The 69,318-nt window shown below is 38.3% G+C and overlaps 7 protein-coding genes and 1 long non-coding RNA gene across 13 annotated transcripts; 5 read left to right on the plus strand and 3 right to left on the minus strand.

The window, feature by feature from the left end:
• The first annotated feature begins 5,361 nt into the window (after positions 1-5,361).
• On the plus strand, positions 5,362-7,527 carry LOC124341816 (replication factor C subunit 4-like). The gene is made up of 10 exons (XM_046794763.1): positions 5,362-5,576; positions 5,643-5,819; positions 5,902-6,000; positions 6,079-6,137; positions 6,287-6,324; positions 6,395-6,494; positions 6,561-6,650; positions 6,721-6,824; positions 7,085-7,282; positions 7,391-7,527. Exons 1-10 carry the CDS (start codon positions 5,458-5,460, stop codon positions 7,475-7,477), a joined length of 1,071 nt encoding a protein of 356 aa, XP_046650719.1. The 5' UTR covers positions 5,362-5,457; the 3' UTR covers positions 7,478-7,527.
• Positions 7,528-13,352: 5,825 nt separating this feature from the next.
• LOC124341765 lies at positions 13,353-16,814 on the plus strand. Its single transcript, XM_046794701.1, has 4 exons — positions 13,353-13,763; positions 13,954-14,084; positions 14,373-14,571; positions 14,742-16,814. Exons 1-4 carry the CDS (start codon positions 13,708-13,710, stop codon positions 16,114-16,116), a joined length of 1,761 nt encoding a protein of 586 aa, XP_046650657.1. The 5' UTR covers positions 13,353-13,707; the 3' UTR covers positions 16,117-16,814.
• A 9,506-nt stretch (positions 16,815-26,320) lies between these two features.
• On the plus strand, positions 26,321-27,326 carry LOC124341695 (protein lin-52 homolog). Its single transcript, XM_046794629.1, has 4 exons — positions 26,321-26,498; positions 26,556-26,627; positions 26,692-26,802; positions 27,029-27,326. The coding sequence occupies exons 1-4, from the start codon at positions 26,462-26,464 to the stop codon at positions 27,175-27,177; spliced, it is 369 nt and encodes a 122-aa protein (XP_046650585.1). The 5' UTR covers positions 26,321-26,461; the 3' UTR covers positions 27,178-27,326.
• Positions 27,294-33,291, minus strand: LOC124341694 (echinoderm microtubule-associated protein-like 2). Of its 2 annotated transcripts, none has more exons than XM_046794627.1 (22): positions 33,034-33,291; positions 31,681-31,768; positions 31,554-31,609; positions 31,219-31,473; positions 30,991-31,150; positions 30,850-30,918; positions 30,589-30,644; positions 30,420-30,519; positions 30,190-30,299; positions 30,084-30,123; positions 29,938-30,010; positions 29,748-29,849; positions 29,585-29,689; positions 29,265-29,459; positions 29,111-29,156; positions 28,874-29,034; positions 28,612-28,728; positions 28,262-28,540; positions 28,025-28,141; positions 27,871-27,958; positions 27,574-27,797; positions 27,294-27,501 (listed from the first exon to the last, which is right to left on the minus strand). In XM_046794627.1, the coding sequence occupies exons 2-22, from the start codon at positions 31,761-31,763 to the stop codon at positions 27,376-27,378; spliced, it is 2,562 nt and encodes an 853-aa protein (XP_046650583.1). In that variant the 5' UTR covers positions 31,764-31,768; positions 33,034-33,291; the 3' UTR covers positions 27,294-27,375. The 2 variants fall into 2 exon arrangements, with proteins under 2 accessions (XP_046650583.1, XP_046650582.1); XM_046794626.1 differs by having other exon boundaries at positions 30,850-30,921; positions 33,034-33,290.
• Positions 33,292-34,744: 1,453 nt separating this feature from the next.
• Positions 34,745-38,430, minus strand: LOC124344071 (double-strand-break repair protein rad21 homolog). 4 transcript variants are annotated; one of them, XM_046797471.1, is made up of 13 exons: positions 38,155-38,430; positions 37,921-38,100; positions 37,623-37,852; positions 37,364-37,556; positions 37,163-37,301; positions 37,004-37,086; positions 36,573-36,933; positions 36,277-36,497; positions 36,049-36,187; positions 35,585-35,931; positions 35,370-35,504; positions 35,142-35,297; positions 34,745-35,066 (listed from the first exon to the last, which is right to left on the minus strand). In XM_046797471.1, exons 2-13 carry the CDS (start codon positions 38,062-38,064, stop codon positions 34,941-34,943), a joined length of 2,274 nt encoding a protein of 757 aa, XP_046653427.1. In that variant the 5' UTR covers positions 38,065-38,100; positions 38,155-38,430; the 3' UTR covers positions 34,745-34,940. The 4 variants fall into 4 exon arrangements, with proteins under 4 accessions (XP_046653427.1, XP_046653426.1, XP_046653428.1 ...); XM_046797470.1 differs by having other exon boundaries at positions 37,921-38,091; positions 38,151-38,430; XM_046797472.1 differs by having other exon boundaries at positions 38,151-38,430.
• Positions 38,431-38,707: 277 nt separating this feature from the next.
• On the plus strand, positions 38,708-41,493 carry LOC124344072 (motile sperm domain-containing protein 2-like). Of its 2 annotated transcripts, none has more exons than XM_046797473.1 (12): positions 38,708-38,858; positions 38,990-39,086; positions 39,143-39,292; positions 39,356-39,508; positions 39,585-39,773; positions 39,836-39,885; positions 39,950-40,114; positions 40,173-40,251; positions 40,319-40,431; positions 40,488-40,637; positions 40,812-40,859; positions 40,932-41,493. In XM_046797473.1, the coding sequence occupies exons 2-12, from the start codon at positions 39,014-39,016 to the stop codon at positions 41,220-41,222; spliced, it is 1,461 nt and encodes a 486-aa protein (XP_046653429.1). In that variant the 5' UTR covers positions 38,708-38,858; positions 38,990-39,013; the 3' UTR covers positions 41,223-41,493. The 2 variants fall into 2 exon arrangements, with proteins under 2 accessions (XP_046653429.1, XP_046653430.1); XM_046797474.1 differs by having other exon boundaries at positions 38,754-38,858; positions 38,990-39,043.
• Positions 41,437-42,159, minus strand: LOC124344074. The gene is made up of 2 exons (XR_006919533.1): positions 41,914-42,159; positions 41,437-41,796 (listed from the first exon to the last, which is right to left on the minus strand). It is a non-coding gene; the product is annotated as an uncharacterized LOC124344074 (long non-coding RNA).
• A 14,813-nt stretch (positions 42,160-56,972) lies between these two features.
• LOC124341766 (solute carrier family 4 member 11-like) lies at positions 56,973-59,229 on the plus strand. The gene is given in 12 exon segments (XM_046794702.1): positions 56,973-56,986; positions 57,028-57,155; positions 57,227-57,340; positions 57,411-57,617; positions 57,688-57,826; positions 57,829-57,948; positions 58,013-58,119; positions 58,178-58,293; positions 58,295-58,347; positions 58,405-58,561; positions 58,563-58,582; positions 58,653-59,229. Coding segments are annotated over 12 exon segments (1,608 nt in total). The 3' UTR covers positions 59,086-59,229.
• The last annotated feature ends 10,089 nt before the right edge of the window (positions 59,230-69,318 follow it).

Here is a 69,318-nt window from a genome sequence, read left to right on the forward strand (position 1 = left end):
AGATCACTGTAATTACATAACTCCCCACAAAAGTTTGAGCACCTTTTTCACCCAATAATATCGTCATCAATCTTGTGAGAAGCCTTGAAAGCATCATGTGTGTGCAGTGTGTGCAGTGGCACGCGAAAACTGGCCACAGGATCAGATCCGAACAGCAGGGACTAACAGCAGGTTGACTGAATCGATCAGCCACTCTCTCGTGCAATGCCTTCATGGAAAACAGCTTTCAAAGTAAACAAGTGACAGCCTGGGCTCTCTTGGATGGCAATCAACAGCTTTTACCCGTGTAGAAGAAATACGTCTGACATCATACTCCATTTCAGTGAACAGAATTGAAATTCGATTCAAAATCGTTCAAAATCATTCCACTGACAGATTTTTAAATCTTAGGGGAAAGTGTAAGGAAAAAGACAAAAGAGAAGGGTTAAATTTTTTGAAGGATCCTGACAAAGAAATTGCTTTGTAAATCACAAACACACAAACACGATATGAAACGTGAAGGTTGTTTCAAGCAAACAATAACAAGGAAACAAAGCTACTTAATTGAACTTGATGAACCCTCAAACAGATTCAAGTAAAATAAACACTGAAGTTTCAAGTCTCTCTCAAAATCATTCCACTGACAGATTTTTAAATCTTAGGGGAAAGTGTAAGGAAAAAGACAAAAGAGAAGGGTTAAATTTTTTGAAGGATCCTGACAAAGAAATTGCTTTGTAAATCACAAACACACAAACACGATATGAAACGTGAAGGTTGTTTCAAGCAAACAATAACAAGGAAACAAAGCTACTTAATTGAACTTGATGAACCCTCAAACAGATTCAAGTAAAATAAACACTGAAGTTTCAAGTCTCTTTAATAATAGTGAACTACAATTTGGTGAGCCACTGCCTCAATCAACACATCTCTCGTTACTTAATATTCCTCTGTTAGAGTGGCTGTCAACTTTTGAGCACAGTTCGAAACCATACAGGGTGGTGAAAGCCATCAGTGGCTTTGACGAATGCGCATCTGGAATCACCTATTCGTCCCAAGGTGCAACAATCCTTTCCCCAGTGAAGAATTGCAGTACATCTTAAAGGCACATGGGTTGATTCTCACCGGCCACGTTGATACAAAAGTTTTAGGTTTTTTTTTTCTCTCAGGCCTTATGAAGAGAACCTTTATTTTAACATTAAAAATAGTTAAACTAAATTTTATAAAGAAATCTTTTGTAACTAAATTCTTTATAAGGATTGATAATACACTAAATAATTTTTAAATCTATATAACGTCAAATTTATTTATGAAAATTAATTGATGGTCAGTGTTTACATCAGCTGAGCTGATTCTCTGAAGTTGTTTAGCTACAGACGATTCGCCTTGTCATGATTAGTGAAAATAGTGATGTTGGGACTCAGTTATTTGATAGCATTATCCTTTTTAAATACTCGGCTTACGCAGAAGGACTTGTTTCGAAGGAAAAAGAGATTTATATCGACAAATTGTGTAAGTGCAATGTTGATTGCCCATATGTCTTACCAAAGGAAATGTGGCAAAAGTCCATAACTGTGTTAGAAAACTTCCTATCAACAATTACAGAGCACGAGCTGTACATGTGCCTTATAGAAAGAAGGAGTAAAGATACCAAATTACAACTGAATGCCATGAAAACCATGCAGAATGCAATTTAGAACGTCACAAGTGGTTGGGTGTCAGCCCTTTTTTGTCAGCCCCCTAGAATTCAACTTGCTGATGGAAAAGTTATCGTTACTGCCCTTGTCCACCATTCACAGTTCTTAACCAAAAAACAACTGCTGCCTTCGGTGTGTATAAACACAAACAATATAATCCTCGCAGCACATTGTCAATGTATAGTAGGGTAAGATATCATACCATACATTATATTGCAGATTGAATACGATTAAACTTACATACTAATGAGTACATTATATTCATTCTAGACTTGGTGGAGTTTGTTGTCATGTAGGAGTCGTACTTTATAGTGTAATAACTGCTAAAACACTACCATGTACAGCGAAACAGAACGTGTGGTTAGACACATATCCAAGACGAGCGGTGGTAAGTTGAAATAAAAATAAGCAATTGATGGAAAAACTGCATTTCTAAGTAATCTTTATTCTTTTAATAAGTAGGCTTTAATAAAAAAAATTGGCGATCTGAACACGTCACGGAAATGAGAGGAAAAAACAGAAACTGAAAAGACATTAATTCAGCAAAGAAAGATTGTTAACAGCAACAACGTTCCAGAAATGACCACCAATTGTTAGTTCTCGATAGTTATGCCGATAACTTCAAACCACCGACACTCCCGTTGGCATTGTCAGAAATATTCAACGCTGCATTCTACCAAAAACCATACACTGATGTTATACAAGAATGCGAGAGACTTGTTAAAATTGAATCATTTTTTGTCTCTCAAATTCAATCAGATGATGTCGCAAGATCACCATCAGACAGCATAAGACACCACTGTGGAACCGTTATCGTGCCGGGCTAAGCACGGCCTCAAATTCGTATGCAATTTGCCATACCAACTTAGAGATTCCCTCAGTCGCTGTTGAAGAAAATTTGCTATCCAGCTAAACACCATTTCTCCACAGAAGCTACGCGGTATATTTCATTGAAACATTTCATTCATAGCTCATCCATCAATAATATGTTATCTCTTTTAGCTATGGTATAGAAAATGAGTCGAGGTGCATCAAAAAAGGTTGTGATTTCCTACAGAAAAACAAAGTGCATGTCGGGTTCACAATTGTTAAATGTGGTCTAATACTTTCAACGACGTGTTGGAACGGGGGCCACACCAGACGGTTTATTTCATTGTGACTGTCATTGGAATGGCGTTGTCGAGGTTAAATGTTCATGGAAGCATAAGGACGAATCATCTTTGATTGACGTTGCTAAAAAAACAATGATTTTTTCTTAATGCATGACAATGAAACAAGCGCATTGTCAATGGAAAAAAAACACCCTTATTATTTCCAGGTACAACACCAAAGGATGGTGACCAATCGTAATTTCTGCATTTTTATGGCGTTCATTGAATCGGACGTAGCTGTTATTTTAGTTCCCATTGATGCAAAGGTTGTTGAAGTTATTAAATCAAAGACCTGTATGTAGCCTACATGAAAAACATCATTCTCCCACCATTGCCCTGTGAACACTTCTTAAGGATTGAAGTCATTACTACTATATCTGCTACTGCTACCCTATCTCACTTCGTCGACGTCTATCCCCATCGTCGGATGTAGTCTTAGTGAATACTGCTCTACAGGGAACTGCAGAAGGAGTTGATATTTTGACCATATCAGCAAATTCATCAAACTACAAGACGTGCTGCTAAGATCCATTAAAATCAAATGAAGACAGCAGTTTGTGCAAACATTGACTTCATTATAAGTGTTTATCATAAGTGTTGTGTAAAGCCTCCGCGAAAAAAGGTTTGGACGAAATTGGATTTGCAAAAATTGTGTGACAGAAGAAAAGAAGAAGAACAAAGAATCTGAAAATGTTGTCCCAGTAAAAAAATCAAAACAAGATCAGTGTAAAAGGAAACCGCTACAGTCAAGAAACATTTGAGTCAAAAATATTGTTTGTTTTCTCACGTAAATTCCGTTCATGTTACTCCTAAAAAGAGCCATAATACAAAGATTTCGATTTCATATTATTTTGTTATCAATGGGATGTTTACATTTTACCACGGTGGTACGATGGTAGGCATAGCATTCATTAAACAGCAACACACTACAACAATGTTATCGACAAATGCTAATAGCTACCAGAAGTTTGGGAACGCGCCCGTGCGCGAGAGAGAAACTTATGGAGTTCTGCTTTTTTTCTCGGCGATCCGAAAAATCAAATTTTTGTCGGATCGCGACGAAATTTTTTTTGGCCGTAGCCGTAGCCGTAACATAAAAACGAGCGCTTAAGTCTCTGACATTTATTGTAGAATGGAAGAAAGTTTGGTTTAAAATAATGCAAATTACTATAATAAAATGACCATGGCACAACGTACGTGCCATTCTAAATAGACTAAATTATATTGGCTTTCCCCAATCATTTTCATGGAACTTGAATTGGTACTGACGGATTTAGACATTACAACCCATCGTCAACCCAACCCATAGCATTTTGTTATAAACATTTCTTTTTTACTAACATTAAGGGTGGTATATAGTTGTTCGAGCACTCGGCGCAAACCTATTATATTATGTATGTCATACATAAATAGCGATATAAAAAGTAGGTTCCGAGTTCGATCCAGACCTCAGACATAAAATGTTTCGCTGAAATGGGGGTGAAGAAAGGGAATAGAATGGGTAAAAAAATAAAATTTGTTTTCAATTTAGAATTGACTACATTAAATCTCATGCAAAATATATGACGATCAATCAACGGTTTTATAGAGCTTGCGAAGCTCTTCATATCAAAGTTTTCCGCAACGTTCTAGCTTAACCCGTTCTATAGTTATAACTAGGGCTGTAACCCGGGCCATGAAAAAAATTAACCAGGAAACATGAACCCACCGATGTATTTTTTTTTACGGGACGGGCGCCGGGGCGTATCGCTGAGTCCGCGGGCCCAACCCGAGCGGTAGTGTTGTCTACCGCCAACCCGAGCGGTTGTCTAGTATTCACAAAGAGAACAGAGAAGCTCGTTATGCAATATGCCTGCGGCCTCAAGAAAGACCTAAAAATGTTGCCGTCAAATGCTCTACGAGAATTCCGTAGTGAAAAGTAGAATAAGTGGTAGATAAGGGCATCCAGAAGTGTGAAGAAGACAGCAAAGGAGGAAAGGAAAGAATGAAAAAAAGAGGGGACCAGACTTTCCTTTCCTCCCTATTCTTCCCTCGGGCACGATTTACCCGTCAAGCCTATGCGCAAACCACATCGGGCGAGCCAAATAAAAATCTGCTGTTCACGTCACCCCTTTACACTGCAACGCGACGCAAAGGGGTCGGCTTGACCCATACCTTTTGATTGGAATAAGGTCTATAGCTCTGATTTTAGTTTTTTCCGCGCAAGACAAATTCCGCGCATTTTAGTGTCCGCGCAAGGCGCACGCGCATTCTAGTAATAGCAGTAATAGTAATCATTCAACGCTGTATGAGTTAAAGACCCGCGAAGTGGAACAACAACAACACAGCATTGCACAATACCTACAAGCCACAACAAGAAGTCAAGAACCAGCAAAGAAATGTAGAGGAAATGGGGGGTAACATTTATTTATCAAACCATCGAATTCCGTTATATGATAATAGATTACAAATAATAATTACCGGAATATCGGGGAGAGCTATCATAGACATACAAAATTAATAGAGCTGCTTTTTTTCAAAATCGTTCGACCTGCCCCTAGCGACAAGCTAAAGCATCTCTGGTGCGCGAGATAAAAAGATCGCAGTCTCTACTTCAAATTTTTCGTAGTCTGTTAATGACAAGAATTGCTTAAATGGATTCATTTTTAAAAACTGGAAAGCTCTCTAATCAGTCTAAGGGAAGTGGAGTGCCATTACTTCCTGGAAATGTTGAAGAAAAAAAGCATTCTTTAATACCTTGGGTCGAGAAATAGTAAACAAACTTGAATTTTATTTTATAATATGTGAAATAGTTTTGTAATCATTTGACATACTCCAGCCGTCCTCGAACAATTGATGAAGTTTCATATCAGGAAGAAGTCGTTGCAGTACTTCAAAAATCACTCCAAGGGGCTGACCTTCCAAATCTGCTTTTCTATGGTCCACCTGGTACTGGTAAAACCAGCACCATTTTAGCAGCTGCCCGAGATCTTTTTGGTGATATTTACAAGGATAGGTAAATTGTTTTTCTTCCAACCTATGTAATGTTTTGTTTCACAGAAGACATCTTATTGCACAAGCTAATGTTTTTGATCTAGGGTTTTGGAATTGAATGCATCAGATGAACGAGGTATCCAAGTTGTAAGAGAAAAAGTCAAGATTTTCTCTCAAAGAACTGTTAGCTCAGTTAGACCTGAGTAAGTTTTGAAACCTTTTTTTTTAAGAAATCGTAGCACACTATATTTTGTTGTATTTAACTAATTATATTTGTACAGTGGAAAACAATGCCCTCCTTTCAAAATTGTGATTTTGGATGAAGCAGATTCTATGACAGGTGGTTAAAAAAAAACTTTTTTACAAATTATTATAGTGTTTAATTGTGTAGCCAATAACTAAATTTACCATTTTCCATGATAGCATTTCATTTAGTATCTAGGAATTATTGGCATATAAAAATTCAAATTGACATTGTTTAACTGATAGGTGCTGCACAAGCGGCTCTCCGCCGAACCATGGAGAAGGTAATATTTCAAAATAAATTCTATAGCAATTTATATTTAAGGTTTCCCATAAACGTGATAATTTCTCTAGGAGACGAAATCGACTCGGTTTTGCCTTATTTGTAACTACGTAAGCCGCATCATAGAGCCCTTAACGTCAAGATGCTCCAAGTTTAGATTTAAACCACTCCGTAAGATATTTGTTAAATGTTGTGACTAGTGTAAACATGTAAAAGTTGGATTTATTGAAAAATCAGCTCGCGAAATTTTGGTCAAAAGACTAGAACATATATGTATTGCTGAAAATATGTCATGCTCAGAAGAAGTTTTGGAAAGTTTAATCGAAGGTACATACACACATATATCCTTCCACTATACATTTTTATCGGTTAACATATCTGGTTCATTTTTTGTTAGCATCCGAAGGGGATCTTCGAAGGGCGATTACATTTCTTCAATCTATCGCCAATTTGAATTCTGAAGCATCCCCAACCATTGAAGACATCTATGAAATTACAGGGGTAAGTTTTTTAAATTATTGTTTTATTTATCACTTTGTGAAGTTGAAAACGTAGTAGATGGAATTATTATTATTACCTATCGGACATATTCGTGATTATTGTGTTTCGATTTATGTTCAAATTCCTTATAGAGGTTTTTATGCGCCTTTTTATGCCAAAAAACTATATAAATCGTTCAAATTACTAGTTGTACTAAAATCATATTTTACTAACCATCGCATCGCATCTCGTTTAAAGAATATTTTATGTTTTTATTGAAGAGAGTGCCAAGTTGTTGGATTGAAGGCCTGCTTGAAAAATGTACTTCCGGATCATATGATGCAATGCAGTCATTTATCAACAATTTTTCGGCTGAGGGATTTTCGGTTTCCCAGCTTCTTAACCAACTGCATGAACGAATCGTCTTTTCCACAGAACTTTCATCCAAGCAGAAGAACGTGATATGCGAAAAGCTGGCGGTATAAAGTTCATTCAAAAGTTTTTGTTACGATTACCGGTGCTAATTTCTATAGGCTTGTCGCGTTTAGTTTAACTCAATTTTTTCAATCGTATTTTCTATTGATTAGATTTGTGATCACCGTTTGGCGGAAGGAGCTGATGAACAACTTCAGTTGTTAGATCTTAGCTGTACTATCATGAATTCGTTCCAATAGTTCTTTGTAATTCTATTTCTTCTATTGGAATACATTTCTTATAGCAACTCGCTATCAAGTAATAAAACAATCGAGCTGATCAAAAATGTAAATATATCGTTTAAAGCCTGAGTTAAATATAATTCAAGATTTAAAGATGGCATATTTAAAAAAGAAAACAAAAATGTTTAGCAAACTGAAATTTAGCAAAAAAATATTTGTTGAGATTGCTACTTCCTGTCACTAAAACTTGCCATAAAAGATTCAATGAAATTAGGAAAAAATCAGTTCCCTACAATCTCAAATATAAATTTTTTGCCTTGGCTTGAAGGGGGTGAACGCACTGAACGCTGTTTTGAAAAAAATTGTATCAGCATTAATTGGCCGCAATAATACAATGTAGTATTTCTGTTAATGAATGGAATAATTTGGGGCGGTAAATAATCTTATGGTGTATCAATTTGACTTAGTAATCGCTTCTAAATGTTTATTTTGTTTCCTTGAACTTTTTGTGTCAGACAACTGGAAGTGGTTGAACCGTGATCACAAGTTGTTTTAGATTTTGAAAGCAGATTACTATAATACACGAGCAGAACCTTTTAGGTTGAAAAGATCCGTCTAAAGCTTGTTTTCCTTGACACGTCAAGCTACTTTGCTGCAGAAAAGAATCAACAGAGAAAACACTATCGCCTTAGTTTATCGCTTAGCCTTACTTCAAGTAAATCTTTCCTGTCCGGCGTTGTTGGTTTCAGCTGTCAAAGTTGATTGATTCTGAATATGTATTGTATTACTCACAGATTACCTGTATATGTCTGTACACGTTTAAAAGAGATGAATTGACTGACAATCTATTATCTACACTTTAACTTAACTAAAAAAAAAATTGGATTTACCAAAATGGTAGAATTAAGCTAAAATTCTGATTTAACCATATAGAAATAAATCGAATAGTCGATTTTAGGCGGATCTCTTTTCAAAATCAAATTTCGCGGTCTGTGCAAATTTAGAGATGTAAATCTATATCAAATGCAATGTTGTCGTTGGCTGTAACGAAATAAGCTATTCCATAGAGTTTACAGAACGCTAGTTGCCTAGTTCTTTTCTAAAAAATGAACGTTAGACACCAGCGGCAGTAGAAATGTGGTGATCACGATTAGACTAATCCCGATAAAGATTTTTTTTAAAACAGGAATCATCAATATGAAATTTGGCTTTTTGCTGATTATTATTTATCAGCTCTGTTTTTTATGATAGAGCAGTTAACACTCAACGACTTCTAGGGTACGTATCATAATCAATTCGAAATTTTTTTGGCAGTTTAACAACGTTGCGATTGGTTAGATATTATTTTACACATGAGCAACCCATCTGCGCTGCGCGTCATCGGCCGCTATCCATTAAACCGTTTAACATAGTACATAAAAAATGACTCGAATATTGCACCCTAGATGGCGAAATCGTCGAGTTATTACTGATTCAATTAAAAAAAAAGCATTTCAATAAACCCAGATTAATTGTCTAATTTTGGTACTGCAGTAAGTATCAAAAATGATTATTTCCCAAACTGAAATCTATTGCTAAATGAATTTGTAATGATGTAACTCGTAATGTTTGAAATTCTATTCTTTAAAATCACTATTTTTGATGAATCACTATTCTCAATCGTTAAACAGGACCAAATAGGATGTTCCAAACCCTTTGTAATCACGATGGGCGTATTACTTAGCATTTGATTATGAGATTAGCATCGGTACAGTCTATTACCCACTAAAAATTCGTGAAATGTGGCACGACCGATTTGACATAGGGTTGTGCTCCTCAACTATACATGATATGTTGTAGGTGTGCACAAGCCATACGTTTCGCGGAGGTATGTAGGTGTATAGCTACATCTATAAGCGGTAGGCCTATCGGCTGTCAACCATTCAGTGTCTACGCCCTTGTCGCTTCTGCTTTGGAAATCTCTCCCCGTGTGCCGATATTGCCGATAGAGGAAGAGGGTGGCTACTGGCTAGGGGAGTGAGAAAGCGGATAAGGTAAATGGTGGTGCTCACATGAGCAACAGCAGCAGGAGTGATCGACTAGCTCGAGGATGAGAGATTTGCAGTCGAGAAAAAAAGGTGAGGACTGGAAGGAAAGGAAAGCGTTGGCTCGTAGTTAAGTGGGTCATTCGTAGAAAACGTTCCCATCTCCCTTGTAGTCCAATAAATAGCGACCAAGCAAGGGCTAAATCCATCCATTTTCCACCCGCTTGAGCTCGTACAAAAGCTTACCGACTGAACACAGTTGGCCCCAAACACACAACAGCGGGGTTCTATAGTTTGACAGCCTTGTCACCTTTAAATCTCGTCGCTGCGATACAGCCGAGGGGTCAATATTCAGAAACGAGACATAAAGGCAAGGCGAATTTGGAGGATTATAATAAAAGAGGAAATCGACTTCCGGAAAAAAAAATAGAAGAATCCAACGTCTATATTTCAGTTGGCTTTGCCACTATAGTAAAGAGATTCCAGGTATTCTTCATAAAGGCACAAATTAACTATCGAAATGACAAAAATGCTGCTGCGTTAGTTTTTAGAAATTGACACTTTTTTCTCCGTCAAATTAATTGAATGTGTTTACCTTCGTGTTTATACCATTGATAACAACGGCTCTATTAACAACTGCAATAATATAGACTTGAACTTGAAAACTTGTAATCGCAGGACTTTTATATACGCAGATGATGAAACGGCCTAATTATTGTTAACAGTTAATATATTAAAAGGTGACATCAGATGTAGCAGTAATACGAACCGTATCGTGAACTGCCGTGAATGAGCTACAAATCCTTTTTTTTAAATGCCGATTCTGATTTGCTTTTTCTTCTTTAAAATTGCTACCTACTAATGTTAAACAAACTGGAGAATTTTAGCGCTGTGTGTACATTTAAAAATTGGTTATAAAAGAAGTTAATAGTTTCAGGAACGATTGATAGGCCTATAATAGAGAGCAAATTTACATCAAATGACGACAAGTTAAAATTACGACTACATTTTCGAACCTCATTTTTGTTGTTTTCGTTGTTTTGTTTTTGGTCATTTTTTTTTACTGGCGAATTTTATCCCAACGTCTCCTTTCTTGTAGTGTTTCACCGTTGTGCTTTTTTGGATTCGTTATCGTTATCGTTAATCGTTATTTTTTCAATTTTTCATTCGTTTCGTTCTTCGTTTCGTTAATTTAAACGTGTCGCATTTTTTTCTTTTTGCGACCGTTATCGTTTACCTTACAATTTTTTTTTAGAACCTAGTTTTCTAAGGCCAGTTAGACCAAATTATGTAGCGAAAATAATGACCTAATTCCTCGCTAGGGGATCGCTAAGTTGCTAGTAGGTGGTCATCCCAAAATTGAAAATTCCAAAATTTTGAGGGAAAAAAAAGTTCCCCCTGGTGGTCAAAAAATTTGAAATCTCTACGGTTTTGATACGAAAATTTAGCAACAAATTAACGAAAACAACGAAAAAAACAGCCATTTCGTTATCGTTAACGAAAAAAACGAGCATTTTCCAAAAAAGTCGATAACGAGGCTCGTTAATACGTTATTTTCGTTGTCGTTATTTAAACGAGTGAAACAACTACTTTCTTGTATTAGTTGTATGTTTCTCCTGCTAAATTAAAGTGTAGGTCCGCTCTTAATATAATTTGAATGTTCCTACTGGAATTCAATGACTTGTTTACAATATATCGTCGGTATAAAGATGCCTTGACAAACAATAAATACCTATAATATTATCACATGAGTTAATATAACCTATCGCCACGAAAAGGCCTTCAAATAAAAAGCTTCGTTAAATCTTTATTATAGCTCTCCAATTGCCAATTCTGATCCGATGATCAATTTTTGTATTATTATTTACCCTATCCTAAATAAACGTCAATTTTCAACTGGTTATTAAGATCCCCTTTCCTTTTTTCTCTCTCCTTGTTTTCTGAGTGGAGTGCTGCATGATGGGAGAAAATAATTAAAAAATTCGAACTGTTTTTTCATTTTATTTTAAAAAACCTTTACCGCATTGGCAGGTTATAGGTGGTCGCATCGTGATGATAGCATGCAGATTGCAGCTCCGTTAGGTATAAGTACGCAGCAGCGATATGTCGGCGGTAAACGTGTTTCAATTCGTTGACTTGATATGCCAGCCAATAACTTGACTTATTTCATTTAAATAAGGAAATAAGGTCCTGCGAACGTCAGAAACGCTTGCATACTACAGCCCTTCGCCTTGAGATATAGCTGATGCCGCTGGAGTCCGACACCTACATATAGACAAGTACTTAAACTCTGCTGCTGCTGCTGCTGCTGCTGCTGCTGTATCCAATAAGTGTGTATAGTTTGCATCGTGGTGAACTTTCCGTCTGGAAGAATAAATGTCGAGAAGCTCCGCAAACCAAACTATGAAAAGGTGTTGCTGTTGTTGTCGACGAAAGCGTTAATTTGAAAACGTGCTCAGACATCTTTGAAAGGGCTTTCGGGCTCTTCAGAATGGACCAAGACCCTATAGACGACATGCTACTTTTAATAAGCACCTTAGCTCAGAAAAGAGCCCAGAGCCTGTTGAGCTCGGTTCAGAAACTGATTCAAATAGAAATACTATGCCAGAATATCTACGTGCGAGACGGAAATAAGTTGACGAGCCGAGGATGTCGTAGATTTCACCGAATCGCGTTATTCTTTGCCCGTTTTTGTCATAATAATCCACCTCAAGAGAGAATATCATGCACCTCACTTTTGACCCATCCAAACTACCACCGAGATCTTGAACATTGTTCAAATATTCGTGAAACAGATTATTGTGTTAGTTGCATCTTTTTTTTAATTTTAATTCAATGTGTTGAATTGAAACGCTAATGATTGTGAATTTCTGATGCTAATGGAATGCCAAAGACATGCAGTTTCATTTCAGCTTTCGAGTGCTTTATGTTGTTCCCACTATAAAAGCCCTTTCGATGAATGTTGTTGAACTTGAGAAATATTTTCATGACATTTTGACTTGAGATTTCATCATTCTGCAGTGTAGGTTTAACGGTGTTTCCCATTGTGGAAGCTGAAAGTGGATGAGGACGACTAAGAAAACAACTACAGACACAATGGACGAATGGACTGACTGCACGCGACGTCCATTCTGTGTAGCAGCTAGCTACGGGTTATCGCACAATAGTACCGTATGTATAGTCGGTTTCTGAAACTTTGAGTGCCTTTAATCGATCGAGCAGTGGTGGTGGTTGCTGGTCGTCGTTTCTAGTGGCTTTCTCTTTCACAAGCTCCTCCTCTGCTGCGGTGCCAAGCAGTGGACTCCCTCCCCGATCCAGCGGCCTCCACCAATGTGATGCCTTAAATCCATTTTCACGCAATTGACTCTTGAATAAGCCGCAGAGAAATATACAACGCTAGACGCTAATAATCATTCCGTATTTAACTTACACTGAACGACGTGTTTAAATAGTTTCTAGTTCTCTCTTGACCACAAATTGAATCAAATTGAACACTTGTATTTTGAATTGAAAATAACAAATAACTCTGAGGCAAAACCAGTTGAGCGGTACAAAAATCAAAAAGTTTTGTGTCGTTATGCTATGAATAATTACATAACAGCACGGCCTGTAGTAATGTGGTCAACGGTTTGCGTAATTCTAATTCCACTATATAAGAATGTTTAGTATAGACTCCTCTAAGGAGATAGAGTTAGCCTTATTACATATAGGGCGTGGGCTGGGCCAGGCTAGATGAAATAGTCCAGCCCCTTTCTGGGGTGTGACTCCGCCCACCATCGAACTCTGTCTAAAGAGTCGCTCGAGTCTCGGTTGCACTCTTGAGAGTAGCGAATGTTGAATTTCTTTCGGTATCCGATACGAGTGGAAACGAGACGCAGCAGAGCATCACCGGACGCACGCGCCGATATACTCGTCACTTTGGATGCAGTCAAGCTGCTCGTTCGTTTAACTAAACAACGGCCAAACTTGTCCGACACAAGGTCCCTCTTTCATTCTCCCAGTTGGTCACATTTTTCGGGGCTTGATATCGTGTAGTGCCAAATGAGTCTGCGGTGCACAAAGCTGTGCATATAGTTTGTTCGATATTACACAAGTGGACAGAGATTATATTGACGCCATGGAACTACTCTTTCCCCTTCAGTGAGGATATATACCACAAAGTGAATCCAGCAGACGTGTAGAACCGCTAGCAGTGATTTCGTTGACGGCGTGCTGGCCTAAACGATGATAACTTCTTTAGCTGATTCCATGGTGCTTTCAAAAAGTGAAGGACCCAAAAAGTAAGCTCATACACCACATTCAGATTTTTATTACGACGTTATTTCACAACGTTTCCATACTAATAATGCATTCAAAATGCTACATTGAAACACTTGAATGTCATTTGATGTGACGGTTCAATCAAGCAATAGTTAAGTTATGAGGCTTGATTTTCCAAACGAAATTTAATGGAAACGAATGTGCCATTAGGATGACGGACTTGAAGACGGGCGTTGGGGGATCGAAACCATCGGGTTTCACCGTCAAAGACATTCTCGATTTACCTAACGTCAAAGCGGCCAGCTCCTCAACAGAAACGATTTCATCATCGCCCGCAAATGGTATGCCATTTTTCAAAATTGTATTTTCAAATCTTTTGGCTCGTCACTTATAAGAAGAGCATTATTGTAGTTATTTGATTTGGAACAAGTGGGACTAATTGTTTGAGCAGTGAGTTATGTCTATACTCAGTGAGTTGGTAGTCGTAGCTTTCGTTCAAATTCCCAGTGAATCCAAGACGTCTCGTTCATCTTTCAGCAACTGGACGAGATTTTGAAGAAAAAACAAAAACAAAAAAATAAAATGTAATTGTCCAATGTCCATTGATGTGTGATTTCATTTCTTGATAGAAGCGAGTTTCCTCAACAGTCACTTGTTCTCGTCCACTTTTCAAATGGTCGAAGAGAATCAACTTCGACCTTACGGCAGTTCGTTCCCGCGCTACCACACGGCCGATTACTCGATTGGCTATCCGACGGATCTTCTCTACAGCCTGGCCGCTCGCTGGCCTACGTCGGCCATAGCCAATGCAAATCGAAACCTAAGCAAGTTCTCCTTTTCCTTTTGTTTATTCTTTTACTTCCATTTTTGTTTTTTTACTCTATTTTTATCAAATCTATATTGAATGCCTGTATACATCTGATTCGCCTGTATACAGCAACGAATTCAAAAATTTTTTCTGATTCAAATATGTCTAATAATCTGGTCTCTTCTAACAGCTCATTAGGGGAGGGAGTGGGAGGAATAAATGTGATTCAGCATTCAAATGTTAATTGTCATTTGTTGGTCGAATTAGGCTTAGGGCCATTCGGGCTAGTGGCCCATGCACATCACCACCCACACGGCAGCGAAAGCTTGTCGCTGGCCTCCTCGCTGGCAGCCAGTAGTCGGTGGGAATCGCGACTGGCCAAAAACGCCAGCCATCACCACGTCACAATGACGACGCCTCTGAGTCCCGACACGACTTGCTCGACGCCCATCCAGGAGGGACACGCCAACGCCTGCAAAACGGACGGCCAGCACAACTCATTGCATTTGCGCCAGGACGACGCCTGCCCGGACAGCACCGACTGCAACAACGGCCTCATGGAGGACGACAGTGACCTGGACGTTTTCAATGCTAGTCACAGCAGCTGCGACGATCTGCGCGACGACTCCCGCATGCAAGACGACGGACTCAGCGAAAGTGACGCCGACGACGACGACGACGAAGACAACGACGACGACGACCATCAGCGAAAGGCCCTGCTGAGGAGAAAGGAGTTGCCCGGCTCCAACCTGGGCCGATCCAACAACCCTGCCGATGGCCACCACCACCACCACCAGCAGCAGCAGCAGCAGAATCAGCAGCAGGGCCTGAGTAATAAGAAACGCAAGCGACGCGTCCTCTTCTCCAAAGCTCAAACTTACGAACTGGAGCGTCGATTCCGCCAGCAGCGCTACTTGTCGGCCCCCGAACGGGAGCATTTGGCCAACCTCATCCACCTGACCCCGACGCAAGTCAAGATCTGGTTCCAGAATCACCGCTACAAGACCAAACGGGCCCGGCACGAGAAAAACGTCCAGGATCTGCAGCATCATCAGTCAATGGCACCGGCCCGCAGAGTGGCCGTCCCAGTTCTGGTCAGAAACGGGCGGACTTGCATGGCCACCTCTTTGAGTCATTCAATGGCCTCCAACAGCGGCAGCGGTGCCGGTGCCTACAGCATGGCCGGCCCTGCTGACAAATCCGCCAGCGCTGTCCAATCTCACGAATTCCCAGGCTCGCTGACTAATTCGGCAGCTGCGGCAGCTGCTTGCATGAGCGCCATCTCCTTTAATATGAATGCCGGCCTAAACATGGCCAGCGCATTCGGTCTGAATGGGCTGGCAGCAGTCAACGCGGCCGCTGATCCGGCCGCTATGCAACTGCAACCAGCAGCTTTGGCGGCCAACCAACAGAATCTGCATCCGACAGCGGCAGCAGCAGCAGCAGCAGCAACGCATTCGATGGCCGCTTTACCAACAGGCTCAAACATTCCTCCCGGCTCAAACATCCCTTTGATGCAGGCCCACTCCCTGGCCTTTGTGCCGACACAGTCTCGCTGGTGGTGATGCAATGGTCCACAAGGAAAAAACAAAACCGTACACCTATTATATATATTATTATTACTACTACTAATATCCCAGTTTTTGATTCTTTCAATTTTTAAATACACGAGTAATAATTTCTGCCCCCCTCCGATTTGTCACGAAAGTACCAATACAAATATCGTATCATAATGTTAATATTTCAAAAAGAAACAAAGGTTATTGGCTTAGTGTATAGCTTATGTGCGATCTCACTTTCAAACGTATCGATTCTATAATATCTATTCCGGTTGCTTTGATTAGGCACAAAATACCACCAAGTTATCGCCGTACCGAAAAACTTTTAATTCAAATTTTTTTTTTTCGCGACTCATTTTTCATCTTCTTGTTAAATCGCATTTCTACTCATTTCGGCACTTTTGTTTCTTTCGGAATTTTTTTTTCATTGAATTTCATTTTTTGAAAATTTAGTACGTCAGTACCCAACACAAATTCATGTAACTTTGATTCATATAAGATGTATTGTTTATAATATAGTGTAAATTCATTGAAAATCAATGAGGATGTTGAATTAAACATCTCCTACCCCATATATAGGCCATCACTTTGCTGTCGTAAAACCGTTCGAATTTATATCAGTGGATAAGTAATATTATGAAATGATTTCCCGAGCGAATGTCCTTAATGATGTGTGTGGGCTGTTTGTGGAATCTGACACGTAACACGAGAGCTGATGGAAAATACACCAAATCAGAGATGTATATATAACCCGGCAGCAGAAATAACTGTTGACCAAAAAGAAGCTGGGATCAATCATTGGTTAATTTCAACGAATTAATAAGTAGGAATATATATAGGTCATTTATTTTCTAGTCTATGCCGTATAATAATATAGTTACAGCTAATATTTGCCGTTTGACATGATCGACATTTCGGTCAAACAGATTTCGACTGAAGGCGCGCGCCATAGGAAGAGATTAGGGAAAGATACAAGAAAATGTTTGCGGTCGTGTTTGAGGGGAGATGATGATGTCTAGATCCGGATGAAGTCTACATACATAGTATGCACATACTCAATCGATGTTCTTCTTATCTGTGTACATGTGACCAAGAGAAAAAAAGAAAAAAAGAAAAAGAAAATCAAAAACTCGATCGAGAATATGTGCTTTTGGCCTTTTGGGGAGGAGCCATAGAGGAAGCTGATGACCGCTGTGTATATTCATCCGTGACGAGTTCACTCAAGCGGCGAACTCCTGATAGCCGAGCAGTTCCACCATATTCTCCATTGCTGCTGCTGGATGGGGAGAGTCGCGGCCAAGAATCTTCTACCGCATCTCCAACTTCCCCCTCCACATCACACAAACGCAATATTGAAAGAATAACACGAATGCCATAAAGATTAATTTAAAAAAAAAATGAAAGGTTGGTGCCATTGATTTTTTCTCTCTCTGTAAATTTGTTGTCCTCTTAGGTTGCCAACTTGAACTGCCAATCTCTAATTTATTCAACTTTACTTGATTTTATTGTCGTTTAGTTGGAGGGTATGTGCAGATTGGGTAATGATAGGCTTATTTAAATGCCGAGTTTTTTCAAATCCCTTTAACCCTAGGAACTATTGCTCATTTGATGAGGGCAACTATATAACTAACAATTATGTTAAGTTAGTCGAAATCAAGCAATATGATAAAATAAATAAAATTTTTTTGTTATAATTATCTATTTTTTTTTAAATTTTGCATGTTGAAATTACCCTAATGATGTGACCGAACCCTATGTCATCATCAGTTACGTCAAATCTTTTTTTCTCTTTCGTTTTGACGATTTAATTTCACAACTATCACAGATCTAACATGCCTAATAACAAATATTTGTTTACCTCCCCCAAAGGACTTTTAATTCCATTTAAAAAAAAATGAGTAATAAGATCGAATAAGATAAAAATGTGTGAATAATCCCCCCCGCGTGGCACTAATAGAGGGGAACAGTATCGGAAAGAGAGAAGCCAACAACTCTGTTACCGTTCAACTGTGTACTCTTCACCGGATACAGCTTTGTGTGTGTATATAGATAGCCGGACGAGCAAGTGTCCATTAATAACCAGCAACGCCCATGGTCGTCGAGGTACTTGGCGAGCGCCGCGAATAAAAGGGCTCACGCTTCTAAATAAGAGAGAAAGGGAGAGTGAGAGTTGCACACACAGTTCGTTTAGATCTAAAAGCTGTATACAGCAGCTATAATATAGAGGAGCGTTTTGTATATACAAGCGGTTGGAGTTGATGGTATATAGGCGTTGGCAGCCGGAACAGCAGGAGGCTCGCTAGCTGCATTTTAGATGACTTGGTGTCTTCACCTAAGCAGGATTGATGACTGCCAACCCCAGCGCGCACAGCCCACCACTGTAGACTCTATACCGGTACACACTGAAATAGTAGCGACTATATAACTGAAGCGGCTGGCTGGATGGGGCTGGATGGCTGGATGGCGTCTGTTATTCGGCCCCGGACTGCCATTGCTATTGCGGGCGCGGGCACAACCCCCGCTGTTTTGGCTGACACTTGCACAGGGTATTCAAGAGTAAAGCCCGCCTTATGTCTAACCAGAATATCAGATCCAACAGTCGCTGTTGCCCTATAAACCCACCCAGCCAGCCTGCAGCCTGCAGTCCTGGACGACAGGCGAGGTTGCGGCAGTGAGGGGGTTCCTGGATTTCGTGGTCTCTCTTATTGGTTCAATCATTCTCACTTTGAATTGTCGTCGACAGAGATTAGACCTTTATTTCAATCCACATATGTCTCGGGTGCGAACACCGCTCGTCCAACATTATTCCCCCCCCCCCCCCCCATCTCCCCGCTGCATGGCTCGTCTCGCTCCCATTCGTCTTCAACTTTCCGTTTACAGCTTTTCGCTTTTGGCTGGAGTTTTAAAAAGTCTGGACTCGGAAACACCGGGAAACAACGCACGCCACAAGACATTCTCGTCGCAATCCGGTCCCATAAGAAAATGAGGAATAAGCTATATGGATATTTAGAGTAGTTAGATCCACCGACGGATGTCAAACACGGAAGTTGAATATAATGATGTGTTGTATGTACTAGCCTACTTTCTTATTTCGTGTTCCATAATGGGACACACTATCTGCTCGACCTTTGGTCTACAAAAATGTCGTCGCAGTCGTTTAGAATAGAAATACATCTTATAGTATAGAAAATAAATGTTGAAATGTTTTGATGGAACTATTGAATAAAGCTGCCTGTTGCCCAGAGCCGCAGACTGACTATATCTCTATAGGCGTGGGGCCTAAACTGATCGAATTATTTGGAGCTGTTTTCTTCCACCCATTTATTTCATTCTTTTCTTATTGGAATGTTTTCTCCGTGATGTGGGTTTAAATTCTTTATCAAATGAATGTGTAATGCCGGGGAGTGAAAAGGTTTGCGACTGTATACTATAGTGTGCTGCGGATGGATGCTTATCGAACGCAGGAAGGCAGCTATATAGCGTTTGACAATGGGGTGTTGAATCTTATTTATTTGCTGGGGACGACGTGCGTCCCTCCTTCTGTCTGCTTATTCGACATCACTGCAGTTCTAAAAGAGCCTAGCCAGGCGCATGATGGTTTAACAACATTACCGATCACCTTAATAGGGATTTCGAATTTCAACCGCAGGTACAATGGCCGACACAGCTCTATTGAAAATGCCCGGCTCAGAATGGATTAAGGCTTTCAAAACTTTTTCCCTTTTTCTTTTATTCTTTTTTTTTTTGTTGCTGCTGCCAACGAACTATTAATTTATAGACTAGTTTTTATATTGTGTATTATTGAACAATTGATACCCGAACATCAGCTTTTAGTTTTATCAGTTTATTTCTTTTTTGACTGATCAAGTGCTGATGTTGTGAATGGAACACAATACATTTTTGATTTCAGAGAATTGAACTCCTAGTTATTTGCTAGTGTGACTTAGACATAGACACACATACTGACGAATAACGTACCTCAGTAGTTGTAACTGGGATAGAGTTACATCAACAACAAATGCAAATGCCTCTCCACCCCGACTATATGATTTCATAAGAATAACCAGTCTATCAGTTTAAATTTTTTTGTCCTTAATTGTGTTGATTAGGGAAATTTGTTTTAAAAAAAGGTATTTATTATTATTTCGCTTCATTTATTTGTTGCTTGTTGTATTATGATTAAGTGAAATGCTTTTGACGAGGACCGGTTCATTAAGGCGAAATGAAATTTACAGTGCGAAGAGGGAAAGGCGAAAAACGGCACGTGAGCCCCTCACGCCCCTCAGACAGTCAGTCAAAAGCGTCAAAAGCTTTTATTGAAAGGGATATTGTTAGTTAGGTAAGAAGAGAGAGAGAGAGGAGGGGGGGGGGTAGCTCTCGTGAATGTGAGGGGCGCCCTATAGGTCACGTGACTCAACTAACGAACAAATTTTGGTCGGAAAGCAGTTGACTGGCAACATGAGAGCGATAAAGAGCTGGAGCGGTTATTACTTGGCCCAACTTCACTTCCTGACGATTCCACAGCTCTGTAGCAGCTCTGCAGCATATGCACGGGTCCGTATCGTTTATTATATGCTCAAAGTCTTCGCCGAATCCGGACAGAAACAAGAGGAAATCAAATCAAGGCACTGCTACACTGCATCATGCCTTGTATATTCTGTATTGTCAGTGTATCCAGTTGAGCAACAGCCAACAGCCCTCCAGCCACGCCACGCCACGCCACGCTACGCGTCAGGATATGTAACTCTCGTCGCACGTCACACATCGTGACAGCCACGACATTAACCAACCAGTTGACGTAATTCAAGGTATGCGACACACTTTTCACATTTCAGGAACCTCTTTTGGTTAAATGAAGAAAAGGTTTCGCCGATGTATAGCAACGTTGGCTATAATTGTGGAAAAGAGGCAAGTTTTAAAATCAGTTTATAATCATTTGTTATTTTAGATCAATGAGAAAAACTGTACAACAAATCAAATAATTTATTGGAAACCATATCTCACTGGACCCACGCCAGACCCACGCTTAATTTCTTCATTTTACAAAAGGAATTTAGCGTTTTTCCAAATAAAGGTAATCAAAATGATTGAATAGTAAAACGGACACTCGATTATTTTACAAAATATATACGAACGCGTCATACCAGCAAATCAAAACACAAAGCCTCAAACAAGAAGATAAACGATTCAACAAAAAAATTAAAAATGTTCGAAATCAAAGAATATGACAAAATCACGAATTAGCTTTTATTCTTTGTTGCATTTGCTTTAACAATTGCGAAGCAATTAGGCTGCGTTAATGGCTATTCATTCAATTACTGGTCATCTTATGAGAATTTTCTTTCTTTGAAATGTCCACTATTGCTTCATCCGGCTTCATCAGCAAATGTTTGAAGGAACAAAAAAAAAAGGAAAACAGAATAATACAGCATATTGTTTACCGGTACTGATTTGGCTTGAATATTGTTCTTGCATTGATATTATTGCGTTAGCGATGCGTTTTTTAACTTCACTCAAGTCAAAGAATCGACCTTCCGCCCTTGTATATTTGAAAGCATTCATATTCAGACCACCAAAAAGGTGTGTGGGCTTACGTCGTTGCAAAAGATTGTCTCGCCTCTGTTTAGCGTAATTGTGTAAAGACTTCCGGTTTCAGTGTTATGGGACGCTAAAGGTATTATACACCAAAGATTGTTGAAAGCCATTACTTCTTTGTAGGCGAAATGGGCCTGGGGTTTTTTCAATTTTCCTTTTTTCCTTTTTTTTCCTTTTTTTCTCTATCGGCCACAAAAGGTAGTGACGTCTGAAAGGGAAATGTGACCATGGTGATCCAAATGTATGGTTTAGAAACGCTACACAATTGGACAATCGATTTCTTTTCTCTGATGCGCTGCGGTGCTGTAACCACGTAACTCGTATGTAGACGCATCTGTTGGGATGTCCGACAAGCGTGTCATTGGAATTTGGCTTTGATTTCCTAGCTCGGCCCGTGTCGAATACTTCTTTTCATAGCCATATCTATGTATAAACAGATGTAGAATGGCGTTGTGTGAAAGTCAACGACGCCACCGAAAAGTGACTGGCCGACAAAAGCCATTTTCGACATTCTAAAGGCTTTTCAAAAGTCGCGGGCGCGCCGGGTAATGGAATAAGGAACACATGTTAAATAGACAGCGCAGTGAAACGGGCCATTCTCTCTTGCTATTGACCCGTTGGCACTTTCACCGCGCTCCGAATAATATCAATGGATATCAACTTTGGCATTTACCAGAAAAAAATGGCCGTTTTTCTTATTTAGCGATTATACACACAAGTAATATGGGCTATTTATAGAGTTAAATAATATTCCTAGTACCGCATTTCATTTCCTGACAGATGATATGCGAGAGTCTTAATAAGAAATGAAACTTCTATCGCTAAATACAGTTAAATATGTATGTAGATTAAATCAAACACCATTTCATAAAAATATGATGCGCTTGTTAGGCTATTTTCCAATAATTGAATTACTTGAAGCCACTGTTTCTATATATTTGATTGGAGGGCCAGTTTTTTAAAGTGAATAAAAACCCGCAATAGCGTTAGACTGTGTTGGCCAACTCAAACTGAAGGGATCGACATCAAAAGCCTAGTCGAAACATTGCATCACTATATACTACCGGTAGCCAGTTATTTATTCATTTAAGCTTGTATTGTTTGATGAAGCGTAAAAATAACGGAATAAAGAGGACGAACTCATAAAGGCAAAGTTGAAATGGGCTTGGTGAACGGTGAAAAATGAGCAGAGGGCTGTATAAAGTTGGGTGACAAGAGAGAGAGAGAAGAGTAAGAGCAAAGGGAGGCCGCGCGCGGCGGCATTATATGTGCCTACTCCATTTCCGTGGCGAGTGGTCGAACACGCGCCTTCTTTTTAAATTTGAGTTGGGAGAGTTGCTGCTATGGCTATGTACACCAGCAGTATCTTTTCATAGGAGCCCAACAATGGGGACCAAGGCTAACGTCATCTTCCGGACTTGGTTTCCTGTTCGCTATGATCCGGAAGAGACTATGGGCTACCGCTGACGTCAATTGTTATCTTTCCTCCAATACTTTACATCCAGGCAGCAAGCACTCCTTCATTTCAGAATGGATCAAACAAGTTTTTTTTTTAACCCCCGGCTCTTTCTTTCTTTTTGTTGCCTTTTTACATTATGGCAGTTTCTGTCGAGCGTTTTTAAACACTTCGTATTTTTTAGTTTTTTTGACATTAGGCTCACGCTATTAAAACAACAGCGAAAGCGATGTCGCATTCTGGAAACTAGAATTTGATTTCGTTTATCATCACACAATTTAAAAAATTCGTTGTTCTAGTCAAACGGATGGCAATGCTATTACAATATTCGCAAATTAAATTGCAGGTGTATACAGGTATCTGTCACTGAGTAAATCCTTGTTGGATGCCAGTCGATGCGATCTAAGTTTAAGGGTAAATTTTTAATTGGCTCTGGTTAATTGATTTGGATACGATCGTGTGGACACTGTAGACATTCTGCCTTACATTGTGAACAATCTGTTATCCAAACGGTTGCTGGTCGAAAATGCCAGAATGTACTCCAGGATCTTCAATGTATATTGTGTACCAAATTCAGTTTAATTTAGAGTATGAACTAGTTTATTAAGATAAAAACTAAAAAAGGAATTATCTGGTAAAATCAGCTGCACCGGTAAAAATTTTAAAGCCGAGTTTAACACCGGGTTGTTAGGAAATGCAATAGGTGGCTCTGGGTAGCAAAATCCACAGAAATATAAGGGGGAATGGGAATGCGTCGGGCATGGTGTATTAGTATGGTAGGGGAACTTATGGTTGGAATCGGCTATCTCGAATGAAGCCAGTTCCCGGACAAGAGGCGGAGCTTAGTGCAAAAGTCGAAATTCTTAACAGCCAATTGCAGGGCTGGTCGCACTTCTTTGGTGCCCTCTATGAACCAAGATACTAATTTCTTTTGTAAATTCGTCTGAAAAATAGTATATGTTTTTGGAATTTACGGAATATTAAATCAGGTGGTTGTCACAATGGCTATAGTCCCGGTCTGCGACACGAAAGGGTTAAGGTCGATTCCCATAATCGTCATTTATTTTTATTTTTTTTCATATTTTTTTCTGTTAATTTTAAAATAATTAAAGCTTGAAAAATAATTGCAAGCCCGAAGGGCGAAGCTAATAATCGCATACGCAGAAAAAAAAAGCCATGTCACTTTGTATGTATGTGTGTATGTAACGCTCCATTGCTCGGGTGTTTCACGACAGATTTCAGACTTTTTGGTCTTAAAAATTACACAAAAAATATGCGGTGCGACCAGAACAAAAATAATTTCATTTACTTAATTAGTTTTCCCGTAATTAATGAAAAACTGTTAAAATAATTGCTTAATGACTGGTGACATCTTGCGGTGGCGAATACAACTTTTTCACCTTAGGTTTAAATTCCACTTTCCATTCTTAACGTGCTTGTCATTTACTTAACGTATTAAGTTTGAAATAACGTGTTAAGTAAATGACAAGCACGTTAAGAATGGAAAGTGGAATTTAAACCTAAGGTGAAAAAGTTGTATTCGCCACCGCAAGATGTCACCAGTCATTGAGCAATTATTTTAACAGTTTTTCATTAATTACGGGAAAACTAATTAAGTAAATGAAATTATTTTTGTTCTGGTCGCACCGCATATTTTTTGTGTAATTTTTAAGACCAAAAAGTCTGAAATCTGTCGTGAAACACCCGAGCAATGGAGCGTTACATACACACATACATACAAAGTGACATGGCTTTTTTTTTTCTGCGTATGCGATTATTAGCTTCGCCCTTCGGACTCGCAATTAAGTTTGAAATAACGTGTTAAGTTTAAAATTAATTCTTTCTTATCGAATATTACAATAAGTCATGTAGCTAAATTGGTTAAATGATGGCCTTCCATTCATATGATTTCATCATGAATATTTAAGTTCGAATCCAGATTGCGTCAAAACTCTTATTCATGAAATAAATTTAGAAATCTTCATTAATTTGGATTCGAACCTAAATACTCATGATAAAATCATATGAATGGAAGGTTACCATTTAACCAATGTAGCTACATGACTTTTTGAGACGAAAGTCAAAAGTCGAAAATTCCACTTTCCATTCTTAACGTGCGTGTCATTTACTTAACGTATAGACGTTTCTAGACGTTTCTAGACAGAATCGACCACGCTACGAACGAAATTCTTCTGCTACAGGAGACAACAAAAAAACCAGTCACAAACAAAAATTAATTAAAAATTAACCAGATGGAATTGGGGATAGAAATAAAAATTAGGTAATAGAGAAATGAATAAAGTATTCACTGTTAGGAAGAAAAGGGGGGAAAATCAGAGTCATAGATAAGAAAACAATTTTTTTACCGAGGAGAAGTTGGTTTTCCCATAAGACGCTGTAGGCGACACACACCAGCTTGGACACAAATGAGATTTTCGCATTTGCGGAGAATGCGCAACGCAGGATGTGTAACTGCTCCATTAATTTTAAAATAACGTGTTAAGTTAAGAATTAATTTTAAACTAAACACGTTATTTTAAACAAAAAAATATGGTTATTTTTAAATTGAATTATTGAACTGTATGTGTAAAAATAGGAAAATATGAGTTGAGCAAATTAAACGTAAATGACTTGCAAGGATATTGAACTGTGACGGAAAAATCCCGTTTTAAGACCAAAAAGTCTGTGAAGGAAAGTGTGAATTGTGAATAAGTCCGACTTAATCATAGGCCCTGAATTTGTCATTTAAGACAGTTTTCAACTGGCTTACGACTATCCCTTCGCGGCGAGCTGATAAGCTTGCTTTTCTATCTTAGCTTTATAAGTACACAAGCAAAGTGCAATCGGACTTAGAAAATTTTCAGACCGTTTATAGCTCATAGTTCACCCAATTGTCCACCAGGCAGCGCTGATCAGGTGCGACCACTGGCTTCAGCCGAGATAGCCGATTCCAACCATCAGTTCCCCCACCATACTAATACACCATGCGTCGGGTAATATTGAAATATAAAATAGTTAATTGATATCTTTCAACGTTGAATTTAAGAAAGGAATTTCAGAATTATAGGATATTTCAAATCAATGATTTGCATACTGTTTTGCAATTAAGATTTAAAAAACTAAGAAAGTCTGGCAACGCGAATAGTTATTTGTTGTTAATTTTTGGCAACGCCTAAAAACTAAAACACAAAATACAAAGCAATCACGCCAATCAGCTTACTTTTAGCTTTTACCTCACACAAACATAACAAACTCTACGCGTAGTTTCGTGCAGTTTCTTTCCTTGCAAACGCTAATAGAATGTCAAAAATGAAAGCGAAAAAGGAACCGTCTTCAGGTAGTAGTATACAATTGGTCAAGTTGTTAACTGCTTTTAATCTAAATATTCATACAGATTTGGAACAGAGTCTACTTAGTACTGAAAAACTAGATCGCGCCTCTCCTGACATTTGGCCTGAACGAAACTGTAACTATTCATTTACAAAGTTCCGTGTCGACGGGTTTTGTAATAAAGCTTCTCTTTAAAATAGATCCAGGGATAGAGTACGTCATTGAGCCTCCAAGATCACCAGAGATGCCAGCGTTACCCCAATCCATCATTCCCCAAGAATTGGACAAGCATGATTATACACTAGTTGGACGTAAGATTGTGTAAAATGTTCAATTTAGAAATCTATCTGAGACATTCAAAACATTCCCTGTCCAAATATTTCTTTAGTAATCTTTATGTAATTTAGTTTACTACAAAAATCCATAACCTCTGTCCCAAACTCTTGGATAAATCATTGCAGAAATTTTTAATGGGCCACTCTTGATTTGGTTCATATTATCAATGAATTCTTACCTTATATTTACCTTTTTTTTTAGGTTATTCCAAATTAACAGCACAAGAACTGATAGCTGAAGTCAAGCAATTGCAGAATTTAGCTTATCAGCTTGGTCTGGAAGAAGCCAAAGAAATGACAAGAGGAAAATACCTAAATATACTTTCATCTAACAAAAAAAGAAAAATCTAAATATGATAGTATATGTTGACTAATTTGAAACAAGTCTAACACAAATTTTGCATTTCTTTTTTTTCTGATTTTGTTTATTCGTTCTTTAAAAGAAATAATAGTTTAGCTGTGGACTCTGATGATAAGTACAACAGAGATGTCGAATTTTACTATTTCTTGTTTTTCTCTTTTTTTACGCATGAAAAGGGATGGTATTTGTCAATTTTCTACTGTCCACTGGATTACTGACGAATCGCGACCACCGGCTGACAATACTCTTGTATCGTCTGATAGAAAACAAACGTTCGAGATGTTACTATGCCCCTGGTAAGAATGGCAAGGCGACTGAAAAATATGAAATATCACAATGATTTAACAATTACAATTTAAGAGGTAAAATAAAAACTTGGGTTATACTTTGGGTTGGGAAGGATATCTGTATAGCTTAAGACGTCCTTTATTGTCTCCTGCACACATAAGTTGCCTGGAGTTGGATGCACAGCACGAATAAACGTCAGCTCCGTCAATTCCTTCCGACAATATTCCTAGAGAAGTGGGGCTAACTGGGCAGGTAACGGAATTCCATTCCACGTCTCGTATACTAGGAACGAGGGTAATTTGACGACACACTCCAGTATTCCCTGGAAAGAATTCAAAGTTAAAGCTTCAACTAAAAAATGAGTTCATGTTGCCTTTTCGAGAATACATACGTACAGTATAACAATTCGTTATCTCCAGAATTCGTCTGAAGGTGCACGTTATCACAGGACCAATCCATTTGACTGATAAAGCTCGAGTGACCCTTTCATTACGAAAATCAGTCAAATATACAGTACCAGATTGCAAAATAAATGGAATCGCTTGTTACCACACATCTCCCCGTTCTACAATATTTGCGGTATCTGTCCAGGACTTGGTATATGTAGACTGATGCATCTTTGGAGCCAATAGCCAGGCTTTTACCGTTTGGAGAGAACTTGACCACCTGTATTAAAGTTAATCATACGCAGACCAGAGGATTCATTATTTAATTAAACTCTGATTCAATAGATTCTAAAAAAAAAAAAATAATCCTATTATTTTAATTTACTATTTGTTTACGTACTTGAATAGGTTCATTGCCATCAGTGTGTTGGGCGTACATGTCCCGAGTCTCCGAATCCATGACAAACCATTTCCCACTTGTGGTAGCTAAAACCAGCACCGATCCATCCGGAGAGAAACACGCCGACGTGACTGCATTTTCAATGTCCTTTTCCCAGATGAGTGTCCGACTCATCGTGTCCCACAGTTGGATGCGCCCGTCGTAGCCATAAGACACAAATTGCGATTGACTGGGATGAACGCATAAGCCCGTTGATTCTTCAGTGTGACCAATCATCAACTGATTATGAAATAATATTATTATTATTTAAAAAACTATTCTGGAAATTCAATCATGTAATGTAGACGTACAGGTTTAAAAGGTAAGTCGAAGCTGCCTCTCAGTATCGCATTGCGCGTAGTCCCGACTAAAATTTGAGTTCCTTTTCCTTGAACTGCAATGCGCACATTTCCGTATTTCTCAGGAATCTAAATTATATTCGGTTATTAACTAAAAATGTCGCTAAAACTAGAAGCGAAATTACGTGTGAATATCTGTGATGTTGTATGGGAATCAGTGGATGAGACAGTAAAATTAGCACGGGATTCTAAAGGAATAGAGAAAACATGTTACCTCGGTTATGTATCCAGTTCTACGATACGAAGGGAAATCCCAAAGGACGAGCTGCCCGTCTTTGCCGCCTCCCGAGACTATTCGTCCGTCTTTCAGTGTAAGCAAACAGAAAATTGGCCCCTCGTGAGCGTTGCGAAGCGTTTTCTGAACAATATTTGAACCTGAAAATTAGGAAAGTAATACAGAACATTATAAAAAGCTGTGTTTTCGTTCACCTTTGAGGAGAAATATACATACCCTTTAACCAAATGATAAGACAACCATTGGAGTCACCAGAAATACACTAAAAAAATATAAAACTAGTCAACAAATCATCCAGCTGAATATCTTAATATGTTAATATTGGGTGACGTGTTAATTATTTGATGTCATTTAAAAATGTTTCACATACGTCTCCGTTATCGGCGAAGGCCAGGCAAGTGACGTATTTTGGCTTGTCGCGAGATTCAAAAATTCCAAGTTTACGAGATAACAACCCGTTTTCAAGAGACCAAAAACATATGTGTCCTTTTCCACTGGTAACAAACGCAAAACGTTCTCTAGGAATAGGATTCCATTCAACAGCGACCACCAAATCGGATGAACACTATACGTGCATTTTAAAATAATGTAAAAAATCATTTAAAAAATAAGTACAAAACTAAAAACTAAAAACTGAAAATTGGACTTTCAAGTTTAACTTCATAATATTAATAAACTAGGTATAAATACCCTTGTTTCCGCTATTTTTACTCCTCTTTCGCCCTTTTGCCACTCCCACAAGGAAAGAATGTGATCGGTAGAATCGTCAATAACCATCAAAAGGTTTCCGCCGTCCTAATCAGATTCTAATGCATGAAAAAAAAGAAATGAACTTAATCAAACAAGTATTTACCGCTTTTGAGAAGGCGACAGAAGAAACAGACTTTCCAAAGTCTCCTTGACCGAGGACGAAAAGAGTTTGAAGGCTGACAGAATTCCAAATGCGAACGTGAGGCTATAATTTATAATGGGATACAACAAATCAAATAAGAAAAGCCACCAGAAAACTCAAAGAGACATTAGAAAGATGTATAAGAACATACGAAGCCTTCATGGTATTCTCTACCACCGGACTGACCAGATGCAATTAAAAGTTTGTTGGGATGAACAGTCAAGCTGCATGAAAAAAGTAAACCGAATATTTGTTAATTTTCCAATTTATCTTGACAACTATTAAAAATTCTGTAACCATTTGATTTCACCGGTGTGTCCAAGATAAAACCGCTGTCCTAGAAAAGAAAAATTAACTTTAAGAGGAAATAGGCCTAGAAGTCATGAGAGGGGAATATAAATACCATGCTCGTCGACGTTGAAAAGTACAACAACGGCGGCAATGAAATAAACTATTTCACCGGTTGGAATGAGATACAAATTTGAGCGACAATCCTTGCCTCGATATCCATAACTGTGATCAAACTTTGAGTTAAGGCATTTATAAAAGTTTTACAACTTTTTGTGTTACCACAGTATTAAAGAGCAGTAAAAAAATCAACTAAAATTAACTTAAATAATTATAAAAGGATACACCCATTCCATTTTTAGCTTTTTTTCCGGAACAGATAAACTGAACGTCACTGAATATTTTTCCCGTAACGAAGTCGGGATGTAAAAATTCAAGTTTCGACCTAGAATTGAAAACAATACATGTTACCAAACTGCACCTTTTAATAAATAATAATAAACGTTACAGGTACCTTTGAAGACGAACTTGACGATTCCTTCATCGCTACTATAAAATGCATCACGAGCTCTTATAAAAAAAAGAAATAAATCAAAATCAACCATGATTTTTACATTTTTTCTCGTCACGTCGAGCTCAGCTTTAGTAAAAGCAAAAAATGCATATTTCAAAAAAAAAATCTTTCGTTAAACATATTTAGCATTTTTAAAATAAATCAAAATTCAGTAACATTGGTTAATATACGTAAAATAAAATAACGTTCGAAGCAAGTTACCCGTATTTTTGCATGTTTCCAACCGGATTTTTCACGTTCAGGTTAAGCAGCGAATTTGAATCTGGTCTTCTGCTGTATGAAAACATATAGGAATTTATTATTTATAACTAAAAATATAATCCTAACCACAAGCCTTAATACCTTGATACTAAAGCGTTTGAAGGGATGAAATCGCTGGTTGAACTCCAACGTTTAGCGGTTCGCAGGCTATTTGGGGTCGACATGAATGATGGCTTCATTGAGAAACTGGTCGTTTTATTTCGACCATTGCCAACTTCGGAAATCAAACTATTAAATTGAACTAGAAAAGAAAAATGTGTGAAACTTAAACGTCTCGAAAGATTTCTTATTATCTCGAGAGAGTATTACCGTGCTGTTGTCGGGACGTCGGCGACGGTGATGGAGCAGGTGATCCGCTATTGGAGCTCGGGGATTCTGACACTAAAGAACCGTTTGACTGATTCATGCCGGAATTCCGGTTTTGAACGTTAGGTGTACTAGCAGATGACACTAGGCGTCGAGACACGTCGCGTGATGGCTGAGATGAACTGGGCGAGTTATTGCAGTCGGCCAACAAACTTGCGCTTTGAACTGATCGAGCAGACTCTTTAACAGGACTAATACCTGGAGTAATCGAAATGCGGTGATCGGATGAATTACATCTCTTATTTTATGCAGTAGAATAGATGGATGTTTTTACTGACCCCTTTGGGATTCTATAGCACTAAGGCGGCGCAAGGCATCGGCTAAAGTGGAACGCCTTTATGAAAGCAAATCATTTTTTTTTTTAAATTCAAATGATATTTCAATCAATTAAAATCAACTACTTACAGACAAACGATTTCATTATTTTGGTCGTCAAGTCTCTTTTCTAAGTAATCAAGGCGTTCACTAGGATCCATGTCGTTCTCCATTATTTCTGAATTCAGATGGACGAAGATGGAGCAATTTAGCGAAAATGTTTCCAGTACATTGAAAATGAATAGCAATTTCGGCAATGACAAAAACAATAATAATCAAATATGCTCTGCTTTGCAAGTGGTAGTTATCTCTGAGGAAATGCGCTCACTAATAAAAAGAAATGAGCTCACTTATCAATGATTATTATCACCTGATAGTTAAAGAGATTACGCTTAGTTTACCCGCCAAGCCTTTTCTACACCTCTGTTTGTACGTAAACGAAAAACAAATAAGAATGCAATATGGTTGCGGTTAAGACTTGGGTTCATATAAACTCATTCGAGTCAAAATACATTGGATAAATCCAAAATTTCAAAGATTTTACTATTTCGTTACTACGTGATACGAGAAAATGTAATTTCGGGATACATTTTAATCACGTTCATTCATAATAGAGACAGCAGGAAAAGGAATAAATTTGAAAACAGGTAAATTCCATGCCTAGTGGCAAGAACGCGTATCACGAGCTCACCTACATACGCATTACGCATATAGGGACAAATAAATGGACGGGGAAAGTTGGGGCGGATTGGCTCCGCCTTCATTCCTTTCCTTGTTTCTGTTTTTTAGATTACTTTCGTTATTGGTAAAAGGTGTTACACCTGTTGTCTCCTTATTTAGGTCACCCTTTTATTGATAATCTGCTCGTCTCACGTATAGACTTAGTTGTGTATAACGTCTATAAATGAACAATAACCATAATGATTTTAAAATGCGTCAGCTAATATTTAGCAATGCAACAGTTGAAATCTCAAACAAATAGAATATTGCTCTTTGAAATGCATATGGTGGTTAGCACTGTCTCTTGAATCTTGATTAAAATAGCTGTTGATAACTTACTGTATAAATAACATCTGGTTTCAATTTTGCCAAACCCATAATTATTTAAAAATCTCTTAGGCAATAGTTGCAAATCATAATTAACTAGTTTGCCAAAAGTAATTGAATAATTGATTAATAGGATTAATAGTAACGAAAACTACGTAATCGAACAACTACATGATCATTTGGTGCGCATTTTTCAACCAATGGCATAATAGAATTACAAAATTATGCATAGGCCTATTTCTGAATATACAACAATCAAATGTGTTGGTGTTGCACTTGAAACACAGGTGGGCAAAAGTATATTACGGACGAAAGCGTTTGACATTTCAAGTGAATTGTTTGAACGCCAGCCTTAGCCAAAAGCGGCCCAAAGTGTCAAAATGAAGATCGACTCACCCGAATAACGAATCTCCCTCCTTGTATCCAGTTTAAACGTTTTTCAACATCAAATGCAAGAGTAGAAAAGGAACACCATACGGGAAGCTGACATAACTTCTTCAAAATAATCTATTTGTGTATATACTAGGCAGCACTAGGACACTTGTTGCTGTTTGGCCTGAAGCTGTCGGTGTCACTCGTCTCGAGACTTGGACTAGTATCGCCTATCGGTCTGTGTCCATAAATTTAGCAGCCCAATTTTGACTCCAACTCTCTAAAAGCCGCCCACCAACTCTACTAGTTAATAAGAGCCTGCTGGCATATTTCACAGATGGATCATGTGGAACAGATACCAATGCCACCTATCGATTCTTCCAGTCAGCCATACAAAGTCAGGTAAAAGTCAGTAATTTCTAAAAGATGAAAAAAAATGCTAAATAAAGGGGGGTCGAGATTTGATTAAACTATAATTAAACAATCACTGTCTCTGTTTTAGTGTTTTTATACGAACACAAATAAATTTTTAACGGGCAGAATGCCACCTTGTATTCCATCAGTTATTTTTCTAAATTGACGACAACCTTCCAGTCGTAATCCTGAGTTCCCTTGCGAGTTTCCTGATTATTTTTGTCTCTTTTTAAATCTTGATGTTTTCGACTTGTTGTTAAAGTGAAAAGTTACTCTGCTCACCTTCCCGGAAGCTTTGACAACCTTCAATTTTTTTTTTTTTTGAAATTCATTTGTGATTGAACAACGAGTCCACGACTCAATGAAGCCAAGTCCGGCCAAGATGTGGGGTCTACCGGTTTACGATTTAATAAGACCAGGCATTGCAGCCAGTCGCAAATCCCATCAATTCTGCACATGCAGAATTTTTTCAAAGATTCTAAATTTGCGATCCGCGATTCTGTGGCTTATTTTTAAATTATTATTTGTCGACCCCCACCAGCACATATTATATTTATTCGGCACATTAGTAACTAGTATCCTGGCAGGCACATATGTATTACGTATCCTGCAATAGAATAACGAGCGGGGGAGGTGGATCAAAATAATTTCCATCTGTTGGAATTAATAGAAACTAGTGATGAAACTTCACTCGTTTCAGACTTCAGACAAACAAAATTTGTTGAAGTTTTGAAAAGCGACGAATTCTTCGCCTGCTGAGAGACGAATCTGCCATACGAAAGCTGAAACCGTTATAGTTAAGAGTTAAACAGGTTAAAGGGTTGTTTATTGTTCTGTGACAATATGACTCTGACCTAACCGAAGTTTGAAAATGTTTGGTATTGCCGCCCACATGAAAAGACATGCACATTAGCGCCGCAGCGGCACTGTACTGCAAAGGTCCTGAAAAATTGAAAATTTTCACGACAAAAAAGGAAATCCCTAAGGTTGGCTGTTTAAGGATAAGGAAACAATCATTTATAAAAACAAATTAATTGTAATTGTTTTGATAATTCTTACACATTTCGTTGATTTGCGATTTGCTTTGTATTTTTGGTGGTAAATCTCTCTTCTGTACCTGAAGTATCAAATGTCTTAACAGTAAGCTCGCTGATTTGATCAGGGAAAGCCGAAAACATCACAGCACCGTGATGTTAAAGTTATTAAACTCAAAATTACGGCTGTCAATCAACTTTTCGGAAATGTTTGTTTTGTAGTTCAAATAAAAATAAATGTCTAATAAAAAGAATTTCACTGCGAGCAAGTTCAAGACAAAAATAAATCCGAAATAAAATCAAATTTACTTGGAAACACGATTCTGTATTACAATTAATCACGCATTATCATCCCGTAACAAATGGGAATAAAACACATAGCTGTTCTCGGTAAAAAATTATCGAAAAAAAAAACGAGAAAAACATGACACATTTTTTGACAATCTTTTCAAAACTCGAAACATTATGTAGTTTGAACGCACTTCACAAGGACGGCGATTCAAATTTAGGTCCTTGAGAAACCAGAATTTCAGCATACGACTTGGCCTGTGCTAGCTCAAGGACCTGATTTTTCTTAAGGACCAACAGAGTGTAAAACTTTTGTGCGACCTAAATAAAACGTATTTTAATTATTAAGATAAATAATAATAAAAAAAAAAACGATTGCTTTTATTATTAACTAACCTGCTTCTTATTATTTCGAAAAGCCATGTCTGAGAACGGGATGGAGTCGCTAAGCTGCATTTTAGCACGCACAAGGTTATACATTGTCGCAGCTCGTTTGTTGAGAACGCGCTCCTCAAACTGCTCATAGGTTTCATCTGCCAGCTGCTCATCAAGCTATTTGTAATGAAAATTGGCAATATAGTTTAATGGTTTCATAGAAGGGAAATGATTTGATTGAGAGCTTACTGGACCGACTGATGGCGCCATTTCGTAATCGTCATGCCAAGGAGTAGGAGGGGCACGTTCTGAAAGGGCTCCAGGCGTTTGCGGGGGCAAATTCGTGAAAGGTTCTGCTGCATCTAACCCGAGATTACCCATATTCTGGAAGAAGAATAAACCGTTTTATTTTAAGATTTTTTTTTCGGGGCAGTATGATAGTGGCACGAATAAACTATGCTTACCTGATCGTAGCCCATATTTTCCATCTCGGAAAATTCCCTTGTTGCATCAACAAATGATTGAGCGTGTTGCACAACTGGCTCTGGGAGTGTGGAAGTGTTCGTCTCTGGTGGTTCCTGAACATCAGGTAGTGATGGTAGTGGAAACTGTGGAAACGAATGATCATCTATAAGCGAGGACTGAATTGTGGCTGGTGGTGCGACAGGAGATGACTGTGTTGAGGGTGCTAGTAAGCTCTGATATTGAACTTCTCGTCGTTTCTGATGTTCCTCGGCTTCAGCTTCCAGATCAACTGGAGCTTTACGCTTTCGTCCTACTGTTCGCTTTACAGGTTGGGGCGTAGGGGCTTCTGCAAAACGAGTAAAATCAATTTAGAAACGAAACAGCGTTATCTTAAGGAATTATACGGCACAAATGAAAATTCCAGGGCGAGCAAGAGAATCTTTTCAATGCAGATTTATCGTACCTGGGAAGTCTTGGCGGATTGATTCCCCAGCATCTGCAACGCGAACAGTTTCCAGCGGCAAGTTCTCTTTTTCCACTTCAGGCGTAAGTCCAAAGTCATCATTCTCTGTAGGTTGGCTAGTGAGGTGTCGTTGGTAATCCTGAAATATAAAAAGGGATGCATGTAATAAAGCCAAATAATTTACGCAGACTTGAACTAAACGCAAACGAGCTAGAAGTTAAGGATTACCCGAAACAGAGAACGGGCTGGTATGGACCTTCCGGGTAAGGCAAAGAGTTTTTCAACCCCGCCCGTTTCTTTCCAGTGCATCAGTCTCCTTGTAGGTGGGGCCAAATCTAATGTGGTTACTATATCAGAAGTATCTGAAAGTTGGGATTTCATCTCTTCACCAGATATGTTTTTGACTTCGTCAACAATAAGCTTTCTCTTGCGCTTGTGCCGGGCCCATCCTGATAAACAAATGAGTTGAAAGAATAAGCATTTTGCTTCCACAAAAATAAGAGAAATGAACAAAGATTACATACCCTTAACAGTCGTTGTATCAACAGGAGCAAGGGCGAAGCCCTCTTCTTCATTGTGGAGAAGTGTTGTCTGGTCGACATTTGCGCCTGGCAGTTGATCATCCCCATCTGGAATGTTAACACTACCTTGATCGAGGTTATTAACTTCATCAGAAACACGAGCTGGTGATCTGGGTGATGCTGGAGGATGGTTCATGCCCGCTGAAGTTGGGCCACCGAAGGGACTAACAGGACGTGACGAAGAACTGCTTCCACCTACAGACGGTGGTCCACCATAAGCGTCGATTCCGTCGTCATCAGAATCTATGTGTGTCCCATTGAAATTGTCCAAGTTTTCTCGATTCTTCGTTCCTACTTTGATATCCTAGTATCAAAAAGAATTCAAAACATTTTTAAACATCTTTTTGTTCACAAAACTGTTGGCAGAAAGTTACCAGGTCAGACGGTTCATTCAAAGATGGTACGTCACCTATTGGGGCATCATCAAATAAACCCCCACCTTCAAAAAGCCCTCCACCTGTGTTTTTAAATTTCAGTTTTAAATACTTCATGTCCCGAATCACTTATTAAAAAAAGAAATGCTATGGAAATACCAATTTCATCATTTCCAAGGTTCCCACCAAAACCATCATCCCTAATAGGTGTGTCTGTTTCAGATCGTAGCCGAACTGATGATGACGGACGATTCCTACGAGATTCACTGCGGTCACGAACTTCGGCGAAAAAACTTCCCTGCAAAGACATGTGTCGTTAGGATAAGACAGATACATATAAAAAATATCATTTGCAAGTACAGGTTCCAGTGAATGGTCTATGGATGAACCGTCTCGAATCATTTCAAGAGGACCAGAATCACCAAATCCGAGATCACCAAATCCTTCTTCATCATGGTTTAAAGGTGGTAGCTGACAGCCATAATCCTCGCGCATAGTAATTTCTTCAGCCCTTGACTGATTAAGAGTAAACTGTGCTTGCATTTCTGCATCACTACAAAATAAAAATTAACAAATAATTAATACTTGATTTGAAAGAAGAAACCAGCAAAACAATTACTTTAAATCTGGAACATTTGCATCAAAGTCATGAAAAACTTCAGGCAAGGTGATAGCTTGAACAGCAGCTTCTCTGTTTTCTTCTGGCAAATCAACCATCCCAGGCCTGAATGCCATTTTAATCTTCACAAATGCCTCATTGCAATCAGCCAGCAAATACTTTGCTTTACGAGAGTAGATTCTTACAACTCCAAGCAGCAAATGGCCTGAAGTTCTGAGAGCAATTTTTACCTGTACAATCAAAAATAACAAAATTTAGAACCAATAATAAATTGAATTAGAAAAAAAAATGAACAAACCTTAGGATGCAAAATGTCTTCAACAGATTTTTGAATATTGGTTTCAAATACATGTGCTTTGGTTAATTTTTTATCCCAGTGGGCAGCTAACCAAATTCGTGCCAGAGGCCCCTTTTTAGCGAGCACAAAATGGGCATAAAACATCTTGGCAGATGATTTTTAATTCAATTCCTGTAAAAACTTTGTTTTTAATAAGTGGTGTTGTAAAAGATAATATTATTTAGGTATACCTACACTTAACGATTAACGAAAATATCCCGCCAAAAATACTAATAATAAATTGGCGCCAAGGAATACTGATGCTGTCAAAATTTCACACTCAGATATGAATTAAACACTTTTCATGCACCAGATGTGCAAACACATTTTCTTAATGTTGAAAAAAGTTGAAAATGTAAACAGCATTACACTGTCCAGAAAGCAGAAGTATTTTAAAAAGGTTTCTGTTACTCCAAACAACCGTTATCGATTGGTACCACAAAGACGAGTCCCAATGGCGTCAGTTGTTCGATTCATTTGCCATTTATGTCTTCTTCAGAGACATCTGACGGGTAACCCTGAATGAATTTTATCGGTGCCCAAGGGCCACGATTCAAACCTTCAAACAAAAATAAACAACAACCAAACCGATCCGAAGTTAATGCTAAAGGCCTAGAGCTAGAAAAGAATTAAGTTTATGCCGATTGCCGACATTTCTTTCTTCTAGTTGAAAGTATCTGACTGTTGTAATAAATTTTATTATTTTTTTTTCTAATTGAAAATCATATACATTTTAAACTATCGGTAGGCGTTAGATGGCGTTAGGGTTCTAGTCCCTCAAGGCTCAAGTAGACAAGTCATTCGACCTAGTATTTGCTAGTGCTAGTATGCCTAAACAAGAGGATAACTAACGGAGTAACAGATACATAAAATAAGTAGAAAGTGGGTAAAAATTCCAGGTATGTAAAATGTTTGTGTAATCTACATGATAAAAAACTGCTATACAAAATGAATAATTTCAATCAAACAAATTAATTACAAAAGTTTCAAAAAGTAAATTACGGTTTTTTCCAATTTCATGTTGACATAGACAAACAGACTTATCTTTCACATTATGGAACCCAGCGAAGAAGATATTCTTGAGGTTCGTCAAAAAGCCCTAGAAAAAGTCGAATCACCCGAACAAGGTTCATTCATTCAGGATCATGTGAATTGTAATGTCAAATAACATTTTTTTTTCCAGATATACAAGCCCATCCAAAGGATGTTGACAGACTAAAGAATGATAAAGATTGGGTTCGCCGTTTTCTATTACATCATGATTTGGATAAGGAAAAAGCAGTTAATATGATCATTGGAACATTAAAATGGCGATCCAAATTTGGAGCAAATGGTTAGCAAATATTTAAAAATGAGGTATTCAGAATATTTTTTTAATGCTATGTTTCTAATTTAGATATAAGCCATTCAAACATTAATCTTCAAATTGTTTGTGCTGGTGGTATGTTTCCTCATTGTAAGGACAAAGATGGGAAACCATTATTCATTGTTAAAGTAAAATCTAGTGTCAAAGGAGCTTATAAATCTGACGAAGTTCATAAAGTCCTAGGTAAATAGGAAACTAAATTACTTTGTTTAAATTATTTACATTTTAGTAATAATTTTGTGTTTTGCTGCATTCTTAGTTTATTGGTTCGATCGTCTCGAAAAGCAGCAGAAAGGGGACAAAATTTCTGTTTTTTTTGAGATGACAGGGGCTGGACTCAGCAACATGGACATGGAATTTGTTCAGTATTTAATCATGCTTTTTAGAGACTATTACCCTTACTTTTTAAACTACATTATCATATTTGAAATGTCATGGATCTTGAATGGTACTATTTTTATTTATTTGTATGATTCCTTTCTAAACAAAAATCAAATTGTTTATTTTCAGCTGCTTGGAAAGTTATCAAGGGTTGGATGCCTGCAAAGTCTGTTAACATGGTAGCTTTTTCTAACACAGTTGCCTAGAAATCTGATTGTATTGTCACGAGATTTTGATTACTAGGTAAAATTTGTAGGGAGATCAGACCTCAAAGATTTTGTCCCTGTTACAGAACAACTTGCAGAATGGGGTGGGCCAGTAAATTACCATTTTGTATTTGAACCTGAATTTTTACCTGCTGCTGGTCCTGTTAATTTGAATGGACAATTTGATGATTCAAAAAAAAAGGTAAGATCATTTTTTGTGGAAAAATTTTTATTTAAAAATTTTCTGACACCACTTGTAGGTTCATTTTGCTGAAGGCACAACTTCAAGTGAAACATCTTCTGTCGATTCTACCGAAACGGTTAAAAAACCGGTACCTGGTAAATTTGAACAAGTTATACACTAGTTTGTAAATTTCACATAATATGGAAATGGATTAAAACATAGGTCAATACCTTCAATTAACGCCTGCCGAAGAGATTGTTTTCAGACGTGAGGACGGAGAAACAACAGGCATGTTGGTCATGAACAACACTGCTGGTTGTAATGTAGCTTACAAGGTATTTTACTTAATCAGAGAAAAATATGTTGGTATAACCATCTTTAATTAACGTAGATTAAAACGACGTCCCCAGACAAGTACCGAGTCAGACCAAGCGCAGGAATTATTTGCACCGCTGGTTCACTGAATGTCACTGTACACATTCAGTCAGGTTATTCAGCCTCCCAACTCGTCCGAGACAAGTTTCTAGTTATGGCTTGCACGGTAATCTCTTTTTAATATTGTTATAAAATATATTTCTTACCGGTAAAGAAGAAAAGTAAATTAGTTCAGATTTGGATATTGGTCGTACCACCAACGTACTAATTATTCTACAGCATTAGTTATCGTTTATGAAGTTAATATTGTAGATGCCGATTTACTTTTTCTCTGTTTCAGGTTGAAAGTGATTCTCTAACCAATTTACAGCTGACAGAAGTATGGAAGGTAAGAATATAAAATGCTTATGTCGTCTCAAAGGTTTTTCGTTGATTGGAATGTTTAATTCTACTCTCGTAGAAAACGAATGAAAACACAATTCAGCAGCATCGTTTACGTTGCTCCGTAGCCCCGAGTGATGCCAAGGACGATGAATTTGCTGGCAACGCATTAGGATTGAATAATGCAACAGCTAAACTATTACAAGATATAGCCCCGCAGCTAAATAAAATACTCGACGAACAAGAGAATTTAAGAAGGCAGTTAAAAGACATGAGAATTCTCCTCTTTGTTTTGATAATATTGTCAATAGCCGTGCCTTTCTACTTCTTTAACAATGATTCAGGAGATCATCTAAGCTGTCGCGTCTAACTGCACCGTCTTATATAATTTCGGAGCTACACACAACTTTTGTTTCTTCGGTATAGATATTTTAAGAGTTGTTTACTTCCTCCATAATAGATTACTGATGCAAAATTCCTCCATATTTTTTTCATGATTTATTGCAACTTTATACTTAAACGATAAAAAGTCTATTTTACTTGTATGCTCTATGAAGAGCATCTTCCATTTTTCATTATACAGGGACCGGTATGTTATTTTGCAAAGATTTATTCTTAAATACATTTGCACGGGTTATAAATATTAAATAATTAAACAATTTTCGACTCAAAGTCTTCCAAGTTCCAACTCGCACAAATATGTAAAGGGGAGAGAGAGTTTATAGGAAACACTGTACCACGGGTATTAAAAGACCATTGGTTCGTTCTCTCCTATCCTGTTAGCCCTATCCTTGATGACTCCGTATAATACATAGAACATAGAATTGAACGGAAAGGTGTTTATGAATTATGTATTACTAATTTACTACGGTATCCGGTATGTGTACTGCGAGATTGAATACATTGGAAGTTTGAATTTTGGCAGATAAGATGCAGTCTGGGAGCTGGGCGAGAAAAAAAATGATTATAATTTAGCAAAAGGTTTGAGGCTAAAATATGGTTAGGGGAGGTATGACACCAAGGGGTTGTCAACTCTAATTTTTCTAGAAAATTTTTATTACCACGCACAGTGTAGTAACCCAAAAAGCTCGGTATTCTTGTTAAATTTCCGTACTGTTCCCTCTCTAACCTTTGTCCACAAATTTCCAATTTCTCTATGTCCATTTCTTATTCTACCCCTGTTCTTACCTTTTTCCCCTTTTCCATTAGAAAATTTGGAAAAACTGGAAATATTACAAGATAATACCCCACTTTTTACCACATTTTCTTTCCTTACTCCCTCATTTTTTACGTCGAAAACGTTGTCAGATTTCATTATCGATGTCCGCGCGAAATTTGAATATGGCTACTTTTGCGAAGCCTGAAGCTGTCCAAGTTTCCATGCAGGATACTGTACTTGCGCTAGTTTTGCTACTGACTCTTTCTTTGTTTTTACCCCTGATCCGCCCCTTTTTCCAGTTTTTCTAATAGAAAAATTGCAAATGTTCCGTGGGTTTTCCAACGGAAGAAAAGGGAGGAAAGGAAAGAATGAAATAAAGAGGGGACCAGACTTTCCTTTTCTCCCTTTTCTCCCCTCGGGCACGATTTACCCGAAAAGCCCTGCGAGCCACCTTATCGGGCGAGCCAAATAAAAATCTCCTGTTCACGGCATCCCTTCACACTGCAACGCGCCGCTAAGGGGTCGGCTTGACCCATACCTTTGGATCTTAATAAGGTCTATAATACCAACAGACCATCTTACAAATGAATAAAACCGTAAAGATTTTCAACTTTGTTTAGAAAATACAATTTTTACATAAAAAAATAGTAGTGTGAACAAAAAAAGGACTAAAACTCGAGAAAAGGACTCGAGGGTCGTTTTTTTTTAAATTTTTTGTCTTTTGTAGCTAGAGACCGTTACCACTTTGCACACCTTAGACAGCGGCCATAAAAATGTAACATTTTTTTTTCTTTTTATAGGTTGTTTATTTTTATTGTCCTCATTTGGTGAAAAATTTGAAACTCCTGTGGCAAATATTGTTTGAGTTGTTAAAAAAAATATAAAAAACAGCAGGAAAAATTTGCAATTTTTTTCTAGGTTAAGTTTTTCATATTTACCATACAACTATTATTTTTGAGGGGTTAAGTTAGACACATGAGGGGTTTGCACAATATGTGGACGTGTTAGGGTAGGGGTAAAGTCAAAGCGGCTATCAAGACGATTGCTGAACATCGATTTGAAAGAAAACCATAAGTAAAATAGGGATATAAGTTAAACCCGCTTTTTTTCTGGCATCCACTACTAGAAACTTCATGTGTATAAAAATTCTTTATTTAACAATATTACTTTGCAAAGCTATAGTCTTATGTAATTGTTCCTTACTTAAAGCTATCAGCAAATTTTTTTGTTATTTTTAATGGACCCTTCGCCAATTTCCGACCCCGTCTTAAGTGAGACAGGCGTCTATGTAATGTAATGTTACCCCAGAACAGGCAAAAAACATAAGTTCGATAAATCTTATTTTTCAGATGCAAAAAATAAATAAATAAATAAATAACAGGTGGGGTGGGGCGGGGGTAGGGAAAAAAATGATTTTTTTCCCAAAAAAGAAACAAATTCGTATGCAGGGGATTGGAAATAATCGGAAAAAAACTGGAGGTGTCCAAAGTGGGAACGGTCTCCCCTATAGCGGGAGCCATTCCGCTCTACCCTAAGGGATGTAGACCTATTTTATTTAGCCTTATAACGATTTGAAGGCCACCTTGCCTTCTTCCCATGTGCAACGCCACTTTGTCCTCAGACTTATTTTTGCTTTTGCGCAGAAACCGACCATCGCCCGAGTGAATGTTTCCACTGTCGGCCTTTCGATCCACGTGCCACGGTCCTGCAGTAACGAAATGCGCGGGGACACTAAAAAGGGTGATGCACGTGAGTACCGTTGCGATAAGGATGGTTTTAATCTGTACAGAGACTATGAACATTTACGAGGACGACGGATTCAGCTATCGCTGTGGTAAAGACGGTTTCTACCATGATACTGAAGAAGGCCGCCGTTAAGATTCAGACGGTTTATGTTGCGACGAAAACCGTCTACGATTAGACTATGCCGAAGGCTCCAAACGAACGACAGCTTTAATTTAGGTGTTCACCTTTTTGAACCTCGAATTGTGAGGACCAGAACATCTCCTCAAACGTGTGAACTTCGTAGATCTAACTGACGCTGAACCAGAAGAGATGCAGTGCCCTTTGCCGTCCTCGCCCATCAGTTAGTTCAAGACCGGAAAAGGGTGAACCTTTAGAAGCTGCGAAATCGGCCGACGAAACAACTCCGACACCACTCGTAGAAAGTTAAAGTCTGCTAGGCAGTTTGGTTGCGCAGCCATTGTCTGACTTTAAAGCCATCTCCAATGAGATCTCATGTTGGATGACAAACGGTATTTCGACTGAACCTCCAAGGCAATATTGAAAGAATTCCCGACTGAGTACGTGAACACAGACTTTGCACTCAAGCTTCCTAAACAGGTGTAAATTTGTTGGCGGGCGCATCAAAAACCCGACAAAGAACATTTTAAAACAATTACCGCGACGATAGACTCTTAAACCAAACACTACTTAAAATAATAGACATCTCTCCGCCGCTGATCAATCTCTATTCCCGTTATGTTTTTTGCCACGCAGTGACGCAACGAAAAGATCAGTACAAACCGCGTTTCAGCAGTGTGGTTGCTTATTTTTTCATGCCACGCCAAAGTATCGCAGTGGCGTAATAGCGCTCGTTAGATCCGCATCAAAATATTTGTTGCGGGACCCGGATGCGCTCGAAAGCGGAAAGGAGGCGCGTTCCTTTCTCTTTCCAGAAAAATATCTGTACAATCAATGCTGACTTACGTTAGTAAGCACAACTCTCTGGCTCAAGCAGCTAGAGTGGCGGAAGCAGCCGCAGCCGGTATTGCACCCAAGGCTCAGAATCCGAGGCGGTTCCGTTTTCCCGGAGAAGACGGCTGCATCGTTTTTCTAGACACCCATGCTATGACGGCATTCAAGGTGACCGGGGAATAAGAAACGACAGCAGCAGAAGCGACGCCACAACGCGTGGCTTCAAGGAGGCCGAAGGTATGTTTACAAAAAATCAAATCGTGATCCTCAGGCCTTTCTCAATATGACCCTAAACCGCGTTTCAAATCAGTCAAGAAGCCAGCGAGTATGTTTGATTCTAATCTTTACGAGGGAACTACGGCCCTGTTTGGCGTCGTAATAATGTTGTCAACTCCCTTAATCGTGCTCCATAAAACTTAAGGTTCTTAAAACGTATATTGATACGAAATCGCGGTAGCCTACCTAGCTCGAGATATATAATATATTTCTATATATTTCCAATCATATTGGCCAAGTCTATACTCAGACGGCGAAAACTAGTCAGTACGCTTTTCCAGATTTACCGCAGGTGTTCATATAAAGACGTGTTTTCGTCGACGCTGTAAAGCGGACTAATTCGTCTGGGCATTGATCCACACCCTTTCCGGCAACCTGGACACATTTAATAAGCCATCCGCAGTCCATAACTACATTACGTACTATTTTTTAACGTAATTTATACCCGTTTGCTTTATGAATGGAATAACGAGACAAACGGAATATACGCTTTTAACTTGTAATTAAAATCAGATTGATTGAGTGAAGATACAAAACATTTTGACAAGTTATCATCGTTATGTTAGTATTATATTTTTGCATTATAAAATGATTTCTTTTTGAGACGATTAAGGCTATAGGAAAACACAATTGTTGTTTGAAATGGAGCACGACGTTGCGGCAACGGATAATTGTGTAGTAATCTAACAACACACTCACTACAGAAGGTGTGACCGCAAGGTACATAAATAAGATTGACTGCTTCAAACGAACATATGCTACATCGTATATTAACGAGAGCAGTTGCACCAACATGTTGTTCCTCAGCTATTGGAGCGGGAATTATTCTCGGATGCTCGTTAGCTACCGTGGCAACTAGGCCTACTGTGGCAACTATAAGCGGTACTCTAACTTCAAGTACGTTGTCGTCAGCGACCGGTGGGGCTACAGGATTTATAGCTATAGGTTGCGAATTTCGATAATGGCAAATACGGCAAATAACAATGGCGATATATATGGCGATAATGACAAATATGACGACGGTCATTCGTGCTTCAGGGAACTGATTGCCCGCGACGATTGAGTTGCGTTAACTACAAGTCTTGCAGAAATGGCGTCATCTCGCTTGCTTCCACTTCGGACCACGCCTTCAACAACCCATCCGTCGAAGAGGTGTAATCATATTTTTCCAGTTTGAAGGGTTCTTCACCCACTACCCAATAAAATTCCTAGGTGTTAAAGGCTTTCGATTCTAAAACATTTTCTCATTTTTTATCCCGCTTCCATTATCATAAAACAAATTATGTCATGGCACCGGATTATTGGTTGAATTTGCTATTTCTTTTCGACAACGCAGTTGATGAACTATACTGACTGCATATCTGTCTGAGATAGAGGTTTATACACAATCTGTGTGATCAAGATTGATCCAGTGTGTTAGTGATATAATGTTTCAGTTGCATTGACAGGACACGTTAGACAGGTTATCTCAAAAAAATCGTTCTTCTTATTTGTGTTCTGCATATCTGGTCTTGTGAGATAGAGGTATTGATTTTTTAGTGTGAGTACTAAGTGTTAGCGTGATAACAATGGAATCAAATCATCCGGAAGATGACATGACATCAAAATACATTCATGAAAGCAGCCATTTTTGTTAATTGTTTGAATTTATTACATGGTATGTATTCAATAATTTTAAAATTAAGAGAATCGTACGTAGTAATCCCAGTATTACTTTATTTATATTTTTAGAAGAAGCAACTATAATCTTGGTAGTAGGTATTGTCAAAAAAAAAGTAGTGTCCCTTTAGGAAAAGCTCGGGGTAATAAGCGGATCAGCCACAAAATTATCTGCAAGTGATATTTCGGAATGGTATGGTGATTCTTTCGTCAAAGTAGACTGGTTATGGATGATTTCTATATTTAACCTATAGCTATGTGAACCATGTAAAAATAAAACCCCATAGGAATATATTTTCCCCAGCAATCTCTTTCTGCTTGATGCACCCTTCCATATTTTTCCAAATGATTCCAGCTTACAAACTGTGAAATTGTTCTTTATGAGTCGAACATCAAGCAATGCCTGGGATGTACTTAATCAATCTTTGTTCCCAACATTGCAGGAAAAAGCCATCATCGAAATACGGTAATTTTAAGATAGAAACAGAAAATTAACAATTCCTTTCTTGATTTTCTTACTTTTAGAAACATCTTTTAAAGCAATGTGAAATTAAAAACATTTTTTCCCTAATTAGTTGCTCTGAAATTGTGGGATTACAACAAGCAACGAAACCTGCTCACGTTAGAAAATGCTAACAAAACAGAAAACCTCCAATACCGCATGCTGTTATGTTACTCCAAATTATTAGAGCTTTTGAAGAAGATGGCACTAGATTTTTATTTTATATTTTTAACCACGAGGATCAACAATCTTGCAAATCCGTGGATTTTGTAATTTTAATTTAAAGTTAAAAAAAAAACGTGAAATTAAAGTTTAATTTTCTACAGGAATTTCTTCTCAATTTTCGTAAGAATTTCGGGATTGACTTGAAAAAATTTCTTTTCTTCGGATTGAACTTGTAAAAAAAAGTTACCATTCTGATGCGGATCAACTTAATACAGCCATTTCCAGGAAATTAATCCTTTTGATGGGGAAACTGTTATTCACAAATTCTTTCAGGTGTTAGCTAAAAGTAATCTAAGTTTCTTTTGAAATTACAAAAAGATTTATCAAAATAATCTAAATTTTGTAAATGTGTTTCGTAGGCTATAAAGCCAGAGTTATACCAGTTGGAAATATCAGAGTTGTTCCTCCTAAATAATCAAATTTACTTCTACCAATTCCAAGAGTCGTAACAAATTTTTTAGACCCTAGATTTAACAGACATTTGAAATTCCCTTTCGTGAATTACTGATAGTTAGTTATTTGACTGACGAAGATGAACTAAATTTTAACATAAATAACGTTTGTAAGCATGACAATCATAATATTTAAAAAATGTGTGTATTATATCAGTGGTTTGACTAAATTATGAATCACAAGAGATAAAACAGTGCAATGAATAATAGTAAAAATTGTGTTAGATAAATAGATAAAAATGCCTAGATTAAGACTTGGTATTGCACTTCGTATTGGCACCAAATTCCATAGCTGTAAACGATATTGTTTGCCACTTCAGAAACAACCACTTTTATATAGTTTCCTGTTAGGTCTTGGTATAGCTTTTTCCTTTTAAAATTTCTGCTTGTCATTCCTTGGACCTCTGAACGAAGGCATTTTTCCGTAACCTATATCCACTGGTGCTATCAACAGAAATGCAGCTTGCAATTTTTTTACTATTCTCATAACTTATAAAAGAAAAAAAAAGAATATGTCAATGTTATTTTTATTAACAATTTGAAAAATACTTTATACCAGAGATTCTATTGACGACGGTAGAGAATAAAATAGATGCAACCAACATCATCCGTTAAGTGACAAAGAGCCTAAATCTGCATCCTGGCCTAATCTAAAAAAGGCCACGCTCTTACAGCTGCATGGACGATTTCACCAAATTTCATTCTTGGTGGTCACGGTCACGGTTGTATCACTAGGTCTCGACTGAGTGGGCCACCGATACGACAACGTCTTCTTCCCCTTATGGGCTGGTATCAGTACCTGCGACTCCCATCCTGTGTCCCACACGCTTGCGACAATTACTGCGGTAGCGCGCATTAGAAATTTTAAACAACCTTCAACAACCTACGAAGAGCTCGTCGACCCCATAAGTGACTTATTTGGTAGGGAAGCAGCCATTAACGTGGCAATCAGCACCAATTCTCTTTTCCCAGCCAGCTAATAGTGACGTTCAGTGAATATTTGTCGTAACCTAATATGGTTTTCGGCTGGATACAGATAAGCGATGCTCCCTTGATTTTTGGTTTAAGTCACCAAGTCGGGCATTTCTAGTATCAGATAACGCATAGTTGTAATTGCTACTTCCAGCATAGAACCCAACTTTTACAAACCCAATATGCCTGTTAATGGACGACTAAGCATGGCGACTTTTTTAAAGCAGTCCACAACCTTCTTTTTCCTCTAAAGGACTTGGCGTTTTATGATCCCACTAACACTACAATCCTTCATTCCTCTGCATGACGGCTTAACTGCCTCTTTTTTTCTCTTGGAGCAGAAGGACTCTTTTTGTTGAGCCTCGATTATCATCTAGTGTGGAGACCGGGAGACCTGCTCTGCTATGAAGATAAAGCTAGAGTATTTTGATAACCGTCTGGGCCATGCACAATTGCCGCGAGTTTTTTTCCAGGTTCGGTCCAGGTTCCGCGAGTTTTCACGGTTAGCTTTTATTTGCGCTAGTAAATAACGTTGGAGCTAATAGATGTTTTTTACTCTTTCATCGGGTGAGTAGGGTTGGGACCGAAGCGGCTGTTGCGCTTTGGTACAACAACACTAGGGTGTCAACCCTTACGCACCGCAACGTCCTTGACGCGTTTCATGCCAAGTCCGTAAGTCGTATCTTCCATTGAATTGATGACAAAACCACCCACCCAGCCCTTGTCAAACCTACCACCCACCCAACTTCGAAGTTGAGTAAGTGGGTGACAAGATAAGAGAGAAAGGATACGACATTTGGACTTGGCATACGACGCGTCAAGGACTTTGCCGTGCGTCAGGGTTGACACCCTAGCGGTGTTGTGAAGAGTGAAACACATCTATTGTCAACAGTTAAGCTTTGGAAAAAATGAGACTACGAACAAGACAAAGGACTTATTCGTTTGCTTTATACAACATGATACCAAAGGCATAATTACAATGGCAAGTTTTTATTTCTAGAAAATTTCCTCTTGACTCCTCCTTCCCGTAGCTGCAATTTCCTTCTAGCGTGTTATAAATTCTAGACAACCTCAGGCAGTTTTCAAATTATTTTCATAAAATATGTTTCTCGAAATTTGATGTGAACTATGGTACAATTATTATAATAAGGGGAGAATGGAATTGCAAGGAAGGCACTTTGACAATACAGCCATATTGGTTGAAGATTTGATAAATAGATGTTTGATATGGTGTATACAACGAAAACGAAGTTAAAAAAATTCCCAAGCCCTGTTTAGCGTGTTATAAATTTTGGTTTCCATAGAGGTAATTTTCATGGATTTGAACTTTGACCATAAAATGGAACTAGACGAAAAGAAATTCCTGGGCTATAACAACAGAACTATATCCCAAGTTTATGTTTTTGGTAGTTTTATATGTTTCATTAAGCCTAACAGCGAATCATAATGATAAGCAATATGTTCTGCACAGACTCAGAAGGTGTCTGCAAATCCCTTGGATGTAACGTTTGAACTTATCGTGAGAGATCTAATGGTTCTTATAATAATTCATACATGTTATGCTTTTATTTTTATTGCAGTTAAATAATCATATTAAACATGTTTTATTCAGTTGGAATTCTTACTCATAGATGGCCTCTAATGGGTGTCGTAAATTTGTACAAGCTGTCCAAGATTTTAACAGTTGTCCCAATTGAGAAAGACTTTTGGCCTATCTCATTACACACAAATCTGTCATAGTCCCAACAGTCCAGAATTAGGAAAACTGCCTTAATTTGTCACATAAAAAATGGCAATGTTACATTTATTTGGCAGTGTGTATAATGTTTTATAGCAATCGTTGCACTTTCGTGGTGTAGATGCACCACTGTAGATCCTAGTAAATATATTTTTTAGTAAAGAAAATAGTAAATTACTTCCTTTATTTTGAAGTTGGAACCACTAGCTAGTACCAGAGCGTAGTGGGACTGAAGTTTAAAGCGTAGTATGTGAAAAAAAAGTAAAAGTAAAAGAAAAGTGGAACACTGGAACCTTACATAAACAAATAAACTCCGTGAAAGTTCCATAAATAAATTTTCTCTTTCCAGATGGCCCTAGACTTCAATCAGTTATATACATTTTTAGATTGTCCTAAATCTTAATTTCAGTAAAATAGTGACAATTTTTTTCGATGAAATAATGATGCTGTTGGGTTTCATACCCAGAAGGATGAAAATATTAGAACGGATGTAGTCCAGCCAATTGGCAATCTGATGGGGAAAACATTTTTTTTGTAGCTCTGGATTTTTTTGTCGAAAAGTAATATTGTAGGGTTTCTTAGCACAGTTTAAGCACTAGATAACAGTTTCAAGTGAATCTATTATTACGAGAGAGCAAATAAAATTTTGATGCGTAAATTGCAAACATATATTTAGAATTCGTGGTCATAATCAGCCAGTGTGAAAATTTCGTGACATTTTTTGAGTCGGGCAAGATTATCGTGTTGTATCTCTCTTCGCTTCGCAAAAAAATCGCTTGTCAACGTAGTTGTTATTTCTATTGCTTGGCATTATTGTTGATGTTGACGTTCGTTTTTTTTGCAGAATTAAAAAAAATTCAATGGTCATGTGTACTTTATTTGGATTTTTGTTAATTACCTGCTTCAATCCAACAGTGCTGGGAGTAAAAAAAATATTATCTAGCTTGACAAAGTAACCTATGCTGCACGGGCGCGGGCCACCACCGTGGGCTCGAGTCACAATGGATGTATTCTCGCTGCATCCGCTCCGCTGCCGCTTGCATCGGCAAAGATAGTGGCAGTTTTTTTAGAGTATTCTATGACATTGATCAACTACATGTATTGTATTGCAAACTACGGGACATCAGTGTACAGGCAATAAAATAGACATCCATATTTAATAATGTTTTGTAATTTTCAAATTTCCAGCTGGAGTTTTCTAGCAACGGGAAACTTTCATATGCCAGCATTGCAAGAGTAGGCTAGGTAATTTTGGACGATGATAGCGTGGAAAGGGGACATTTGGCTGAAAACCAAGTTCTAGCATCCTCTCTTGAGCTCTGTCTACAGCTGAAAGTTACAATAGTGTTAAACGGTATAGCTAGAAAACGGAATTATAAAGAATCCTATACGTAGTTCATTTATTAATATCTTAAAACTTTCAAATGATACGGTAGTTGAAACAAATGACTGAAAATCGAGAATTGAACATCATAATTCACTAACACCTGGCAGTGTACAATTCAGTTTCTCTTCGCCACTCCTGCTGAGCCAATCGGTTGCAATCGACTCTAATGGCTGCGCCTTTCCACCGTTGAGAATAATAAATAAAGAAAATTGAAAATTCATCAAATTCGAAGATGGACGCAATAAGGCAATCTATATCAACACAGGAAGTTCTGTCTATCTTAAACGCAACGGTGGTTTCAAGTGGCTTTCGTCGTTTAAAGGTTGCCGGTCATGATGTCAGGTCAACGGACTTTGAGCCGAAATGTAGTTGATATTCTGGGAGTTTTCACTAGTTGAAATTGTCAGAGTCAGAGCAAAGGTCATTCAGGCATCTTACTCGGCGTTTCCCATAAAGTCCAGTCATGCAGTCGGGAACTCGGTAATTTACCTAAGTCCATTTTCTTAACTTTATTTTCGAAAATAAAATGTGTTTTCATAATCATTTCAATAATCTAAAATACATTAGCAATTGCATAAAGCGAAAGTACGCTGTAGTTCGCTCATTTCTGCACTGATTTTTGAATGGGTGACCAGCACCGACACCCAAACTTCTCATTATACTTACCAGGTTCCTGAAATTCGTTTACAGTAGCCTGCATCCATAATCTCTACTTCCGCTCCTTTTCCCTTTCGATCTTCATCTCTTGGGACTGATTTTTCCGTTCAATGTCAATTCAAGTAAAAAAGGTTTACATTTGTTGGAGATGACAGATGCGTGTCTTAATTTGTGTGTATCTTGCGTCTCTATACGCCTGCCGTTACCTTGACTTCCGTCGTGTGTTATCTCTATGTACGTGTTATGAATCTGATGTTATGAATCTGTTTCTCAAAATTTTCACTACATGTACAAGTTTTCTGAAATTTCAGGGACCAGTTTCAAATTTCAAAATATATTACAATTAAGGGTAAGGACTCTACAAACTACCAACATAGTATGTATGAGTAAAGATTTTTAATTCTAAGAAACCAGTGTCAATTTTTCAGTTTTTTCCAAAGTAATGTATCAGTCTCTACTAAGTGTCACATATAGACTACTTTTTCTACATTTGAGAGACATGTGTTAATATTTCAGTTTTGTTTCTAAAAATGGAACAAGTCTCAAAATGAGTAAACATGGAGTGACAGTGTCTCAAAAGTGGGAAATTAATTAACGATAGAACAAGACAATAGCAATACGAAACTGGTCTATTCTTGTTGGTTTCCAACCATTGAATTTGTAAAACATTACATAAATAAACAATAAATACAATACTCAGGTAGTGATAAACGCACATGAAAAGCGAATTTGCGAGACAGCAAAACAGTAGCAAAGGCGAAACGATTTATTCTGGGTGATTTTCAAACCATTGAACTTGCAACATAATATAATATATTTAAACGTCTTTCTTCCACCATCCTAGTTAATAATAAAGTCGAAATTTTGAAGGTTCTTTGATAGTAAAAGGGCAAGACGGCCAAATAACTAATGTGTCTTACCCTTAAAAGAGAGACGAAAGTCAGGCCGGCGGTTTCTTTGGGACCGATGCCTCCAACTGTTTTTCCCAGAGTTTCTTCTTGGGATTTCCACGGTCATCGCATAGGCCAGAGAAGAGAATCCGGACGGCTCTCGTTTCATAGAACCGTATGGATATTGTCGGGATTGGTATACAGTTGTGAGTCGAAATGCATAGACAAGTCAAATGAACTAATTAGATTACCTAAGATTTCTACTAAGAGATTGAAAACACTTACCGTTATTAATAGAAGAATTGAGGACCAGTATAACCAGATCATCTAACAATGATGAAATCAGGCAGATCAACATTGGGCTGTTTTGAGTAGACGATGTCAACCACGGTATTTTTGGCACCGTTAGTGAAATCCTCAGCCATGTTGATGTTGGATAATAACGTCACTTGGGCTCCAATCTCAAGGAACAGTTCAACTTCAAGCCGTCGAAACTGATCAAATGACTTTTACTTGCCACTTAAAGGCGCATTTGTCGACCGGTAGGGTAATTGGCATTTGGGGTAGTAGGGTAATTGGCATTTGCAGTTTTGGTAGTTTAAAGTTGATCCTGCGATTGACAGCTTCAATGGTGGCAAACAAGTAGGTAGCATCGGCAAAATCAGCGGTTCCAAAGTTGGCAATGGCTTCCGGATTCCTAACTTGAAGGAACTGCCACTGGACTACGGAACAGTCTCCCTCTCTCAAAGAGTTTAGTGTCTCCAGAAATGTTTGCTGGTCGATGTCGCCGTCTTACACTTCTAGTCGTCAAACTTCTGTCAACTTGATGACGAATTGGAAAGCCAAGTAAGCAGCCCGACCCTCGTTAGTAAACGGTGCTTTCGATTGCTGCGAATAGAGAGAAGGACTAACTACAGGTGGAAGCTGAGCTGGATCTCCAACCAAAAGAAACGGTCAGCCCACCAAAGAAACTGTTGCTGCATTTGGCTTCATGAAGACGAGCGTCAATTTTTCTAAGCTTAGACAGGCGCAACATTGAACACTCGTCAATTATGATAACATGAACATGACGGTATATCTCCTAAAGGGTGCCAGCTTCATTCCATTCAGAGCCAAACTTTTTAGGTCCTTTTTCCACTGGAATTTGAAATGAATTGTGCAAAGTATACCCGCGAATGAGATAGGCAGCTTTCTCAGTGAAAGCCGAACAGACGAGATGTTCCTTAGGGACGACACTGGATATTGCTGCAATAACGAACGTTTTGCCAATACCAGCAGTGCCATTGACAATAAATAAGAACTGCGTGCGAGATTTCAGAGCCTCTAAAACCATGTAGAACCACATTTGTTGTAGCCGATTCAGTTGACAGGGATTGACGAGGGGTAAATTGGTAGAATCAGTGCCGAGATCTCTTCCGTTGGTTAGATGATTGGCCGACTAAGTACTTCCACAGGCCAATTCACGTGCAGTGCAATGAAGCTGAACACTATAGTCAGACAAGAGAAAGAACGGCCAATAATTGGTAGATCAAGACGAACTTCATGTTAGTCAGCAGGTCGCATACCGACTGCTTGCAGCCATTCAAGTTTATTTACGTTGCGTTGTCAATGTTGTCTTGTTCTTGGAGGTCATCAGCTGCCTGATCTAATTGACTTTGCAGTTCCTCGTCCAAGTTGAAATATTGACGCAATTCTTGAGCTGCAGTCAATCGAAACTCTTGCCATTTCCAGACGACAAGGTTGCCATCCAAAAACATAGGAGTAGATCATTCCGTCCATGGGAAAAACTTTATGAGTGAAAAATGGCAGAACAGATAGTAGGTAGCTGACGTAGGAGAATTTTGATGCACTAAGATTCCCTTTGACGATATTAAAGTGACGACAAAACTCGATAAAATTGGGTTGAGCCAGATTCCAAGTGGGGAGGTGTTTTGTTCGATGTAGACGTGACGTTTGGCAAAGAATAGGTGAACAGAATAGGTCGAGTTTCCAACACAACAGTCGTTGGATTTTTGCACACTTCGTTAACAGTCAGGTCCAAAGAGACGTTGACAAATTTGAAGGTTAATTCTCTTTGATGCCCCAAAACAAAAACAAAGAGGCGCTTCACCTTTCCCGACATCACAATGGCCAATGAAACGAATGATGGAAGAGCGAAATGCGGAGCCAGCATTGTCGGTGACATCAGCCTTGCTGATAATCGTCTTGATCACTTGCTTACAAGTGTTGCTAGTACGCTGTTGCTTGCTAGCATATTTGACCATATGGTTCATGGCAGCGTGACCCACATAGCACGGGGAAGTCTTAAAGAGAACCGGAAGATATAAGGTTGTCTGGAATGAGGATGTCCTGAAGAAGTCTTTGGGTAATTTGTAGGACTCCTCACTTGTGTCCTAAATGACCCGGACAAAGTTCTTTCAGATATCTTACTAGACTTTTTTAGTTCTTCTTAAAGTTTTTCTTTTTACCTATAAAAGGCGTTTCTGGGACAGCTGATTATCAAAGAAATCGCCTCCAAATGCCTCGTAACAGTCTTTTAGACGTCATTAAGAACTGTTAAAGATGTCTATATTAATGTTAAATGAACTCAAAATGTTTGGCTAAAGACAACCAAAATAATATTCAAGGGTGTTGTAAAGTTTAATTAAAGACTACCTCAAGACATTAGACAACTAAATTAAAGAGCTTTATTTTGAGGACTTGAAGACAATAAATTAAAAAAAATACATGTCATCAAAGCGTTTATTTTCTGTTCTGATAATATCAGAAAGAGATTACGGGGCCATCCGGCCTATACAGATTCAAGAAGATAAATCTAATTGCTTCCCGGAATCGCTTGTTTCAATCTGTCAACAGCCTTTCGGATGTAAAGCTTGCTTACTTCTTCAATTTTCAGGATTGGTGTTTTCTCAAAAACCCCGTGTTTGAAAGCTACGATTACAGCCAATGATAATCGTGATCCTCTTACAGTTAAAACGTTATATTTTCCACTGTTAGGCTTTGGTGTTCCCGTCTACGTGTAAATCCTCATAAATTCGTTGGTCATAATTTCTTTTCAAATACGTCTTTTTGTATCTTCCAAGTTTTTTTCAAAAAATCATGAATTTGTTTTTCAAAAATCAACATCTCGTTCTTAAACACACACAAAATTGTTTCAATCCTTTTACGACACATTGACACAATTAAATTATTAACCTACCTAAACTTAACCTACCCTAATTTGACGTGCTCGTTTAATAATTCATCTTCAAAATATTTGAAGTCCTCTATGGATTACAAGGGAAGGGCGACGTGTTTGTTAAAAACGGGATGTCGATTTGCTTCGGTGGGTATACAGATTTGAAAACTCAAGCAAAGCCGTCGCAAATCTTTTACGCCAGCTTTTACTTCTGCTAGTTTCTTGACATCACGCGCAAGTAACGATTTTGATCTAGAAAATAAAATACTTCATAAATAGAAAAATGTCTTTTAAACGATTCGTTCTTTCTGGCTAACATTTTGATGACATGTTTCTCAAAAGGTGTGCGTCTAACACTCAAAACTGCAAAAATTTTAAAAAAGTAAAAAAATTTCAAAAACTTTACTTTATTTAATACCATTGTCGACGACCTTTTTCCTTTACTTTGCCTGTTTCCTTCCAGCCATCGCTTTCGGGGTCCTCAACGATCACAACACTCACGGCAAAATCGGTACGTTTTTACAAAAATGTACTTTGAACCTTTGAAGCTCATTTTAGTAAACCATTCGACCAAAACAATAGGCGTCAATAAGGTAATAATGGGGCAAACGATCGGCGGTCTCTTTTTCGCCATTTTTGGCGGCCAACCGCTTATGATTCTTCTAACCACTGCCCCACTGGCGCTCTACATAAAAGGTATTTTTATTACGTTCCGAATCTTCCATCCCATTTTAATAATTGCCATGTTCTTTTACTAATTCTCCAGTCATTTCGAGCATCTGCGACGATTTTCAATTGGATTTCTTCGCCATGTACGGATGTGTCGGCCTCTGGTGCGCCTTTTTCCTTTTGATCTTTTCGCTGTTTAACGTCTCGCGGCTGATGCACTGGTGCACCCGGTCTACCGAGGAAATTTTTGGCCTTTTCATCTCGGTCGCCTTTTGTGTCGACGCTTGTCGTGACAGGGACAAAAGTCAGTTAAAATTTTTCCCGTGGGATTACTTTATTCAAATCATTTTCAATTTGTTTTCTGTTGTGCGCAGACTTTCAAAAGAATTTCTACTCATCCCAATGTCAAGGGGAAAATGCCATCACAAACATCACCAACAGCCTTAGCTCATCCTTGGCGTTTTATTCGTGGAATGACACTAGGGCCAATGACTCTGCCGAGGCTATTGCTTATTTGCTTATCCTAATGAGGAGCCAATGGGAGTCGAGTGCAACCAGGCGAGTTCGGTGCTTTTCCTTCTGTTGATGCTGGGAACCGTCTGGCTGGGCGTTTCCATTTTCAACTTTAAGAAAACGTACGGGGACATTCTTTAACTTTGTTTTTTATCAATTTGAACGTTAAATTTATTTGATCCCCAGACCGTTTTTGTCGGCTGGAAAACGGGAAATCCTGGCAGATTACGCATTGCCCATCGCCGTCGTCACGATGAGTTTCGTCGGCTCATTTTTCTTCCGAGAAGTTAAAGGTATTTTCAATTTCCTCGTTTGGTTTAATTACCCAGCTAATTATTCCAACTTGAGCAGCTGAGCCATTCCGTTACGATGACAGTGAAAATGTTTTCACTGTGACGCCCCTGGAGCGACTTCCTGGACTGGCCATTGCCGGGGCAATGGGATTAGGTTTCGCCTTGTCGCTTCTCATTTTTGATGGACCAAAATATTTCGTCAGCCATGGTCAACAAGCCACTCAACAAGTAATTGCCACCTTTAAAGAATTAAGGGTTGATTTTAACTATTACTGTTTCCCGTAGTTTGAAAAAAGGACCGGCATACCATTGGGATCTATTTGTCATGGACATTCTAACGGCCGCCTTATCAGCTGTCGGCTTGCCATGGATGCACTTCCTTGTTCCGCATTCGCCCCTTCACGCCCGCGCGCTGGCTGATGTCGAGGAACGAATCCATCAGGCTGGGCCACGTCTATCAAATGTAAAATCTTCCTTACAATTCCATTCAACTTCAATTCCAAATTTATTGGTTTTAATTATTTATTTGACAGAATTGTGCGAGTACGTGAGACCCGATTGATTGTCCTTTTCTCCCACATCCTCATTGGCCTGTCGATCATGTTGTTGCCTTATCCGATGGCCTACATTTCGCCGGCCGTCCTCAACGGCCTTTTCCTTTACGTGGCCGTCACTGGACTCGGTGGCAATCAAATGTTTGAGCGCATCTCTCTCTTTTTCACAGAGCAATCCGCTTATCCGCCCAATCACTACACCCGCCGAGTTCCGCAGCGCAAAATCCACCAATTCACTGGATGCCAGTTGGCCCAGCTGATGCTCATGTGTCTCTTTGGATTCGTTCCTTGGCCTTACATGAAAATGATTTTCCCTGTCATTCTCCTTTCACTTCTCCCTATTCGCCACTTGATTGTCCCTCGTGTAGTTGAGGATCGTTTTCTTAAGGCCCTGGATAGTAGCGAACATTAAATTTTCCAGTTCCTTCTTCCGTACTTGACATCGTGGGAGATTTCATTTTTGACAGATTATACTTATTGTTTAGTCTTTTGAGTTTTGATCATCTAACATGAATTAAAATTTCGGTTTCATGGAATTGAACCGTTTTGTATTGTTTTCAACTCGTCCCAGAAATAAATTTGGATGTTTAAAGTACATGCATAGGCAGGAGATGGAAGGATACTTCCAGTCTATCTGTCTATTGATCAAGTCAGAGTAATATGACTTTAATCTAGTTGTAGTTGCGTTGCTCTATCTATTCCCGCTCTTTGTCGTTTACTGTTTACGACAACCTGCAACGATTTTAGTCTGCTCAATGCTCCTACATGGTGGAACACGTTGCAATTGGGATTTTCAAAATTCTGTTTTTATGGTGAAACTTGCAAGATACATTAGATGAAAGTTTTATCCAAAGTCCAAACTAAGCAGTGCCTCAAGTTAATTGGATAGGCTTACTATTTTATTGACTTCTTAACTCTTAAGCTGTATCTCAGAATATGTTGTTGACCCACACTAATTTTGGTTTGCTCGTTGATCTCTTAATTGATGGATGGATTGCGTTAGTTTAGAAGTTTCTGATTCTATTACACAATTCCTCCAATTTATTTAATTTTCACTTATTTTCTAATGGCAACACCGCTTTCAGTTCCCAGTTCTCACGGAAGTTCGTCTGCACTCCGCTGTATTCAAAAGTTCTCAGGCAACAATTGTCCGTTTCCATATCCATCCCACGCACTTTTTTTTGTTTTATTCCGTTTTTTTTCTCCCACTTCCGTCCATTTGTGTCGTCACATAGTGGGCATGAGCTTTTCTTTTATTGATTCCACTCACTCCCCCCCCTCCCCGCCGTGACTTGTGTGACGCACAATCCCCCGGAATCCAGAATTATTCCGCCCACAGCAGATTTAAAAAAAAGTAATCGTCCCCCCCCCTTTTTCTTTTAACCGCTCCGCACCATTAACACACACACATCCAATAGCAAAAGAGAAAGAGATGGTGGGCCGGAAAGAAGGATCAAAAGATTCTTGTTCCTGAGGGCAGTGTTTTTATCTCACGCCATTTTGCCATTGATTCAATTTTCTTTCATTTTTAAATGATTGCTGGCGTACTGGACTTGGCCTCTACCACCTCTCAGTTTCCATCCACACAATAATGCCGAGAAATCTTGACCCCTTGTCCATTTACTTAAAGCAAAAAGAATCCTGACGGCTGTTGTTGTTTCAATTATTGAAAAATGTAGTTTTGGTTGCGTTGTCGTTGATTTGCTCATTTGTTTTATTTTCTCTGGTTTCCCCCCTTTCTTCTTTTTTCTCTCTCGTCTCGTTTCTTTTCGATAGTTTAGGACAGACCCATCTCGCAGATGTCGTTCCTGGAACAGTTCTTCAAGGAGTCGTCCATCAGAGGGCGGGCGGCATCGGCCGACAGCGAGGAAGGCGAAATCGAAGACAATCGGGCCCCGTCGGTGCTGAGCAGCAGCAACAAATCGGCCTTGGATCTCAGTAGCCCCGTAAAAAGTGGCCCGTCTCACCACCTCAGTCCGCTACGTCCCGAGCAGCAGCCGAGCCAGACGGACGGCGGCAACAACGGCGGATCGCCTTTCGGCCAGCGCAGTATGGACCGAAGCAACGGACACATTATGCAGGTACTTGCTCAAATTAATTTTTTCAAATCACCCGCTCAAATTGAAAATTTTTTATTTTTCTTTCTGGACGGCCCACAGGGTTCCGGAATGGTGGACATGTCGCAGAACCAGTACATGTCAATAGCAGATGTAAATGCAGTTGCAGCAGACGCTCAACTTGTCTCATCCGTCGCCGCAGTCCAACAGCAGCGCCGGATCGATGCCGCTGCTGCACTCTTCGCCGCTGAAGAGCACATTGTCGCTGCGCTCCAAATCGCACCAGTTCCTGGTCCGCTCCTTCTCGTCGCCGCTCAAGTGCAATCACTGCACGTCGCTCATGGTCGGCCTCAGCCGGCAGGGCGTCGTATGCGAAGTCTGCGGCTTTACCTCACGTCTACTGCAAGGAAAAAGACCCGCCGCTCTAACCGCTGCCCACTGACCAGACAAAGTGGCCGCTGAGCATCGATCCCACCCGCGGCATCGTCACGGCCCACACGGCCCCCAAGAGGGCTACGTCAAAGTTCCCAAGCCGGGCGGAGTGAAGAATTTCTTCCAGAAACCACATAGGTCATGGTGCAAAATAAAAAAAAACAAGTGTCTAATAGAAAAAGGGTTAACAAAAAAAAATCGTATATCGTTGCGGATGACATCTTATATGCCGGGTTCTTTTTATGTCTGAGAGAGAGTTAAAATATGTGTGACATGAATTTTGACTGTATCTATCCTCTTACTTTGGGCGTTGCTCGTTTTGAAGTCTAAAATCTTCATCTTTCTTCGGCTTCTATTTTTTTTTATGGTCGCCAAAACTTATCCCCCTCTCTCCAACAATCCAAAGGTGTGTACGTAACGTGTGTCGTTTACTCGTGTGTGTTTGTACTATACTTTGCTGTAGTTTTTACGCTTTGAAAACAAAACAAAAAAAAGAAAAGAAAACAAGGAAAAAGATATCGAACAATGTTCAACCCGAAAAAAGTCGTAAATAAATCCCTCTCCAACAAACGCATACATCTATACATAACATACAAGTTGCAACTATATAATATATCGTGAGAGTTTGAAAGGGAACAACGAACAACAGATGCAAAAAAAAGAACATGTGGTCGCAATTATTTGCCTAAATTATTTCACAACGCAGCAGGAGCATAAAAAGAAGGAACGTACCTTTTCTATTTTCCGACGGATTAGTTATTTGACCAAGTCCGGTAAAAAATAAATTGCGGCGTTTGCTTTCATTAAAAAAGAAACAAGTTTAGACACGAGGGCTCTGCTCTCTCTATATATTCTGTCGAGAGTGTAACTGAAAGTCGCGTTGTTCTGTGCACAGGAGTGTGGGATTTTCATTTAATTTGACCAAGTTGATGGATGGATTGATGTTCCTAGCTCGTCACGATTTAAGTTCAACGGCCAGCACTGACAGCCTCCATAGACTCAAATGGAACTCTTATTCCCTCCCAACGAATCTTTCACCATAATTGACGACGTAGCGAAGCCAGCCATAAGCCAAACAGGGTAAGTGCCGTTTCTAACAAAACAAAACTGTCGGAGTTTTTTTTATTGATTTTTATTCCTCGTTCGCTTTAAACAGGTTATTTTTTATAATGTGATAATCTAATTTTATCGGTTGTTAACTTTGTCCACCTAAAAACTAAAAAAAAAATTTCATCACAGATTATGAATAATGTTCTAAATAAAATTTAATTTTAGTCTTTAGCAAGTTAATTTATTTCAGGTATGTAACCTTCCGTTGAGTGCAGCTTCTATAAATAGTCTGTTTTATCTGTTCATCGGATCGAAAAGTTTTAAATCGCGCAGCAAGATTATTAATATAATTCTAATCTCATATTAAATTTAATTAGATTTGAATTATATATACGTATCAACAAGATATAAACAGAGGTAGACCAAGACATTTTGTAAGATAGAAACCTAGACACGCTTATAGACAGCGACAAATGGTTAATATTGTTGATACAATAAAAGCTCATGTTTGGAAATCCCCTAAATAATTGCGCATAAAGGTATTTTTGTAGTCTAGCAACCTTTATGCGAACAACCTAAAGCAACCTTTAAGCGCGCCTTTATGGTATATTCGACAATAGAGTAGGAGGGGTTACATATGAAACCAAGATAATGATTTTTGCTGACCAATCCCTCAAGTTTTTTTTTCCTTTCACAAGCTTAAGTAAACATACCGTAAAGGTATATTTGAAGCGGTACAACCCGCGGGTGGTGGCCTACATATTTATGGAAGCGAGTGTACTGAGAACTGGGTGTAGGGCTCGATTTCTTTCTTTTTTTTTGAATGGGGCTGCTCTCTGAATCACTTGGTTCATGCAAGGTTCGTCGTTCGGTTGTGAGTTTTGATAGCTTAGACTGAAAAACAAATAAATAAATAAAAATTAGGACTTACTGTACCAAAAAATTAAAAGAAAAAAAAACACATACCAAACAACGTGGCAGTCAAAAATCGGCTCTAACCCTTGCACCGGAGTTTCAAGTGTACTGTAAAAAATTTCAAGTATTAAACTTCAAAGTTATTTATCTCAATTGAGGCAAGAAAACTTACCACCCAGCCTCAACGCAATGCCTAGAAAGGAAAACCTTTCCAGGTAGACATTTAAAGTGAGAAAAATCTTTCATATTGTAGTTTTACGTTCTGGGATGAATGTATGGGATGCATTTCCGTGGGATGCAACCTCGGCCGCACTTCGCAAGAAGTCATAGCCTTGATGGTGTCTACTGACAAAGTACTGATTCTCCCTAAATGTATTTCTTTGTTCTGAAAAAAAAAAGTTATTTTACAAAACTTCACATGGAATGTAATCGACATGTATATACTTTCATCTTCGGTCAAGTCATCCAAAAGAGGTCCAATGGCTTTCTGCAGACGTTGTTCATCTACGAAAGGCAAAAGGAAAACTCCTTGCCAAATCTTGTTGTTCCCTTTCAAATCGACGTCAAAGTTTTCGGGATAAAACTGAATGATTGGAGATTCCTATGATCAAACAAATGTTAAGAAAAGACGTTTTGCATACTTTACAATGTAATCAATCACTTACAGGATCAAGCATTAGTTTTCACCAAGAAGGAGGAACATAAAAAAGCCGTAGGAAAAATGGCCATTAGATGCACTAGAGGAAGTAACTGATATATTCAAACGTTACACAGTAAACTAATAGTCAGTTCAAAATGTTAAACTCATTGGTCTTTCTTGAAAACCAGGTTTACTGAAGAAATATTCAGAAAATTCGAAGCAAGCTGTGGATAATGGTATGGGTAGTACCATTCCCAAGATGGGTTGCGGCGGTTGCCCTACAAAGAAAGACAAATCTAATTAGTATTCTAGAAAAAATTCCAGTTAAATTCAAATTTCTTGGAAATAGTACTGGAGTATCCAACATAATTCAGTGATATATTCGCAGGCATTTTTTGATCAAAAATTATCATCCACAGTCGACACGGCGAATTTACTGGTGTTAAAGCTCTCTTTGTAGCCGTCTTCCCAACATTCAACGTCTTCCATACATCAACATAAGTGAAAAATATTGAAGGTAATCATTGCTTTTTTTAAAAGAAATTATTTTTGATCAGCTAGCCACGTTTTATGATTTTCTTGTGTTAAAAATTTGAAATATAAGTGGGGAACTCATCATAGGTTCAAATAATTCTTCAATAGGCAAATGAGTCATTCGCAGTGAATGTCTTTCGCTAATTGTGCCAAAACCTGGTTGATAATCTTCATTGCAATTATGTAATATAACAATGAAACAATGCCAACACATCAAAGTAAGATAATGCAGCATTATGTGCAAATTAAGGAAATTTTGATAGGTAACCCAGCAGCAAAGCATGTTGCGTTCATGTTGCGCCAATGAAATTAGTGTGCATGAAACCAAGATGTAACGAGAGAAAACTCCCATCAGCTTTGAAGTCCATAATGAGATCGGGGTGTGTTTTCTCAAAGGGTGTACTGTGTGTCGAATAAGTAAGAGAGTAGTAGGGAAAAGGTACAACAGAACGGAATTCAGTAATAGAAAAAAAATAAAAACCAGCAAACAATCACATTAGGAATTTTTACACTTTCTTCTCTCTTTTTTTCTTTTTTGCCTTTTTAAATTTCTGGTTTGTCTTCCTCCTCGGGTGATACTGCAACGTTTGGAGAATGTGCTCGAAATGTCACGATTGCAATCATGAACATTAGCAGAAGCTTTGGCGCTCACATGTTTTACAATTAAGCACTTTTAGCTTTCTTCGTTGTGGCTTTTTTTTCGTTTTCGTTTCGGCACCTTTCTGTTAGATTTGGGTGGAGTAATCCACGTCTGAAAGTTAAATTGTGTTTTATGCCCTAAATGTACACTAATGTGCCCTAAGGTAAACTTTTTTTAATTAGTTTACTTACACGCTGCACTCAAAAGGAGGATATTCCACTTTTTCCATTACTTAAACTTTCACTTATTTATTGTTATACTTCTAAATGTATGTAAAGTATGTGAAAACAATATTGACTTTTCGATTCTAACGAAAAAGTTTTAAAGAAAAAATAATTTTCTTTAAGATCAATTTTAACAGCTGACGTCGTATGTTCAGTTTTTTACCGCCTCTTCGACCAAAAAGTAAGTTTGTTTATTCGGCATTATTAATTTTTCAAAATGAAAAATGCACAAGGATACAAAAATTGTATTTGAAGACAATTCCTAACTTAGTTTTGACTAGAATGTTCCTACTCGGTGAGTGTCGTTTATTGGTCATCATGGCGTTTTTTCTTGCTAGCCTTTTCTTTATGTTAAGAATCTTTGCTTCGTTTATTTTTTAAAGTTCTTTTGTTGATTCTATCTCCTTCGCAGGCTCCCTCCTCGGAATAATCTTGATTTCCATCATTGTGACCAGTATGTTCATCATCCTCTCCATCCTTGCTGCCTTCACCCTCATCATTGTTTTTGATGGCCTCAACTACACCTGAATTATCATTTATAATGTCAGTAATCTCTTTTTTATTGTTACATTGTTCTCTTATATTGTTTTAACCGGTTTTAATTATTAATTACCATTATCAGTTATAGATGCTGACAATTCTACCAGACAATCATCAATAGCTTCATAGCTTCTTCATCATCCAAAATGGTTGGCTCGTCATCATTCAAATCTGTGTCAATAAAAGTAAAGTAGAAATATTTCAATGTTATCATTTTTATTATCATTATGTGTGTTTTTTTATTTACCAGAATCACCCATAAATTTCCAATGGACATGGGCACAGCGACACCTAAAAAAATCGAATTTTACCCGAAGGTTTTCTAAGGTAAGGTTTTTTTGCTAGTTTTAACTCACATTCTGCACAAAAACTGTTCCTCATCTGAGGGATAGTTTTTTGTAGGTTCATTTGTCTGCTCAGTGTCGCCTTCTGGAACCCATCCTTCTTCTGGAATCACTTCTTCTCTAAAATTTGCCTCTTTTATAACTGAAATTTTATTTAATAAAGGAATCATCATTTATTTTTAAAAAAGTTAGGTTTTGATTCAGTGATCTATAAATATTTTTTATTTCCATCAGCTTCATCTTCTGGTCCTGCCCAATCTAAATCTGGCTCTGATATTTCATCGAAGTACTTCATTGATTCTTCAGACTGACTTGTAGGATCTTCCTTGTCCTCACAGTTTCGCTCATCGGTTTCAGCCAACTCCTCGTCATCATCAAAATTGGATGTTTTCACTTCACTTCAGGAAGTTCCCTGACAGCATCCACATAAGTGGGCTCATCCAGTTCATCATAACCTATGTCATTAATTTGAATAAGTAAGTATGTCTGTTTAATGATATCTATTTTACTTACTATATTCGTCAAATCCACACTCAAGAACCGAGGGGTTAGTTAAAATCTGGACGTGTCCAAATCTAAGAAATTAAGTTTTACTTGAAGGTTTTCAAAGGTCAAGTTAAATATTGTTGGTTTTTTCCTACAATATGGCAGGAATATGGTACATCAATTCCGCCACTAAAGAAGTCTTTACATCAATTTCAAGTAATAATTCTTATTTTTTTCTAATTGCAAATTCCTCCTTTTTCCTGTTTTCCTTCCTCATCGGATGACGATTTACGTAAACTGCGCATCGCGAGCTGTTTTCTAGTTTGAGTATTCTTTTTTTTACGATAGTTGTAATAAGCTGAAGAATTTTTTCACCATAAAAAAAACTAATTTTATTTTTTAACTCATAGAATAATCCACGTATGTTTTCTTACTTGGGAATGTACTGGGGATGTATGGTGAGTGGTCTAGAGCGTCAAAGCTTCAATAGAAAGTAATGAGGCTCTCGGCTCGAATTTCTGCTGAACCCGTCAACGAATTGTTAGTAGCGCCTATAATGGCAGCACGCCGACACAGATTTTTTATTGCTTTCAAGAAACATGACGTTAAATATACTATGATGTGTAACACATCTCGATAAAATGAAGCGCCTTTGAGCATGTAATATGGAAAAGGCGCAATATAAATCGAATACTTAATTACTTACTTACTTACTTTCAGAATCAGCAACAATCTCGCATTCTTCAGCTCCCTTTGGTATCACTTTGGTATCACTCCGATATCTTTGCTTCCCATATTCTACGAAAGTTAAGCTGAAATATTCCAGTTCGACCTGTGATGCTGTAAATTCAATTTTGTATGATGACTACTCGTTGCATTTTCCCCCTCAAACGGTTGTCACTGTTCCCATACCAATTAATTGCACACGCATATTTCTATGTGGTTTATTACAGTGCATAAATACTTTAAATAGCCACGGGATATATACTGGCGTCGGCATTTCTTTCTTCGACTTAAAAACAAACTTCGACGCGCTATGCTGCGTAAGAAAATCAAATATGAAAATGCTTTGCGACTTTTGTGTATGCGTGACACAGTTTACACCCAAAGTTATCGAGCCTCTCTCATCGTGAAACCCATTCGGATGACTGTATAATGGCCTTATTGCTAGTAGAGTGCGTATAGCTAACTATAGGATTTTTGGGAATAAGTGTACTCAACTGCCTGCTGGCTGCTCGAAAAGTGTGCAGTGCGGCGCTATTGTTACGATTTCTTCGTTTCGTTCGCCATGCAAGCTGCTGGATGAGAAAATTGTATTTTTCCTCGTGCAGAATTCAACCAAAATAGACTTTGTTGGTTTTTAATGCTTTCTCTATCCTTTTCTATGTTTTGATTTGTTTGAGAATAGAATGAGAAAAACTTTCTCCTGTCCATTATGCTATTCTTCCTCGTCCGAACCAAACGACCGGATTTGAATGATTTGAAGTTTTATTGCGAAATCGGTTGTTGCCAGTTCTAATGTGAGCCGAAAAATCACACGTAAAAGCAATAAGGTTTCGCTATAATGGCGAACTATTTCAAATGTGTTAAAGCTAAAAGGAAAGGTTATTAAAGTGGTATATTAACCTGCTGGGTGTTAGTGGGTACAAGCTCGTACTTGATTGCGCAGCATTCTGGGTCTTAATTCGACCAACGTTTTAGCGTTACCAAGTGAACGGTAAAAGATGACGATCCTCAGGGGTTAACCGTACGTCCCACCGGAAATTTTCGGAGCGTGAGAGCTACTATAGCAGAGCAGACAATACTGAGGTTTAATGGGTTAATATCTTTATAGTTCAGCAGGGTGCCTAATTGATCGAAAGTTCAGTTTACAAGTGAATTGAAGAGTAGGAGATTCGTGATGTTGTATATATGATTGGAGGTTGGAGTATTGATTGGAGGTTACAATATGCCAACGATGGTCAATGGACCACCAATTGATATCAAAACTGAATTCAAAACTTAAATCGACTTATTTTCTGTTAGGTTTTTGAACTCTGAAAGTGTTCAGTTTAGATGTTCGAAATTTATACACTTCTAGAGTCATCTAGCGGTCTTTTCCAAAAGCATACTTCAAAATTTCAAAGGTATAGAAATAAAACGTAAAAAAAGGGAATTTGAATTTCTTTTTATTTTATGGAAATATTAGATAGTAGAATGGAGTTTAGTCAACTGTTTTATGGTTTTATACGTGACAAATTGTTTTTGAAATCATTTATTGGGCTGTTAGGCAACGTCAAGTTTCACAAATAAGCAATTTAGCATCACTCCGATGTCTTATTGTCTTTGCATCTAGTTTAAGTCGTTTTCATTTCCTACAAAGTTAAGCGGGAAAAGAAAAGGTTAATAATAAGCGGGAACAGAGATCTAACAGTTGTTAATGTCGTCTGTCCGATAACGAGTTATTAGGCTTCCTAGTTCCTACAAAGTTGTGTCCATGGTGCTTTAAAAGAAAAACCCATTTTAATTGTCTAGACTGAGAGTTTTCCACGTAAATTTTCATCGTTCCTCAATGCCATATTGCAATACGCTATGAGAGTGTTATCCACGAGTTCCCCGTCAGCAAACATCCACCCATCCACTATAGTCTTTAACTCTTTCGGTATGTATTGGATTCTATACTCAAAAATAAGTAATTTATTAGAGTATCTGTATTATCCAATAGTTCGCAGCAGCCAAGGAGATATGTTCTTTAAGACTGTCCAACACAGACCAACACCTGTGCCTAAGATTCTAACTGGTGG

The sequence above is a fragment of the Daphnia pulicaria genome, chromosome 6, assembly GCF_021234035.1.
Source record: "Daphnia pulicaria isolate SC F1-1A chromosome 6, SC_F0-13Bv2, whole genome shotgun sequence".
Lineage (NCBI taxonomy): Eukaryota > Metazoa > Arthropoda > Branchiopoda > Diplostraca > Daphniidae > Daphnia > Daphnia pulicaria.

What these genes read in the sequence shown, in the direction of transcription:
- LOC124341816 (XM_046794763.1), top strand. Translation starts at nt 5,458, where the DNA reads ATGGATTCATTTTTAAAAACTGGAAAGCTCTCTAATCAGTCTAAGGGA. An exon ending in ATACCTTGGGTCGAGAAATA is followed by an intron (nt 5,577 to 5,642) that starts GTAAACAAACTT and finishes GACATACTCCAG; the next exon opens with CCGTCCTCGAACAATTGATG. An exon ending in GTTTAGATTTAAACCACTCC is followed by an intron (nt 6,495 to 6,560) that starts GTAAGATATTTG and finishes TTGAAAAATCAG; the next exon opens with CTCGCGAAATTTTGGTCAAA.
- LOC124341765 (XM_046794701.1), top strand. Translation starts at nt 13,708, where the DNA reads ATGATAACTTCTTTAGCTGATTCCATGGTGCTTTCAAAAAGTGAAGGA. An exon ending in AAAAGTGAAGGACCCAAAAA is followed by an intron (nt 13,764 to 13,953) that starts GTAAGCTCATAC and finishes ATGTGCCATTAG; the next exon opens with GATGACGGACTTGAAGACGG. An exon ending in GCAAATCGAAACCTAAGCAA is followed by an intron (nt 14,572 to 14,741) that starts GTTCTCCTTTTC and finishes CTCTTCTAACAG; the next exon opens with CTCATTAGGGGAGGGAGTGG.
- LOC124344072 (XM_046797473.1), top strand. Translation starts at nt 39,014, where the DNA reads ATGGAACCCAGCGAAGAAGATATTCTTGAGGTTCGTCAAAAAGCCCTA. An exon ending in CGAAGTTCATAAAGTCCTAG is followed by an intron (nt 39,509 to 39,584) that starts GTAAATAGGAAA and finishes CTGCATTCTTAG; the next exon opens with TTTATTGGTTCGATCGTCTC. An exon ending in AGCTGACAGAAGTATGGAAG is followed by an intron (nt 40,860 to 40,931) that starts GTAAGAATATAA and finishes CTACTCTCGTAG; the next exon opens with AAAACGAATGAAAACACAAT.
- LOC124341695 (XM_046794629.1), top strand. Translation starts at nt 26,462, where the DNA reads ATGTCAAAAATGAAAGCGAAAAAGGAACCGTCTTCAG. An exon ending in GAAAAAGGAACCGTCTTCAG is followed by an intron (nt 26,499 to 26,555) that starts GTAGTAGTATAC and finishes ATATTCATACAG; the next exon opens with ATTTGGAACAGAGTCTACTT. An exon ending in TGATTATACACTAGTTGGAC is followed by an intron (nt 26,803 to 27,028) that starts GTAAGATTGTGT and finishes CTTTTTTTTTAG; the next exon opens with GTTATTCCAAATTAACAGCA.
- LOC124344071 (XM_046797471.1), bottom strand. Translation starts at nt 38,064, where the DNA reads ATGTTTTATGCCCATTTTGTGCTCGCTAAAAAGGGGCCTCTGGCACGA. An exon ending in TGAATGAACCGTCTGACCTG is followed by an intron (nt 36,934 to 37,003) that starts GTAACTTTCTGC and finishes TTTTGATACTAG; the next exon opens with GATATCAAAGTAGGAACGAA. An exon ending in TTCGAAATAATAAGAAGCAG is followed by an intron (nt 35,067 to 35,141) that starts GTTAGTTAATAA and finishes CGTTTTATTTAG; the next exon opens with GTCGCACAAAAGTTTTACAC.
- LOC124341694 (XM_046794626.1), bottom strand. Translation starts at nt 31,763, where the DNA reads ATGGAGAACGACATGGATCCTAGTGAACGCCTTGATTACTTAGAAAAG. An exon ending in TGCTATAGAATCCCAAAGGG is followed by an intron (nt 31,474 to 31,553) that starts GTCAGTAAAAAC and finishes CGATTACTCCAG; the next exon opens with GTATTAGTCCTGTTAAAGAG. An exon ending in GACGTCCCGACAACAGCACG is followed by an intron (nt 31,151 to 31,218) that starts GTAATACTCTCT and finishes TTTCTTTTCTAG; the next exon opens with TTCAATTTAATAGTTTGATT.